Below are 72,089 nucleotides of genomic sequence, written 5' to 3' on the forward strand. Positions count from 1 at the left end.
TTACCCTTTATGGAAACAACACGATGCGTGCCTCGCTACACCTTCTGTCACTCGGTGAGGTCACCGCACGGTATGAACCCAAAACCAAGCACTTCTCCCATTGCAAGAATCATAGATCAAGTTGGCCAAACAAAACCCACAACTCGAAGAGAATTACAAGGATAAGAAATCATGCATCTAAGAGATCAGAAGGAACTCAAATAAGATTCATAGATAATCTGATAATAAATCCACAATTCATCGGATCTCGCCAAACACACCGCAAAAGAAGATTACATCGGATAGATCTCCATGACGATCATGGCGAACTTTGTATTGAAGATCCAAGAGAGAGAAGAAGCCATCTAGCTACTAGCTATGGACCCGAAGGTCTATGGTGAACTACTCACGCATCATCGGAGAAGTCATGGTGTTGATGAAGATGCCCTCCGTATCCGAATCCCCCTCCCCTGCTGGCCTCTGCCTTGGTTCTCACGTCCCCCGCGTATCTTCTATTCCGGAAAAAAAATCTTTTCAGAAGTTTTATTCCGTTTGGACACCGTTTAAAATTCTCCTCTGGAAGGGGTCAAAAACACGGAAAAAACAGGAACTGGCACTTGGCACTGAGTTAATAAGTTAGTCCCGAAAAAGATATAAAAGGCATACGAAACATTCAAAGTTTGACAAGATAATAGCATGGAACCAAAAAAAATTATAGATACGTTGGAGATGTATGAGGCCACCGTGAGGAAACTTGAGGTTTGGTTCCCGTAGCTAGTTCCATCCGTCCTGTCTTGAGACTGAGATACGTGACTCTTATCAGGGTCGTCGACACGCCGGGCGGTCCTGCTAAATTTGTCTTACCTTAGCGATATATCTTGCGCATCGGAATTCCGCTGAAACATTGGGTCTCCTCAAAGTTGAGGTCTTCCTCTTAGGAATCCGACGAGATCACGAGTTTCGTGATAGAGGATTACTATGCGGCCTGTGGTAATTTGTAATGGACTAGTTGGAGCACCCTTGCAGGGTTTAATCTTTTGGAAAGCCGTGCCCGCGGTTATGTGGAAAATATGGATATTTTGTTAACATCCGGTTCTAGACAACTTAAGGTAATCCTAATAAAACTGCCAACTGAGTGCGTAACCGTGACTGTCTCTTTCGGAGATCATTCTCTGATTGAGAACACGGTGAGGTTATGTCTGACAAAAGTAGGTGTTCAGGATCACTTAGTGATCCATCTAGTGCTCGACCGACTTGCGTAGACCACTATATGTTTACTCTGATCATCGTAAGGTAGCCACCAAATAGCATTAGGTTGCTGCAAACCCATACACTTAACCTTCCTCACCCATTAACTCAGCTAGATTCGATACCAAGGTCATTCGATTGCTGAGTCCTCGTGGCTCACGGTTTACTACAAACACCCAGAGGTACAGGTAATCCTGATGCAGCCAACTGAAGTGGGAGTTCGATGAGGACTCTGGCAGGCTGTACGTGACTTACCCGGAGGACTAGAGGCCATGGTCGTGATCGTGGGGCCAGCATGCGGGATTTCATAGCTTTATCTGTTTTCATGTTTTCCGTAGCTGGACTAACCTATGCTCTGAATAATGTGTGTCTGTAGGCTATATGCTATATTCTTATCAGATGGCAAGTGTATGCCCTACTTGTTAGTCTTTCAGTTATGTAATGTTATGATTATCTCGCTTGTGAAACATTTAGATGCGCCCCTTTCCCTTTTGAGGCCTCGACCCCAAATAAGTAAAGGGTTGCATCTTAGTCGTTACAAGTTGGTAATCAGAGCCTTACGACCATAGGAGCCTTTGTGTGATCGAACTTGGCCGAGTCGAGTCTAGTAAAACTATTTGAGTCTTAGTTATATCGGAGAGTAGGTTTCTTTTTTCTCCTCTTCTATGCTCTGGTGAGGTTCACGACTTAGGAAATCTTAATTCTACCCCTCTTCCCGCTCAATTTTTTTTAGGATCACGCGGATATTTTGGAATCTATATGATGTCGATGTGAGGGAGTTCTGTCTTGGTGCCTCCTGTCTGACTTGATTTCTTCCGGGGAGTTGAGCTCGAGGGGATTCTTGAGCACATCACTATCATTCAGATCTCTTAGTATCTCAGGACGGAGGATGTTCGTAATTTCTTCAATACTAGTAGTGACGAGAGGAGTCTGGCTTCCCCAGTACTGGTGCATAGAGTTCCGGATGTATCGCCACACTTTGTATCATTGTGATCACGAGGGTGTGTGTTAGATGAAGTTCTGAGATTATGGTTATGTGTTGACGGATGTGATACACTGGACGGGTTAGTATAGGATTTGTGTGACATATTATTCCTTGTATCCGTGGACCAGATTACATGACCAGATATTTCGGGAATTCATAGGTGGGATATCAGGTAGTGACTTATAGGGCAATCTTCCTACAGATGCATGATGTGAGGTTGGGATTCGACATTCAGTGGGTACGTTTGTTCACGATCGTCTTACAGCGGTTCTCGTTGTGTCTTATGAGTCATTGTAGCTTGCTATGACTCGGGGATGCTTCATATGTCGTGTGGACTGCCTTGCACAGGATGGCTACTGTAAGCTCGAGCCCGTGCGATCATATACACGAAGATATCGGATGGAATCTTTCTCATACGTTTGTTCCGAGCAGTTCTGGCTCAGACTTGCTTTGCGAGTGGTCTTTAATCAGATGTTGTCGGCCGTCACTTTGAGGAAGCATTCTTACTATTTTGTTCGAATGCAATTGCTAAATATTCTTGTTCAAATATTTCTGCCTATTGATTCAACTTTTCCTTGAATGTTATTCTCTGGGGTAATGTGTTGTCCGTCTGCAGGATGGCTCCACCAACTCGCCTGAATCCGGGTCACGAGGGTGCTGACGCTTCGCCACCGCCTCCTTCGCCTCCTCCTCTGCTGTCGCTTCCTCCTGCAGAGGCATGGCAAGCGGTGATGGCTGCAACAAATGCTAACACCCAAATGTTAATTCAGCTGTTGCAAGAGAGGAACAATCAGCAACAGGGCAATTTCAACCATGGTGCTCATCAGTTTGCATCTCTGAATCAATTCCTAGTGAACCAGCCGAAGTCCTTCACGTCTTGTGATCATCCATTCGACACCGAGGACTGGATTCGGGACATGATTAAACACTTTGAGTGCAACAATGTCCGTCGAGAGAACTTCGTCAAGTTTGCAACATTTCAGCTCAAGGGGCAGGCAACAGATTGGTGGCAGCAGTTGAAGGAATCCAGGGGAGGCAGAATGATCAATTGGGACGATTTCTGCAAAGATTTCAGGTCTCACTATATCCCGTCTAGCTTTGTGGAAGAGATGCGTGAGAAGTTCAGACGCTTGAAGCAAGGAGGATCCTCTGTGCACAAGTACAACGCCGAGTTCCACGAGCTGGCTCGATATGCTTTGCAGGACATTCCAGATCAGAAGAGCAAGATCTATCAGTTCAGAGGTTGTCCGAGAGAGGACTTGCAGCTGGCCTTGCCTTGCACGATCCCGATGAGTTTGATAAGTTCTATAACTTGGCTCTCAGGGCTGAGGCAACTTTGCTCAGAGTCGAGAATTCAAGGAAGCATTTCAGGGATTCCAGCTCATCGCCCTCAACTCAGGTGGTCCAGAAGCAGCAGAAATATTGGGTGTCTCCTCCTCCTCCTCCTCGGCAGACTCAACAGTTCAAGCAATCAGGTGGTCGTGGTTCTTCCCATCCACCCAACCTAGCTTTCCAGCACAGGTTTTAGCAGTAGAAGCAAGGGAATCCTCAAGTGAAATTCCGTCCGCTGTTAGATGTTACTTGTCACAAGTGTGGGCAGAAGGGTCACTACTCCAACAAGTGCACCTCTCACAGCGTCTTCCGCCCCCTCCTCCAGGGAAGCCTCTAGGCAATGCTATGGTGAAGTTCAATCCCAGGTCTGCGAGAGTCAATATGGTGAATGCAGCTGAAGCAGATAACTCCTCAGACGTGATTATGGGTAATCTCCTGGTTAATGATATTCCTGCTAAGGTTTTATTTGATTCAGGTGCATCGCATACTTTTATGTCATTTCCCTTTGCATCTGGCAATAATTTTGCGACCGAGTTTTTGCCAAAAGCGTTGCAAGTTGTGTCTTTCGGAAGTCGTCTCAGTTCCAATATGGTGGTCTGGGAGGTCTTTGTCAAGATGGGTGACTATGCCTTTCTGGCTTCTCCTATTGTCCTTGGCAACTCTGATATTGATTTGATCCTTGGGATGGATTGGTTGGCTATGAACAAGGTGTCAATTGATTGTGAAGCTAAAGAAGTGAAGCTAACTCATCTTTCGGAGGACGTGATTATCTTCACGACGCGTGATGACACGGTCCGTCTGTTTTCCTTGAATGAGAAGGGTGAGATCTCTCCAATTTATCAAGTCCCAGTGGTCTGTGAGTATGAAGATGTTTTTCCGGAAGATCTGCCAGGAATGCCTCCGCATGGGGCATTTGAGTTTGTAATTGAGCTTTAACCGGGTACTGAACCAGTGTGCAAGCGGTCGTACAAACTGGGTCCAGAAGAGCTGAAGGAGCTAAAGAAACAACTTGATGAGCAAGAGTGTCTCGATCTGATCAGACCAAGCTCATCTCCTTAGGGTTGTGGAGTTCTTTTCGTCAAGAAGAAGGATGGCACGGACCGACTCTGTCTCGATTACCGTCCATTGAATAAGAAGACGATCAAAAACAAGTATCCACTTCCCAACATCAATGAGTTGTTTGAGCAATTGAAAGGGGCTAAGATCTTCTTGAATCTTGATTTGAGGATGGGTTATCATCAGATTCGCATTTGCGAAGAGGACATTCCCAAGACTGCTTTCAGGACAAGCTTTGGCTCATATGAGTACACGGTGATTTCTTTCGGTCAGATGATGAATTATATCTTCTCCCCAGTCAAGAATGAATTTATCTTGTTGTATCTTGATGACATTCTGGTCTTTTCAGAAACTGAGGAAGAGCATGAAGAAGATCTCAGGCTTGTGCTTGATAAGCTAAGAGAGCATAAGTTTTATGCAAAGTTGTCCAAATGTGAGTTATGGTTGAAGGAAGTTGTGTACCTTTGGCACATCATCTCTGCCGAGGGCATCAAAGTTGATCATCAAAGGTGCAAGCCATTGTTGAGTGGAAACCTCCGCAGAATGTGAAGCAGCTTCGAACCTTTCTCGGGCTTTCAAGCTATTGCAGAAGATTCGTTGAGAATTTCTCCAAGATTGCTAAGCCTCTCTCAAGTCTTCTTCAGAAGGGTGTGAAGTATGTCTGGTCTCCAGAGTGTTAGTTGGCCCTCGACACACTCAAAGAGAAGCTCACTTCTACTCCAGTCTTGATTCCTCCTAATGATTCCAAACCTTATCAAGTGTTCTGCGATGCCTCTCTTCAAGGTCTTGGTGCAGTTCTGTTGCAAGAGAAGAAAGTGGTAGCTTATACCTCGAGGCAGTTGAAGCCAAGTGAGAAGAATTACCCCACTCATGATCTTGAGTTGGCAGCAGTGGTATATGCTTTGATGACTTGGAGAGATATCTTGTTGGGCAGACGAGTTGAGGTCTACACCGATCACAAGAGTCTCAAATACATCTTCACCCAGCCTAACCTCAATCTTCGGCAAACTCATTGGGTGGAAATGCTCCAAGATTACAATCTGAGTGTTTACTACACTCCAAGTAAAGGTAATGTCATTACAGATGCTTTGAGCAGAAAGGCTTACTGCAACAGTCTCATTCTGAAGCCTCTCCAACGTGAGCTTTGTGATTCTTTTAGAAAGCTCAACCTTCAGTTAGTACCTTAGGGATTTCTTGCTAATCTCCAGATTTCTCCCACTTTGGAAGACCAAGTCCGGCAAGCTCAACTTCTTGATGCCATGGTGAAGAAAGTCAAGATTCGCTTGGCAAAGAGCATTCCCAAATATAAGTGCTTCGGTGTTGATGACAGAGATACCTTGTTCTTTGAGGATCGCCTTGTCGTTCCGAAAGGGGATCTCAGGAAGGTTATCATGGAAGAAGCTCATCATTCTCTTCTCTCGATACATCCAGGAAGTTCCAAGATGTATCCGGATTTGAAACAGATCTTCTGGTGGACTCGCATGAAGCGTGAAATTGCTCAGTTCGTAAATGAATGTGATGCCTGTCAAAGAGTGAAAGCAGAGCATCAACGCCCAGCAGGTCTTTTGCATCCCTTGCCCATTCCCGAGTGGAAATTCGACCATGTTGTGATGCATTTCGTCATCGGGTTTCTGAAGTCCAAGAAAGGTAATGATACCATCTTCGTAGTCATCAACAAGTTGAGCAAAGTCGCTTATTTCCTTCTAGTCAAGGAGTCTATCTCGGCAGCTCAGCTTGCAGAGCTGTATACGACAAGGATAGTCTCATTGCATGGTGTTCCAATGCTGATATCTTTGGATCGAGGAAGCATCTTTACTTCCAACTTCTGGGATTCATTTCAGTCTACGATGGGCACCAAGATTCGATTCAGTACAGCCTTCCATCCTCAGACTAGTGGGCAAGTTGAGAGAGTCAATCAGGTCCTCGAGGATATGCTAAGAGCCTGTGTGATTTCCTTTGGCATGAAGTGGGAAGACTGCCTACCTTTTGCTGAGTTTTCGTACAACAACAACTATCAGGCTAGCTCAGGCAAGGCTCCGTTCGAGATTCTTTATGGCAGGAAGTGTCGTACCCCGCTCAATTGGTCAGATACTAGTGAGCGTCAGATTCTTGGGAATGACATGATTGCTGAAGCAGAAGAAATGTACAGTGTCATTCAAGATAATCTCAAAGCAGCGCAGTCCCGTCAGAAGAGCTACTACGATAGCAAGCATCATGACATGGTTTTCCAGCTCGATGATTTCATCTATCTCAAAGTGTCTCCCATGAAGGGCACTCAACGCTTCGGTATCAAAGGAAAGCTTGCTCCTCGTTTTGTTGGGCCTTTCAGAATTGTTGGCAAGAGAGGCGATCTTGCTCCATTCCAACTTCTCAAATGTACATGATGTGTTTCATGTCTCTCAGCTCCGGAGATGCTTCAAAACTCCCGAGCGCACACTTGATCTTCAGGATATCGACCTCCAGCCGACCTATCCTACCGTGAGCACCCAGTTGCTGTTCTTGAAGTGACTGAGCGCAAGACCCGCAGTAAGTCAATCAAGTTTCTCAAAGTGGAATGGTCACATCACCCCGACAAAGAGGCCACTTAGGAGCGCGAGGATCACCTTCGTTCCGAATTTCCAGAGTTCTTCCAGTCCTAGATATCGGGTTGAGATCCTCTTGTAGTGTGGGAGAATTGTAATAGCCCAGTTGTTTCCCTTTCCTTTATTGTAATGCGTTTCCTTAATTGTGGAGAACTTGTTGTTCCATGTATGGAAGTTATAAGGAGGTTATCATTTCATGTTGCCATCATTCCATGTCATCATCTTGCATCATGGCATTCTTTTCATTCTTTGCACCCCTTACTTGTGTTGCTAGGTTTGGTCCATCATGGAAGTGCTAGTGTGCATATAAGTGTTTGGGTTGAGTGTGGAGTTTTTAAACCTTGCAAAACCCTCATCCCATTATTTATTTTAACTTGTGCTTTAAACCTTGCTTCAACCTGTTATAAAAATGTTAATACTTTAGAGGATTTAATTGTGAGTGTAGGAGTTGATCTCATTGTTGTTTTGGACTTTGGTTTAATGAGGGTTTTAAAACAAAACAACAACAAATTTCTGTTTTAGGTGTGAATTGTCTTGTCCTAAAAATCTGGTAATTATTTTTGTTAAATAGGGCATAATTCCCTCATGCCCTATCTATTTTTATTGTTTATCAAAACCCTTTTCCTTGCCTCTGTTTAGATTTTGGTGCAAACTATAATTCAAAAGAAAAAACCCTTTTCTTTCCTGCTAGTTTGCTGTGCATGAGAGAGCTGTGGGCTTGGCTCATGGCCTCGAGCCCAGGGAAACACCACGCGTCCTTCCATTTCCAGCGAGGTGCCGATGCCCCACACACTAGTGGCTCTCCTCCCCGCCACCTTTTCCCTTACGCGTGTCCCTCCTCCTCTGCTCGTGTGCGCACACGGGCGCCGAACGTCATTCCTCCCTCCTCCTGCTTTATAACCCGCCTTGGCGTCCATGCCTAGGGTTCCACCCTCGCGCCGCCACCCTCTCCTCCTTCTCCTCCATTTCTTCCCCCAGGTAAGCTCCTGTAGGTAGATCAGAGAGCAGCTCCGAGAGAGAGGAAGGTCGTCGTCATCTACACCTTGTCGCCGTCGTCCCCGACATCGGGGAGGATGTCCAAGAGCTCGTGGTTGTTCCCCGAGTTCCATTCTCGACGTTAGGAGCCCCGGGGAACCACCACGTCAACGGGCCCTTCCCCGTCTATGTGGCCGTCGTTTTGATCCACGCGGGCCACTCTGCTTCAACATCGGCTGCTTCTCCGACCTCTTCTTCCCCTGCGTTGATTCCGTTGACCTCCAGGGTGAGCATCGTCGGCTCCTTCCCCTCTCCCTTCTTCCGTAGGCTCACCATAGGATGCCCGTCGTGCTGCTGTCGCCGCCGTAGCAGATAGATGTCGCGCCGCCAGGCTGCCGTTAAGGGCTCCCTCTCGTAGTTCCAAGCGCGGGAATGGAACCCCTAGAGATCCCGCGTCCCACGTCGTGGCTTGCCGTGTCGAATAGATCGCCGGAGTGTCACCGGAGACGTCCCCTGTTTCGGTCGCCTGACTTGCAGTTAGAGCAGAGGGGTCTGCTCAAAAGAGCAACACCCCCCTCTCTGTTAAGCACCAAATCGATAGCGCAGTGGTGTGTGCGTTTGGGTGACGACCAGCAGGTCGTGGTTTCGACTCCCTCACCCCCCCTTTTCCTTTTTTTGTTTTAATTGCTGCCAGGGTTTTTCTTGATGTTTTTCTCTGCTGTTTGCACTAGGGTTTTATTGCTTGTGTGTGTTGAGAGTGTAGGTGTGTGGAGTGTATGTGTGCATGTGTATATGCACATCTACACTTGTGCAAGTAGACATATTTATACATATGTGTATATATACATATGGTGTGGTGTGTGTATCTACTATGTGTGTGTGCGTGTGAGTAGATTCTTGTATGTGAAGTGCATGTGTAGATGTAGGTGTGTTTGTGTGTGTGAGAGAGAGACCACATATACATGTGCATGTGTATCTACTATGTGTGTGTGCTCATGTGTGTGTGTGTGTGGATGAACACATCTCCCCATGTAAGTTTATCCTTGTTTGTGATGCTATGCCATGCCTAGGTAGTTTAATGGGTGCCTAGTCCTTTTCTAGCAGGTGTCCAAAAGTGGACATGCCAAATATGGTAACTTCCATATATGCCAATAAGTAACTTCAACTTATCCATACACTAGGTGCAACACACAAGTAATGCAACTACATACGCTGCATCATTCGGAATCAGTTCACTGTCTGTTTTGGCACAAAGAAATGAGATTGAAGAGTATACTGAAGGAAGAAAAAAACAATTACTACCAACAGTAGCCATGTGCAACTATAATTGTACACAGAAACAGCAATACTTCCTCTTATGTGGTGCATTCCTGTTTTCAACATCTCCATTAACGAATTATACTACAAACAGTTCTGCCATTCTCTTGTGAAAAGAAAACAAGGCAAACATACATTTTATGGTATAACCCTCTTACTAAGTTATTTAAGCCTGAAAGGGAACAGGTCCGCATATTTCATGAATAACTTCTAAACTGAAATGGCAATAGCTCATTCAGCTGCACTCATAGACACAATTGGGACAGGGCAAGAGGGGAAAAACTCTCATGTGACCATTCTAGAAAAGAACATTCAGCCCTGAGAGACATCGAATAATCAGTAATCACACAGCAATATGCACAGGTTTCAAGAATTAAATCTTGCATCTACTCCATGATGTTGCGACCGACAAAACAATGACAGCTGAACAGCATACCAAAATATATGACATGATAGGAAATGTATTTAACTTAAGACATGATTGTTACACCAAGATACGAGATATGGTTTTAAACAATGGCAACATCAACAAACAGAGAAATCCAAAACTTAGACCTTTTAAGCAATACCTTAGACGTTCATAGCTTATAACAGTAAAGAAGAACAAAACTTATATGAATTAAACAGATGCAGTCAGACCTATGATCTGCGATGGGCATGAGCAGTCATGACCAATGGCCTAGGTAGACATGCTCACTCATTCCACCATACCAGCATCTGCACCATCTTCCTCCTCTTCCTCCTCATCATCACCAAGGGTTAGGTCCTCAATCAACTCCTCAATTGGCACAGTAGGGAGATCATCACCAACCGTGGATGCCATTTCTGACCTGTAGTCCTCGTTCTTGTACAGATTTATCGCAAGCCTTAGATCTGGATCGAGCTCCAAATCATCAAGGAATTTTTTATACTCATCTTCCCTCCTATCTTCCTCACCCTTGGCCTTGTTCCCAAGGTCTTCCTCAACAGGCAGCCTCTTCAGCTTCCATCTGCGTGTGCGTCGCCTCTTCTCATAGCTCTTCTTGACAAGAATCACTTCAGGCAAATTCTGGCGTAATAAAGCCTTGTCCATATCATCATCATTCATGTTGGCACCGTAGAGATCATACCCAAGGGCAAGGTCCCCAGGGTTCAGACGGTGCCCAAGATGAGTTCGTACTGTAAACACAGTATCATTTTTCCCAAAATCAGACATCCGGGCAACCTGCGCATATGCCAGCTGGTACCGAGATCCATCAATGGTGATCTCAGGTGACTCTGGCTCAATATCAAGCACCATGTACTGCACGAGCTGCTTGCTAGTCAGAGCGGCCTTGAAGTTGTACACCCTGTACTTCTTCTCCTCCAGATGGTGCACACGCAGAGTGAGGGGGTCAAGCAGCGCAATGGCATTGGTGACCTTGGTGCAGAGGACGAGCGGGCCTAGCCCACCAAGATCACGGGACGCCTTGGGGCTGAGGGCAATCAGGTCCTCACGGCATATGGGGCAGATCTCGACCGAGAAAGTGTACTTGTAGTTATAGATAAAACTCTTTGTGTCATGTGAGACGAGCTGCTTGGCTGTGTTGGTCTGGATGGGAGCGACCGTACCAAGGAAGTCGACGAGGCGGGCGGCGTGCGAGCGCGAGCCGAAGAAGAAGTCGAGGCCGCCGGGCGCGGAGGCGACGCGGATGGCGAGCGCGGCCTGGCCATGCTTGATGAGGAGCTGCTCGAGGTAGAGGAAGGTGCGGCGGTGCGGGACGTGCTGGCGGAGCTGGACGACGGCGACCCACTGGTCGGGGTTGGCCTGGGCGCGGGCGCACGAGTCGCAGAGGCGGTCGTGGACGACGAACTCGACGGGGTGGGTCTGCTCGAGGACGATGCCGTTGAGGACCTCGCGGCGGAGGCGCAGCTTGAGGCGGAGGCGCTTGGAGTGGGGCTCGGAGAAGACGAACTCGGCGCCCGAGAGCGAGACCCGGAGGCGGGCGAGCGGGTGCTTGAGGCGGCGCAGGAGGATCTGCAGGAGCTCGGGGGACTCCGGGCCGGCGCGGAGCCAGGAGCGCGGCGGCTGGAGGTAGGAGAAGCAGTCGGGGCAGTAGACGACGGCGGCGTTGCGCGGGACGCCCTCGGTGATGTCGACGCGCGCCCGGAGGCAGCGGGCGCACATGTTGGCCGGGTTGGGCTGCATGGAGACGCCGCACATGCAGCAGAGCACCGTGCCCGCCGTCTGCGTCGGCACGAACATGCCGCTCCCGGCGGCCGGCGGTGCTGACCCCGGCATCATCCTGCGCGGGGTGGGTTGAATCGGATCGGCGGGGGCGGGGGGGGGGGGGGGGGGGGGGCTCGATCGAATGGAGATATTTCGCTAGGGTTTTGTAGCCTTTGTAGGTGGGGAGGGGAGGGGAAGGGAGAAGAGGCGGCGGCGCCGCTTTGGTCGCGGTGACGAAGGCGATTACGTTGTCCAACACCGCGTGGGCTTTTGGACCAACCAGCTGGGCTGCCGCCCTGTTGGGCTGAATGGCCATTTGTGTTTTTTTTTTCTTTTTGCGCAAAAAAGGAAATAATAAAAAATATTCACGTATGTGCAAGTTAAAATATGCTAGACTAAAAAAACTTAAATGTGCATATGATAAAATGACATCATGTATCTAAAATTTATTAATTTCTCATTATGTATCTTAATCATTTTGTTCAGCTCTGTATTTTTAAAAACGCTCATTGTCAATTTGGAAAATGGCATCGCTTATTGGAAGAATGTTGGTGCCATATTTAAAACAAATCATTGGGTATTTTGTCACTTGCTTCCACCTCTTTTACTCAAACTACAAATCTTACTCCCTCTATAAACTAATATAAGAGCGTTTAGATTACTAAAGTAGTGTTCTAAATGCTCTTATATTAATTTACGGAGGGAGTACTGGATAATTGCCCTGCATTGTAATTTACATGTTTATATTAATATGATAATTTAAATAAATGTTTATAAAATCCTCATGTGATTTACCTACCTAAATAAAAATCACATCTTTAGCAAGAACTTTATGGCTTAACAAAGAAAGCATCATTTTATTAAAAGTGGAATAGTTAAGACGGTTTTCAAGGAAAACCAATGGAAAAGCAAATATAGAAGAAACAATAAAAACAAGAAGAGAAAGGGGATGTACTCTTTTCTTTTGAAGTAGTAGCATACTTAGACGAAGCACTCTGCCTTGAAGGAAAAAAGAACACTACTCTTTTCTTTTGAAGTAGTATAAGAGATAGAGAGGAAACCATGTCTTTTCTAAGCAGTGGAGATGGAGAAGAAACCATGTTGCAGTTCTTATCATGTCATGACCATGCTTTTGAGAAATCAGTTCAAGAGATAAAGAACCGTAGACTGCACATATTGATTGTGTTTCTAGAATGTGTGGTACACTACTGACTCGTCGATGTTAGCTTGCAGGTGATGGAATACCAAAAGTACCCCTACTCTTTCGTAAAAAAGGAATGCCCTTCATCCTGGGAATCGTGTCGTTTAGACACGAGAAATAAACAACACCAACGGTAAATGCTCAAAAAAAATACGTCAACTGCGCAACAAACACTAACGAGTGTACTCATACAAGACATGTTTACAGATTATATTCCAGTTTAAATGTGGATGTAGCAGAAATGCCACAAGTCCACTGCTAGCAGCAACACACGGACTGCGATACATGAAATTCAGGAACCCCACCCATGCCGTAGGTTTGCGCCTCGCAGAGACCCGTTGTACAGAGCAAAAAGACTCAGAAATCCGAAGCATTCACATCAAAAGACTATCCTCAAAAAAAAACAAAGTGGATTGCATGTCGCCGTATGATTTCAGGGGTGAACCATCTCAAAAATGAATCACAGCTGAAGTTCATGACAGCGATGGACGTAGGCAGGCGTAATTCCACTTCAGCCCTTTGAGAACATCCAGCTTGTCCGCCACTCCAACATTAGGCTTTGCTAGATTAAACATGTCATCTCTCAAGCTGCAATGCAAAACGATTTGGTTTGGTCCACAGGCCATCCACAATAATCAAGTAGAGAGGCCAGAAAGAGAGTTTTAGCCGACTGACCTCGACCACTCGCCCGTTTCCTTCGCATGCACCTCAACGGCCTTGTATAATCTGTCAAGGGTGTACAGAGTCAATCCGAATTTGCAGCTCGCCTCCTCGTCCTGTAAAGCAGGAAATTAAGGGAATCAATCACTAGTTGAAAGTTCCTGACAAACAAGCACATCTCATCTCATCAACAAAACATCACTTTCATCTCAGTTTGTTCATCTTCAAACTTCTGCCCCGGACTAAACATAGAGTAGATGATATTACCATTTCATTAATCATGCATTTCTTAAACTCCTTGAGTCTTCGCTCTACATCTATGAGCAGCTGCCACCGCTGATGACGTGCAATCCTTCCTCTTCCCTCTGCACCTTGGTCCTATATTATTATGACAGTAAATGTTAGACATTTAAACTGCAATCCTTTTAACTTTTCACACACATGTTCATGGTACGAATAAAAATATATTAGAAAGCAACATATCAAGATCTCGGGGACCTATAACTAGTAGCGCTAGATACCTCAGATATACTGTAATCAAGAAGATAATGAACAGAAATCTATATACATACATGCAATGCCCATGCTCGCACTAAAAACAACAGGAGAAGCAGAAGACCAAATGCAGGCAGAGCTGCAAGAATAGCAAAGTTTATCTCATTTGCCTTGAGAATCTGATCCAGTTCCAGCATTGCCCTGTACAAGACCAACTCAATCATCTCTGGTGCAAATATAAAATATGTAAATACCAAAAAATACACATTTAATCATTATGCATGTAACCAACATTATCAGATATAATAGTACAAACTTACTCCTGAAGATCCAGTTTTAGCTTCTGAACCTGAAATTTCCAAGATGGGTGAGAAAAATGCAAGTTAACTTGAGATGCACAAGAAAAGAAAAGAAACCTGAATAAGCATGGCACGTGCTAATTCTCCACTGAACAAATTCTGAATTGGATGCATAGATTCCTTCTCGTATCTGCAATAATGTACACAAATAAACAGGATCAATGTACACAAATAAACAGGATCAATGTAGTCCCTTTTCACACATCACTCAGATGGTTCATCTATACCTACTAATAAAGCAGCTAATGTTTCTGCCCCTAGGTCATTATCGATAAGAAAGTTTTGTTGCCTTCGTTAAAACGTTCGGTCTTGTTTCGTCCGTCCGTCACCAGCATTAAAGGCGCGACCCTAGCCCAACTAAGCAGCGACCACAGCCCAACAAAAACAGCCCAGAGGAGATTTATGGCCGGGGCAAAAATATTTGCAGGTGCTGAGAGTTGAACTCACGACCTCTCCATCGACAAGATGTTTGTGCTACGTACCAACTGAGATAGCTGCGTTCTTTGTTTAGAAAGGAAGATTTTTTTTCACTATTAAATAGTCCCACCTCGGCCCCTTACATCCAATCATCCTAATTTATATAGGCCTTTAAGTTCCCTGGGTATAAGGAAGGCAACTTGAAAATCAATAAGTGAAGGCTTAAAAACTGAGTTCTGGATGTCTAGAAAGGAAAAGAATTTCAGCCGATCCTGCAGAGAAAAATACAAGGAAGGAAACAATTTGAGCAGTCGAAACCTGCCTCGACGTCATAGAGAAATAAGAAAGCTAATTTGGAAAGGAAATAGAGACAGGGAAATAAAGAAGGGGCAGTTCATGTGTCATGCGTCATGCCTCAACGTGACACAGAAACAAGGAATTAAATTCATTGTGACAAAGCAATAAGGAAGATGCATGCTGGGCATAATATTGGGAGCGCCCTTGTGAGGGGGGGGGGGGGGGGGGGGTTAACATGTGGGTACCTCTAATTAAAATGGAATCATCGGGAGCTTTAATTCTCAAAAATACTGTACGCTGCCTATCGATTAAAGCTCTTCCGACGTTCAGGATGCCGCTGAAAATCAACTGAGGTGCCTCAAGGCTCTACGACCGCGGGGACAACGTCGACGCTCTACATGTATATTCGAAAGCCATCTACTTCATGACGTACGAGGACTACCGGAGATGGCTCCTAGGCGCTATGCCTCCCGATATATGTGTATCCCCTCAACTCGTGATGTCCGTTGTGACGATATAAAGCGCGGCCAGACCATCGTTTGCCGTGTTGACCCAAAGGATCAATCACCGAGCATTAGCCACGTGGAGTACATCCGCTCCCATGTATTCAAGAACAGAGTTACTCCAGTAGGCAATGACCACGATCCTTAAATTGACTAGAAACGCAGGAAACCTACAGTCTAAGATGACACTCGCCTACACCTATTTCGGCCTGGAGGTGAGGTGTTCGGTTTGATTGTTTGCTTGTGCATTTAACTCATACCAATTGAGACTCTCTCATTGTCCATTCAGTAATTTTAAGGGGTTAGCTAGCTACTAGCTTGCATCAAACAGATCAGCCCCACTTGATTAACAGTAAAAATATGTGACTTTTTTGTATCCATGGGTTCTTTACTCTGGAAGTTTTTAGTCGTCAGATTTGATTGACTATAGTGTTGTTTGTTAACATAGTTTTCATTTTTACCTTCAGTGTTACCGAAAAATTGTACATGCACAAGATGCTATGGTTAACCGGCTTCATGTCTATCATCTTAAGAGTAGTAATAATGGGATCATATTTATGTAGGGGCGATGTAGTCATGTGAGTAACTATGAGCCAGACCAAAATAACATGAATCAAACTGATGAAATTCAGTTGTAACCTTTCCTTTCCAACCGTGTTTTTTTTCGACAAAGGGTCGACTTTATTGACTTAAAATGAAGCATCTAGAAGATATAGAACACAATGAGGACACACCCGGGCTTTGCATAACTAAGATGCACACAATCAATCCTTTTTTTATTACTTCATGGTATGTAATTAAGGGTATGCTACATACAATAGAATCGTATAGCTGTCAATATTTTCCTTTTCTAAAGTAGTAGGGATGTCAAGTTGTTATGACCGGTACAACGTACCAACGAAGGAGGCCCAATGGGCAGGGTTAATTACGGGCTTAGCCCAAGTTATCTTACCTATCTTAGAGTCCAAGTTATATTAGAGTCCAAGTTATCTAGGGTTTAGTGGAGGCTGTCCTCCTATATAAACACATGTACCCCTTCGATATTAAGCAGACAATAAACAGTATATTCTGTTGTCGTCTCCCTCAGGAGACGAGAGCCCCAAACCCTAGCTGCCTCTCTCTCTCTCTCTCACGCCGCGACGGCGCCCAACCGCCGGCGACGGCGTCCCCAACCTCGCAGCCCGCACTTCCACCCCTACAACCTACGTCCGAGACCTAGTAGAACCCTAGCCTCTACCAATTTGGTATCAGGTAGCTTGGGTTCGATGAGTTTGTCGGACCTTCCCACCACCACCGCCGCCGCCACCACCGCCTTCCCCGCCACCTCGCAGCAGCCGCCGCCGCCGCACCACTCGCCGCCGCCGGCCACCTCAGGTTCGGCCGCCTCCGGTCCCGCGGCCCTGCCGGCCGAACCCGCCCCCGTCCTCTCCCCGGCGGAGATGTCCTCGGCGATCCACGACCTCAACCTGGCGGTCTCGAACCTCCGGACTTTCCTCCAGGCTCCGTACGCAACCCCGCCACCACCGCCTCCGCCGGCGGCGCCCTTCGCGCCACCGCCCCCGGCCACTGTCGCGCCCCAGGGCCTGCCGATCACCCAGGTCCGGTGGCCGCCGTCGCCGTCCCCGCTACCGACGTGGATTGACACGCCGACCTACACGACGGCGCCACTACAGCCGCCGGTGTTGCAGCCACCCGCCCCCACCTTCGGGGGGTTCGGCGGGTACACTGATCCGTACGCCGGGAGCTCCGTGGTGCCGCAGCACTCTCCTTCGGCCGCACTGGGTCGTCACGAGGGCACCTACGCGGCCTCGCCACACGTGCAGCAGCCACCCCGCTTCACCAAGCTGGAGTTCGCCACCTATGACGGCACCGTCGACCCCCTGAACTGGCTCAATTAGTGCGACCAGTTTTTCAGGGGGCAGCGGACCATGGCATCCGACCGCACGTGGATCGCCTCCTACCACCTCCGTGGCGCCGCCCAGACTTGGTACTACGCCCTCGAGCAGGACGAGGGCGGGATGCCTTCGTGGGAGCTCTTTCGCGACCTGTGTCTCCTCCGGTTCGGCCCCCCATACGTGGGAGCCGCTTGGCCGAGCTCGGTCGCCTTCCCTTCACCACCTCGGGGCAGGACTTCGCCGACCGCTTCCAGACGTTGGCCTGCCATGCGCCTGACGTCACGGCCCGCCAACGCGCCGAGCTCTTCGTCGGCGGCCTTCCCGACCACATCCGCATCGACGTCGAGATGCGCGACCCCCAGGACATGCGGACGGCCATGTATTACGCACGCGCGTACGAGCAGCGCGCCAACGCCCTGCAGCAGGCGTTCCCGGGCCGCGACACGCGTCCCCCGACCCGCCCCGCCTCGGCGGCCGCCACCCCGACACGCCCCGCCCTGCCGGCCGCTACTGCGGCTGCCCCCGCGCCGACACGCACCTTCAGGCGCTTGACGTCGGCCGAGCAGCTTGAGCGGGCCGCAAGGGCCTGTGCTTCAACTGCGACGAGCCGTATGCGTCGGGTCATACGTGCGCCCGCCTGTTCTACTTGGAGACCGTCGACGACGCGGAGGTGGAGGCCCTCACCGCGGAGCTCGACGCCACCACACTCTCCGAGGCCGGCGTCACGACCTACGGGCCGGTCGACGCGACCGCCTTCGTCGTCTCCCTTCATGCCATGGCTGGCCATCAAGACGGCAAAGACGATGCTGCTTCCGGTGACAATCAACGGGGAGCGTCTCACCGCGCTCGTGGACACGGGTTCGACGCACAACTTCCTGTCCGAGGACGCCATGCGCCGCCTCGCACTCCAACCGGCGGGCTCGGAGAAGTTCAGCGTCACCGTCGCCAACGGGGACCGCCTTGCTTGCCAGGGGGTGGCGCGGCAGGTTCCCGTCCTCATCGGCGACGAGCCGTTCTCCATCGACTGCGTCGGCATCGACCTGGGTTGCTACGACTTCATCCTAGGCATCGACTTCTTGTCCACTCTTGGCCCCATCCTTTGGGACCTCGATGTGTTGTCCCTCATCTTCTGGCGCGAGGGCGGCCGTCGCGTTCAGTGGACAGGCATCGGCGGCTCCGGCGCCGTGACTCCACAGCTCCAGTTGATGGCGGCCGCGCTGGACGAGGCGCATCCCCTCCTGGCCGACCTCCTGCAGCAGCACAGCGACATCTTCGACGAGCCACAGGGCCTCCCTCCCGCGCGGCCCTGTGACCACCGCATCCACCTGCTGCCGGACACGGCACCTGTAGCCGTGCGTCCGTACCGGTACCCTCAGCTGCAGAAAGACAAGCTCGAGCGTCAGGTGGCGGTCATGCTCGCGCAGGGCATCATCCGGATTTCGACATCGCCGTTCTCCGCCCCGGTGCTCCTTGTGCGCAAGCCCAACGGCACATGGCGCTTCTGCATCGACTACCGCGCCCTCAACGCCCTGACGTCCAAGGACAAGTTCCCCATCCCCGTCGTGGATGAGCTCTTGGACGAGCTACACGGAGCGCGCTTCTTCACCAAGCTCGACCTTCGCTCGGGCTACCATCAGGTGCGCATGCACCCTGACGACATCGAGAAGACGGCGTTCCGCACTCACCATGGCCACTTCGAGTTCCTGGTGATGCCGTTCGGCCTCTCCAACGCGCCGGCGACCTTCCAGGCCCTGATGAACGACGTGCTCAGCCCATACTTGCGCCGCTTTGTGCTTGTTTTCTTTGATGACATTCTCATCTACAGTGCATCTTGGGCGGAGCACCTACAACACGTGGCCATCATCTTCAACGAGCTTCGAGCGCATCGTCTTCACCTCAAGCGCTCGAAGTGCTCGTTCGGCACGACCTCCGTCGCGTACCTGGGGCACGTCATCTCGGCGGACGGGGTAGCGATGGACGCGGACAAGGTCGCCGCCGTCGCCGCGTGGCCTATCCCGCGGTCACCGCGGGCGCTCCGCGGCTTCTTGGGCCTCGCCGGCTACTACCGGAAGTACATCCGGGACTTCGGCCTCATCGCCGCGCCACTGACGCTTCTCCTTCGACGCGACGCCTTCTCCTGGGACGAGGAGGCGACTACGGCATTCGAGGCTCTCCAGCGGGCGCTCACGACGGGACCCGTCCTCCAGATGTCGGACTTTGATATGCCGTTCATGGTGGACTGCGACGCCTCTGGCATCGGCTTCGGCACCGTCCTCCACCAGGGCGAGGGACCGCTCGCCTTCTTCAGCCGCCCCTTCGAAGCTCGCCATCACAAGCTCGCGGCCTACGAGCGCGAGCTTATTGGGCTGGTTCAGGCGGTGCGCCACTGGCGGCCTTATCTTTGGGGCCGGTCATTCCGTGTGCGCACGGACCACTACAGCCTCAAGTTCTTGCTAGACCAGCGCCTCTCCACAGTTCCGCAACACCAGTGGATCAGCAAGCTCTTTGGCTTTGACTTCACCGTTGAGTACCGCCCCGTCCGTCTCAATACGGTCGCCGACGCCTTGTCCCGCCGCGACACTGAGGATGTCGCGGACGACGTCGCCATGGCTGGCACTATCATGTGCATTCGCTCCGGGCCATCTTTCGCCTTCATCGACGACATTCGCCGGGCAACTTCGACGGTCGTGGACGCCCAGGGCCTGCGCCAGCGCCTTGACGCCGGCGAGCTGGACGCGCCCTGGCGCTTGGACGAGGGGCTGCTCCTACATGGCCGCCGCATCTTCGTGCCCGACCATGGCGACCTGCGCCACCAGGTCCTGACCTTGGCGCACTCTGGAGGGCACGAGGGCGTGCAGAAGACTCTCCATCGTCTCCGTGCTGATTTTTACATCCCCGGTGATGGCGTGATGGTCCGCGACTGGGTGCGGTCGTGCGTGACGTGCCAGCGGAACAAGACGGAGACACTACGACCCGCGGGTCTACTGCAGCCGCTGGACGTACCCTCCCAGGTGTGGGCGGATATTTCCATGGACTTCATCGAGGGCCTTCCCAAGGTGGGCGGCAAGTCCGTCATCCTCACGGTGGTTGACCGCTTCTCCAAGTACGCGCACTTCATCGCCCTGGGTCATCCATATACAGCCGCCTCCGTGGCGCGGGCCTTCTTCGACGGCATCGTCCGCCTCCACGGTTTTCCGTCGTCCATCGTCAGCGATCGTGATCCCGTGTTCACGGGACATGTCTGGCGGGATCTCTTTCGACTGGCGGGCGTGAAGCTCCGCATGAGCACGGCGTTCCACCCTCAACCCTCAGACAGACGGCCAATCCGAGGTGGTCAACAAGGCGATCGCCATGTGCCTGCGTTGTGTTACTAGTGATCGTCCACGAGCTTGGGTGGACTGGTTGGCGTGGGCGGAGTACTGCTACAACACCTCCTATCACTCTGCCCTGCGCACCACGCCTTTCGAGGTGGTCTACGGGCGCCCACCTCCGGCGATGCTCCCTTACGAGCCTGGGACGGCTCGGTTCGAGACGGCGGGCGACTTACTCCGCACCCGCGACGACATTCTGGCTGAGGCACGCCAGCGTCTTCTCCAAGCACAGCAGCTGGCTCAGAAGTACTACGATGCTCATCATCGTGAGGCGGAGTTCTCGGTGGGCGATTGGGTGTGGCTGCGCCTCCTCCACAGGACCATGCAGTCTCTGGACCCACGCTCCAAGCGCAAATTGGGACCTCGCTACGCCGGTCCCTTTCGTGTGCTGGAGCGTGTCGGCACACTCGCATACCGCTTGGAGCTGCCAACTGGTTCTCGCCTCCACGACGTCTTCCATGTCGGCTTACTGAAGGCCTACCGCGGGGACCCTCCTGCAGCGACGCCGGCCCTTCCTCCTACTTCGGATGGCCGCCTCCTTCCAGCTTCCGCACAGGTGGCGAAGGTGCTGCAGGCGCAGCAGCGTCGCGGCGTCTGGCATGTCTTGGTACAGTGGACCGGCCTGCCAGAGGAGGAAGCGACTTGGGAGAAGCTCGATGATTTCCGCCAGCAGTTTCCAGATGTTCAGCTCGAGGACGAGCTGTTTGAGAAGGCGGGGAGAGATGTTATGACCGGTACAACGTACCAACGGAGGAGGCCCAATGGGCAGGGTTAATTACGGGCTTAGCCCAAGTTATCTTACCTATCTTAGAGTCCAAGTTATATTAGAGTCCAAGTTAGAGTCCAAGTTATCTAGGGTTTAGTGGAGGCTGTCCTCCTATATAAACACATGTACCCCTTCGATATTAAGCAGACAATAAACAGTATATTCTGTTGTCGTCTCCCTCAGGAGACGAGAGCCCCAAACCCTAGCCGCCTCTCTCCTCTCTCTCACGCCGCGACGGCGTCCCCAACCTCGCAGCCCGCACTTCCACCCCTACAACCTACGTCCAAGACCTGGTAGAACCCTAGCCTCTACCACAAGTGTTATTTTATTGTTGGTGTTCCAATTTTGAAGGAACTGCCAAGACAGCTTTGAAGGAAACAAACACCATAAAGAATTGATCCGTTGGGGGATGAGCCAAAACAAGTAAACTTAGGGACACGCTAGCTATATATGCAGAATATGTAAATTAGATATCGAGAATCCAAGATATATAAGCAACATGCCTACAGTATCTGTAAAGCATGTGACTCTCTGGATGCAATTGAATGTTGTGTTAACAAGTTGGATAGGTGGAGTGATTAAGAATTTAAGAGTAAATGTTGGCATGATTAATTGTATTTGCATTAAAAAAAACGCTTCTTAAGAATCATGCTATACAGACTGATCCCTAGCTTCCTGAAGTTTGTTTCTATCACCCACAGCAGAAATTCAAGTTCGATTGGGATTCTCAAAAATAGGTACTCCCTCCGATCCATAATCCATTAATAGGTACTAAATCAACGACAATTAATATGGATCGGAGGGAGTGCTGAACTTTTAAATGCAAATGTAAATAAGCATTAAATAAAAATCCACTGAGTGAAATTATTTGTTGCTATGCACTTCAAATTTCTTTGAACAACGAATATCATTCTTGACAAATACCAAGGCCATGCATCTTGAATTTTGACGTCAAAATTTAATCAAATTCTTCTCAAACATCTAACTTCCAAATGTAATTATTATTTCATCATCTTATAAACTTCTACTGACACACGAAGTACAGATCTAAGCCATTCTGGGTCAATCATTCAAGTGGCAAATACAATTGGATGGCAACAAAAGAAACACCTAGGTGAAGCCTTATCGCTTAGATTTTTCATATAATCCATATAACTTAAACTAGTGCAGATGGCTTGCTTACGCCCCTATAAAATGCTTTTTTTTGTCAGCCCCAGTGTCAACACTATTTTAGTTGCACAAGGGAACTGAAAAGCGATTGAAGGTGTCTTTATAAGGCAGAACAGGAAGGTGGAAATGTAGTATTGCTTCAGTGAGCAACAGGAAATCATAATATTCAAGTGACTATTGAACTTGCAATAATTGGCTCAAACGAGATGAACGCACAACGGTATGAATAATTAAAAGTTCAAACAGTCTTACCTTTTCATGACAATCTCCAGCAACTCCTGCAATGATGCATCTTGTGCCAGTTTTTCCTTTGAAGTTTGCTCACAAAAGGTAATTAACATCCTGTAACCAGCATGTTTAAATAATGCACAATGTGATTTATGGTACTCTATTGCATTTCAGAACATAAAACGCGACGCTTAAGTTCTACATATTCAAGAAAATGAGAACAGATAGATTTTTCACTGGGATAATTACGCCGCTCCAAAATGAAAGCAATATTACCGATTATAGCAGAAGGAAAATACATACGGAACAGCATTTAGGTGTTGGGATGAACAACGTTCTGTTTATATTACTACTTTCTCTGTTTACAAATGTAGGGAGTACATAGATTGGTTAAGGCAAGGCTTTGACCAACAATTACTCCAATGTGCAATTTATGTGACATAAAATTAATGTCGGTAGATTCAAAATCAAATGCACTTGCTTATGATTGTGAATTGTGGTTCTGCATCACATAACCACATATTAATGGAGTAATTATCAGTTGTCATAACCAATTGAATACGTTTTACATTTTAAAATGGAGTGAGTAATAGAATGGGGAAAATAGATTATAGATGAGAGAGGACTTCCGATTAGGAAATAGTAATCATAGACTTATTTCTTCTTGTTTGTTCTTATGAGTAACAACATGCAGCATTTTATAGGCCAACTAAACTTGTCCCCTATACTCATTCTTTGTCTAGCAAACCAATCTAACTCAAACTCAATTTGTCAATCCGCACCCAGTATCTCATCTCCTCAAAGCCATGCTGTAAAAGCTCTACTCTACTTCAAGAAAGAACCATGAGTATAATAATTCAAAATATTAGAGAATGGCAGCATTGGGAACAACCTGTGCAATGATTCTTCGGTTAGTTGGACCTCTTCCCTTTCCATTACACGTTTATCTGTTCGCTTGAATGTCTCGAATAGCTCATCTCTAATGGAAATGACCTGCGATTGTCAAAACATAAAAGGCAGTCATGATGTGAGCGCAATAACTCAAACTGATTTCCAAATTTATAGAAATGTGGACCAGCTTGTAGCAATGCTTCCTAAACTTCAATGATTTCACATAAAAATTGAACGAACAGTATTTCGAACGACACCGATGAAGGTGCATATTGACAAGCTTTGTGACTTATATATGAATATATGCTCATCTACTAAAGCATGTTCATCTTAACATATACAAATGCTCCAGTAAGGAAAACATGAGATTTGCTCCAGTAAGGAAAACACTATAGCCAGTAATGCACAAGGCAGCATGCTTCCCTTTTCAGTTATATCTTATATGTGATAAAAAAAACTAAGGCTTCTTCAGGACCTCACAGGATATCTTACATAAGTAAATGTACAACCAAAATCAACCTGAAAAGCCTCTGCCTTCATTAAATAGCTTGGTTTACCTTCAGTTAACTTACACTAGAATGTCGTATAAAACAAATAATAGAAGATATATAAAGAAAGCATCTTACTGGTCTCTCAACATGTTCATCCCAAAATCCAGCAACCGATTCCTTAGCATCTTGAATCCAGTTGTCCATGTCAGAACTTCCCATCAAGCTACTATGGCGCAAAAGCCATAGGGAACATGCAGACAGGCCAATTGCTCCACACGTGTAGGGTAACCAGTATATGGTCATATTTCTTGGCTTTTTATGACTTGAAAGCTATTGGCAAACAAAAACACGCTTCAGATAAATAATGCAACAATAAGCAGCATGTATTTTACAATTTCCGTGGAGTGCCATACAAGCTACACATTATCGCTGTGTTATCCACGGATTAATTCTGATACCTCATGTTTGACATTTTCAATTCTGTCATTGGTACTATACTGGAATTGGTAGAGCTGTAATCCTACTACTAATTTATAATAAGAAAGCATGTGTGACTGGCATATAGATATAGATAAGTAAGCACAAACAGGTAAATATAAAATACTGAAATTGAAACTTTAACACCCCTCCAACAACTCAGGTAACAGAAATCAAGAACCTGATTTTTATGTCATAGAGGACGAAAGACATGAAGGGTGGCAAACTGGCAACAATCCCCATGACTGAAGGAAGCTTTTATATAGTATGTTTCAGTGAATGGGATTTCCAAAATTCACCTGCCTGTTTACCTACTTCTTATTTATATATGCTAGTTATCTATTTCCTAATGATGGTTTCCATCCACTAGAGATGGAACCCATAAAGAAAGGTGTGTGTATCCTGATTTCTTTTAAGACGGACAGAAAAGAAAGGTTCATTCACATCTCTAGTCTCATATCACCTCTGAAGGAGCCTTCACTGCCAAGTTATCCCCTCAAACGTGTTAACCCTGTATTGGTCTAACCATTGTGCTATGAGGCTGAGAAGTCAAGATGATCTCACATGTGTCATCGTTGAAATGAGAGTTACTTACCTGAGAGGAAACAAAACTATCTAACTTCTGGAGGTTTTGATAGATCAGACTAATAGCATCTGTTGCTAAGGCCTCACTCCATTGTGGACTTTCAACATCAACCTCTGGCAATCTTTCAAAGATAAGTTGAGACGAGTTTCCGTCATTAGTGAATGGTAGAGTTTGCCCCTGAAGATGTATTTTAACTAATTAAACTACAGAGCATCAAAGAGGCAAAACATGTTACAAAACCGAACATATGGACAACAGACATTGCATACCTCGCTAGCATTTGTAAGAGATACCTCCAATTTGGGGAAGACGGTGTTCAAAATAACAAATAGTGTATGTAGGGATTTATCTGAACTTTCAGTTAATCCTTCTCTGCATCTATCAACTTCAGAGTAAACCTATAGAAGAAGCAAGTCAGAGTTTAGGCTCATGTAAAGGACAAGTCATGTAGCACAAAGCAAAATTATTCAAATAAAGATAACATTGAAATTTGACTACAGCAATACAGCAGTTTCTTTCTCTTTTTTTTTGGACGAGAGCAGGAGCAAGGTTGATCACGAAAATGCTATTCAACTGTTTTACTCTAATTCACATCAGCACAAACTGGAACATAGCATCGTTGCTACTTTTTCACGATAAACACATTAGAGTAGCAAACCTCAGCCAGAAAAGCAGCCAATCGATGTTGCATATTCGTCAGGACAGCAAGTTTTACTGAGACAATATCAGATGCAGAGCCTAAAAGGTACTCGGATGGACTTCCATTGCTTCTGAGTCTAGTTAGTGTTTGACATGTTGCTTCCAGGAAGGCCCTTGGACCTCTTTCAAAGATCATAAAGTACATTTTATGTGAGTTTGTTCCCTGAAAAAATCCCACAAACAAAAGTAGGTAAGTAGCAAAATAATATGATGCACTTCTCTACATACATACTAAAAAGGCAAAAAAAATACTTCAAAGTTATCAGTTGACTTAATACCTCAGCTTTGGACTTCCAATAAAGTAAGCTCTTCTGAATGCTATGCAAATCAGACAAAGTATGCTGCACGATATCTTCTAAGATGGCAAAAGCTTTGGGCATCTCACCAGAAACCCTGTTAATAACATATACTCAATAGCATTCCAGGTGATTCTTCAGAGACAAGGAACACCAGACAGATAGCTAGATGATCAGATCTATGATGGGTTAGCTCAAGAAGTGGTGGGTCCTATATTTGGGTCGAGTGACCAATTCCTGAACACGTTTCTACAAGTTCATCACAGGGCATCTCGTAACCTGTAGCACTAAATCTGCACAAATCTAGTTTGTTCTGTCCGCAGTCAACGAGAGCACAAAGCACAGCACTACTCCGGCAAAAGCCTGCCCGGCATGGGAATCAAAGGCGCCGCGCTGATTCGAGCAGAGGTTCTCACCGGGCGGAGCTGCCGGCGTCATCGTAGATGGGGAGTGGGAGAGAAGGGCGGCGGCGGCGGCGGCGGCGTCTGCGGACCACCAAGAGGCGGCGGAGGAGCTCGGAGGCGGCGGCTAGGAGGAGGGAGTTTGGTAGCGTAGGGAGGCGGGCGATGAGGGAGTTCCATATTCGAGCGGGCTGTGCCGGAGCGGCGGCGACAGCGAGGTCAGCGGTCTCGGGCCGATCGCCTGCGTTAGGGCTCCGCGGCGGTGAGGTCGCCATAAGGATCGGGAAGATGTCCTGTTTGAAACTTTAGTCGGGTTCTGGGATGGGTTTGGAGTTGGACATATGGAAGCGCTTCGGATGAAGCACAGTACCGATGGGGGCCATGGGCCCGATGGTGCCCGTGGGCCGGGCCAGGCCTGGGCCTCGATTTTAAGCCCAAAGGCCGGGCCAGGCCAGGCCAAGTTCAGGCCCGCCGTATTTACAACTTAGCAAAGAGGCCTGAGGCCTGACGGGCTTTTACGCTGGTGGGTCGGGCTTGGACTTGATTTTTAGGCCTAATGTTCGGGTTGGTGTGGGCTTGGGCTCGAGTTTTAGGCCCGATGCCCGGGCCGGTCCGGGCTCGGGCCTGGATTTTTTATGTTGGGCTTGGTTAGACCCGGCCCGAAAATGGTCAGGTATAGTTCCGCACAATGTGAAGGAAATCACAATCTAGTTCTTTTTGATTGAGAAGAAAAAACATAATCTAGTTATCACGAAAATTGTAAATAGCGACCGAATTTTTAAAATATCTTTTCAGTATTATAAAATATGAAAAATTTACGAAAATGATAAATCCCAAATGCTTGGATTTTGATCATGGCAAGTTGAACATTTTCTATGACAACTTGTTTTCTATGACAACTTTAGTTGGTGTGAGATGGCAACTTTTGTTTACAGCTTATACTATGTTCCATGCTGGAGAGCTGCTCCAGCTTGCCACGACAGTCCACATGCTCCAGCTAAAAAAATAGTGTTTGTAGAGAGAGACGGGTTCCTGCACAGGAGTCTATTGCTTCATCTGATAAAGCAGCGGTTCATTTGCTCTGTTGCGTTTCTTTACTTGAACCGCATTTGTTGGTAGGAAGGACGAGATAGTGCGAAAGTAGCAAAGTAAATAGAGAAAATTAGAGGAGGAGGGAGAATGTGGACCCACTAAGGCTACCATTTGCGTTGGGAGCTTCTGTTTTAGATAGTGGTTTCAGTAGCACAAACTAGTCGGAAGGCTGAGAAGGCATTGAGGCTATAAGATTGGGGTGCCTCCATAACTCATTCACTTATGAGCACGACAATTTTCTAATAAAACATAAACTACGAGATAATTTATCATGCTTGCTAACTAAGTTTACCATGGTCAACAAACATAAATTGCCATCAAAAAAGTTTGTTTTACCATGATCAAATCTCGAACATTCGGGATTTACCGGCGCCCAAAAATTACACAAGTATATAGGAATGTAAATACTAGAGCTAATTAAACAACAAAAGCCTCTTACATTAATTTACAGAGGGAGTACATGTTTGTAAAGTTTTCTCATGAAATATGTTTTGATGTGACAAAGAAAGAAAAGGCTATCTCGTCAGCCACTAGAAGTCGTCCTTGACGGGAGCTCATCCCTCACCCAAATAAGCCTTTAAATCTGCAATGTAAAAGTGAGACTAACCCCAAAATCTATAGACCGCTCAAGTTTATATGCATTATCATTTATTTTCTCTAACACCTTAAAAGTACCATCAACACGTGGCATTAGTTTTGGTTCGCAAAAATCAGGAAACATATCCTTACGCAAATGCAACCAAACAAGATCTCCAAGTGCAAAGACAACATCTTTTCTACCCTTATCTCTAGTACATTTATATTTAGCATTCATATGCTCAATGTTTTTCTTAGTTAACTCATGCATTTTTAAAATCAATTAAGCATGTTGTTTAGCATCAAATTAACCTTATCCGAAGATGGAAGAGGCAACAATTCAATAGGTGCATGAGGTAGGAAACCGTACACGGTTTCAAAAGTGCACATCTTAATAGTAGAATACAGCGAACAATTATAAGCAAATTCAATATGAGGCAAGCATTCTTCTCACATTTTCCGGTTATTCTTCGAAACAACCCTAAGCATAGTAGACAACATTCTATTGACTACTTCAGTTTGTCCGTCAATTTGGGGGTGACATGTAGTACTAAAAAATAGTTTAATCCCCAACTTAGCCCATAAACATCTCCAGAAGTGGCTAAGAAACTTAATATCATGATCTCAAACAATAGTATTTGGCACACGATGCAAGCGGATAATTTCATGAAAGAACAAATCAACAACATTACTAGCATCACCACTTTTATGACATGGTATAAAGTGTGTCATTTTCAAAAATTTATCTGACAACAAATATGATATCCCTCCCCTTCTTTGTTCGTGGTAAACATAAAACAAAGTTCATAGATATATCCTCTTATGTGTAGGATCTAAAGTATGTCTGGAGGAGGGTGATTAGACTACTTGAACAAATAAAAACTTAGTTTTTTCCCAATTTTAGTTGTGGGCAAGTTTTAGCAAGTCAAGCACACCCTACACATGCAAGTCTAAGAGTATATTAGTGGAAAGTAAAGACATGCACATGTAAATAGAGGGTAGGGATAGGAAGATCAAACGCAGAGATTGACACGAAGATTTTTGGCGTAGTTCCGATAGGTGGTGCTATCATACGTCCATGTTGATAGAAACTTCAACCCACCGAGGGTAACGGTCGCGTGAGGCACATAGATCTTATCCCACGAAGAGTCCACGGAGAAGCAACCTTGTCTATTCCATCACAGCTTACATCCACGAAGGACTAGCCTCACTCGGGGTAAATCTTCACGAAGTAGGCGATCTCCTTGCCCTTACAAACTTATTGGTTCAACTCCACAATAGGAAGTAGGAGGCTTGGGGTAGGAGGCTCCCAAGCGACACCTAACCAATCTAGGAGACACCACTCTTCAAATGGTAGTATATGCGGTAGTATGATGAACTCCTTGCTCTTGTGCTTAAAAAGATAGTCTCCTCAACACTCAATCACTCTCTCACAGATTTGGTTTGGGTAGAAGAGATTGATTGGGTGGAAAGCAATTTGGAGAGGCTAGAAATCAAAATTCATATGGTAGGAATGGAATATCTTGATCTCAACACATGAGTAGGTGGCTCTTTCTCAGAAAAATGGATATGAAAAGTGTTGGGTCTTTCTGAGTGCTTCCTCTATGAATGAGAGGTGGTGGATGGGTATATATAGGCATCTCGAAAAATTCAACTGTTACAACATTATTGCCCAACTCGGTGAAACTGAAGTGAAACTCGGTGGCACCGACTAGTGCAAAATGTGGCAACTTTTTTATTTTCGGTGAGACCGATATATGAATCTCGGTGGTACCGATTTTGGCTGGCCTCGTGAGTTTCCTCAACTCGGTGGGACCGATTCTCAAAACTCTAAAATTCCAATTTTAGGAAGTTGGTTAACAGAGCTAGGGGCACTGATTTCGTTTGCACCAAAATGAAACTTGGTGGTACCGAGACTCTAGGGTTTGGCATGGGATTTGTGTTGTAAAACTCGATATGGTCGAATGGATAAAGTTAGTGGCACCAAATTTTGGATATTTAGGATTTGGACAGAATATTTGTGGGATAATTCATGAGTATTTTTGGTGGCTAACTCTAAGCACTTGAGCAACCAGATCATCATAGTCACCTCATCCCCTTTAAATAGAAGTGGTTTTCCTATGGATTCAAATGTGGTTTCTCACAAAATATAAAATGTATAGTCTTCAAGTTTGTTGCCAACAGATGTTCCTTGCATCTAGGGGTTCTCCTTACAATCCTTAGACAATGCATCATTGAACTCTTCCTGAAATATACAAGCTAGAATCATTAGATCAATGACTCATATGTTGTTATTAATTACCAAAACCACCTTAGGGAGAAGTTGTGCTTTTAATCTCCCCCTTTTTGGTAATTGATGACACCATATAGATCAAACCTTCGACATAAGATATAATTAGTGAATAACATCATCACTTTGAGAAGTATGTGATAAGCAAGAGATCCCCCTAAATTTGTGCATTATTTTAAATTTGTGTTTGAATCAAATGCATAATCGATTAGGATCATGAGTCACTCTTCCATGTCACATACATCTTGGTGGTGCGTATAAGTATATGAATGAATAGTAATGCACATAACACCAACCAAATGAGTGAATGATCATCATATAGATAGCTCAAGGATAGGAAATAGTAGCATCAATAATCAAAGCATATGATCAAACACGATAAAGTTTAATACATCGAGAAGAAACAAATGTTTAGAAAACCAAAGAGAGCAACAAAAACAACACACACACACACACACACACACTCTCTCTCTCTCGAAGCCCTATTGATCTATACACTTCTCCCCCTTTGGAATAAAGTTACCAAAAAGTTAAAAGATCTAGAACTATGCATCACTTTGGGCTCAATCTCCTCCGATAGCAGTTGATGGAGTCGACAGGAGAGTGTTAGCTAAGGCTTCGGCAGATGTCCTCTGAGATGGAGTACTAGATACTAGAGGTGCAGGAGCTAGTGGAGCTGATGGAGTTGATGCTTGGGGTGATGAATACAGTCTGGACTGTGGAACTGTCACAATTGCAAATCTGGCATGGGTCCTAAAATGAGTGGAAGTCTGAAGAGACAAATCATCATCATCACTGTTGGAGCTGGGAGTGTGCACTACATCAACTTCATGCTTCAACTGGTTGACAGTGGTTGTCAGCTCAGTCACCTTGATATCCAGGTCATGGAGTTTGGTTTCCACGATCCTCTCAAGACTCTTCTGATTCAACAAGATATATGTGATGTTCTTCTCCATCCCTTGGATGGTGTTGATAAGAAACGCCATTTGATCTCTGTCGGGGGGATAACCCCGGGGTAGGCTCATCGAGCCTCCTCCTTCATCTCCTGCCCAAAAGGAATGACCAAGTATAGTTCTCCAAGGCCCAAGTCCTTTGGCCGGCTAGGTTGCGCCTACCGGCTGGAGGACGAGACGACCAACTCTCTGGCCGGCCAGGCAACCCCTGTCGGCTAGAGGCGAGACGGCTACCTCTTCCTGACCGCCTTGGCCAAGCCAGCCGGCTAGGAATGAGGCGGTCGTGCCCAAGCCGGCTAGCCAAGCTGGCTAGCCGGCCGGGGATCTCAAGTCACATCAGATTGTAGGTCATGATGAGAACCTACGATTAAAGGTGGCTACGCGTCAACAAAGGTACTGGATCGGAGTGCCTGGCAGGTACGAGCGTCGGCGGCCATGCCGCTGACCAACCCCGGCTCTGATCCATCACCCAACATAGTGTCGGACCGTCAAACTCCCACTCCATTACTGCACTCGGCGTGGGGAACAGTGGAGTCGGCCGTACTATCTGCCCATGACGAATCTCGTTGGACGACGTCGGACGTATCGCGCGTGCTCGGCGTCAACCTTATGCGAGAGATTCATTGGCTAGCCGGCAGGTCCCACAGCCAGACGGGACCTCGCAGCCAGCGGGCCCCCCAATCGACAAGACAAGACCCTCGTGGGCCCCCTGGCCGGCCGGTGAGGCTGCCAGCCGGGTCCCACTCTTGTATCCTTTATCCATATTGTAGGCCAGTGGGCTCGCCTATAAAACCCCACGGTCATCCTCCATGCAGAGGGTCGGTCGAACAACACATCACACTCACCAACCACATAGAGAGAGGCAGAGACGAGCCGGCTGCTCCCCTCTTCCTCCTCCTCAACACAACTCTAGGATCAAACTTGTAATCCATCCATATACATCATACACTCTGGCAGGACTAGGGGTCTTATCTCTACGGAGAGCCCTGAACCTGGGTACATCGTGCGTTCCATGCTTGTACCAACCTCGTTCCCAGCGCCCTCCGTTGCCCCTTCGGTTATCACCGACTTTAGGCTACCTATGGCATATATTGTGAGTATTCACCAACATTTGGCACCCACCGTGGGGCCGATCGCGGCACCGGCTGGCTTTACGCGCTAGGCAGGGCCCCGCACCTACACCACCGGATGCATCGCGTCTGGATCGATATGCATGCTTGTGGAGCCCGCTTTCGATGAGGCAACACCGATGATGATCGACGTCCCCGTCCGCCATGCGGATTCGGACGAAGATTCCGATGACGAGGCGCCTCCTAGCATCGTCGTCGCTGCTATGGAGAACCTCGGCGTTCTCTTTAGCGACCCGTGTCTCAATGATGGTCCTCGCTGTTGGAATTATGCCCTAGAGGCAATAATAAATATAGTTATTATTATAATTCCTGTATCAAGATAATAATTTATTATCCATGCTATAATTGTATTGAATGAAGACTCATTTACATGTGTGGATACATAGACAAAACACCGTCCCTAGCATGCCTCTAGTTGTCTAGCCAGTTGATCAATGATAGTCAGTGTCTTCTGATTATGAACAAGGTGTTGTTGCTTGATAACTGGATCACGTCATTGGGAGAATCATGTGATGGACTAGACCCAAACTAATAGACGTAGCATGTTGATCGTGTCATTTTGTTGCTACTGTTTTCTGTGTGTCAAGTATTTATTCCTATGACCATGAGATCATATAACTCACTGACACCGGAGGAATGCTTTGTGTGTATCAAACGTCGCAACGTAACTGGGTGACTATAAAGATGCTCTACAGGTATCTCCGAAGGTGTTAGTTGAGTTAGTATGGATCAAGACTGGGATTTGTCACTCCGTGTGACGGAGAGGTATCTCGGGGCCCACTCGGTAATACAACATCACACACAAGCCTTGCAAGCAATGTAACTTAGTGTAAGTTGCGGGATCTTGTATTACGGAACGAGTAAAGAGACTTGCCGGTAAACGAGATTGAAATAGGTATGCGGATATTGACGATCGAATCTCGGGGAAGTAACATACCGAAGGACAAAGGGAATGACATACGGGATTATACGAATCCTTGGCACTGAGGTTCAAACGATAAGATCTTCGTAGAATATGTAGGATCCAATATGGGCATCCAGGTCCCGCTATTGGATATTGACCGAGGAGTCTCTCGGGTCATGTCTATATAGTTCTCGAACCTGCAGGGTCTGCACACTTAAGGTTCGACGTTGTTTTATGCGTATTTGAGTTATATGGTTGGTTACCGAATGTTGTTCGGAGTCCCGGATGAGATCTCGGACGTCACGAGGGTTTCCGGAATGGTCTGGAAACGAAGATTGATATATAGGATGACCTCATTTGATTACCGGAAGGTTTTCGGAGTTACCGGGAATGTACCGGGAATGACGAATGGGTTCCGGGAGTTCACCGGGGGGGGCAACCCACCCCGGGGAAGCCCATAGGCCTTGGGGGAGACACACCAGCCCTTAGTGGGCTGGTGGGACAGCCCACAAGTGCCCTATGCGCCAAGGAGAAGAAAATCAAGAGAGAAAGAAAAAAAAGGAGGAGGTGGGAAGGAAGGGGGACTCCCTCCCACCAAACCTAGTCCAACTCGGTTTGGGGGGGGAGAGTCCTCCCCCTTGGCTCGGCCGACCCCCTTGAGGGTCCTTGGACCCCAAGGCAAGGCCCCCTCCCTCCCACCTATATATACGGAGGTTTTAAGGCTGATTTGAGATGACTTTTCCACGGCAGCCCGACCACATACCTCCACGGTTTTTCCTCTAGATCGCGTTTCTGCGGATCTCGGGCGGAGCCCTGCTGAGACAAGGTCATCACCAACCTCCGGAGCGCCGTCACGCTGCCGGAGAACTCTTCTACCTCTCCGTCTCTCTTGCTGGATCAAGAAGGCCGAGATCATCGTCGAGCTGTACGTGTGCTGAACGCGGAGGTGTCGTCCGTTCGGTACTAGATCGTGGGACTGATCGCGGGATTGTTCGCGGGGCGGATCGAGGGACGTGAGGACGTTCCACTACATCAACCACGTTCTCTAACGCTTCTGTTGTACGGTCTACAAGGGTACTTAGATCACTCATCCCCTCTCGTAGATGGACATCACCATGATAGGTCTTCGTGCGCGTAGGAATTTTTTTTTCCCATGCGACATTCCCCAACAGTGGCATCTGAGCTAGGTTCATGCGTAGATGTCTTCTCGAGTAGAACACAAAAGTTTTTGTGGGCGGTGATGTGCGTTTTGCTGCCCTCCTTAGTCTTTTCTTGATTCCGCGGCATTGTTGGATTGAAGCGGCTTGGACCGACATTACTCGTACGCTTACGAGAGACTGGTTTCATCGTTACGAGTAACCCCCTTTGCTCAAAAATGACTGGCAAGTGACGGTTTCTCCAACTTTAGTTGAATCGGATTTGACCAAGGAGGTCCTTGGATGAGGTTAAATAGCAACTCATATATCTCCGTTGTGGTGTTTGCGTAAGTAAGATGCGATCCTACTAGATACCCTTGGTCACCACGTAAAACATGCAACAACAAAATTAGAGGACGTCTAACTTGTTTTTGCAGGGTATGATTGTGATGTGATATGGCCAACGATGTGATGTGATATATTGGATGTATGAGATGATAATGTTGTAATAGAAATATCGACTTGCACGTCGATGGTACGGCAACCGGCAGGAGCCATAGGGTTGTCTTTATACTAACGTTTGTGCTTGCAGATGCGTTTACTATTTTGCTAGGATGTAGCTTTAGTAGTAATAGCATAAGTAGCACGACAACCCTCGATGGCAACACATTGATGGATGATCATGGTGTGGCGCCGGTGACAAGAAGATCGTGCCGGTGTTTTGATGATGGAGATCAAGAAGCACGTGATGATGGCCATATCATGTCACTTATGAATTGCATGTGATGTTAATCCTTTTATGCACCTTATTTTGCTTAGAACGACGGTAGCATTATGAGGTGATCTCTCACTAAAATTTCAAGACGAAATTGTGTTCTCCCCGACTGTGCACCGTTGCTACAGTTCGTCGTTTCGAGACACCACGTGATGATCGGGTGTGATAGACTCAACGTTCACATACAACGGGTGCAAAACAGTTGCGCACGCGGAACGCTCGGGTTAAGCTTGACGAGCCTAGCATGTGCAGACATGGCCTCGGAACACATGAGACCGAAAGGTCGATCATGAATCATATAGTTGATATGATTAGCATAGGGATGCTTACCACTGAAACTATACTCAACTCACGTGATGATCGGACTTGGGATAGTGTAAGTGGATCATGAACCACTCAAATGACTAGAGAGATGTACTTTTTGAGTGGGAGTTTAGCATATAATTTGATTAAGTTGAACTCTAATTATCTTGAACATAGTCTAAGCCCACTTTGAATATATTTGTGTTGTAGATCATGGCTCACGCGACAGTCATCCTGAATTTTAATACGTTCCTAGAGAAAGCTAAGTTGAAAGATGATGGAAGCAACTTTGTAGACTGGGCTCGTAATCTTAAGATAATCTTACAAGCTGGGAAGAAGGATTATGTCCTTAATGCTGCGCTAGGAGATGAACCACCCGCTACGGCTGATCAGGATGTTAAGAACGCTTGGTTAGCACGTAAGGAGGACTACTCAATAGTTCAATGTGCAGTCTTGTATGGCTTAGAACCGGGACTTCAACGTCGCTTTGAGCGTCATGGAGCATTTGAGATGTTCCAGGAGTTGGAGTTTATCTTTCAGAAGAACGCTCGGATCGAGAGGTATGAGACCTCCGATAAATTCTATGCTTGCAAAATGGAGGAAAACTCGTCTGTCAGTGAACATGTGCTCAAAATGTCTGGGTACTCAAACCGTCTAGCTGAGCTGGGGATTGAACTCCCGCAAGAAGCTATCACTGACAGAATCCTTCAATCACTGCCGCCAAGCTATAAAGGCTTTGTGTTGAACTACAACATGCAAGGGATGAACAAGTCTCCCGGCGAATTGTTTGCGATGCTGAAAGTCGCAGAGTCTGAACTCCGTAAAGAGCATCAAGTGTTGATGGTGAGCAAGACCACTAGTTTCAAGAGAAACGGCAAGGGCAAGAAGGGCAATTCGAAGAAGAGCGGCAAGCCTGTTGCCAATCCGCCGAAGAAACCCAAGGCCGGACCTAAGCCTGAAACAGAGTGCTTCTATTGCAAGGGTATGGGTCACTGGAAGCGCAATTGCCCCAAGTATCTGGCAGATGAGAAGGCGGGCAAAGAAAAATCAGGTATATTTGATATACATGTTATTGATGTGTACTTAACCGGCTCTCGTAGTAGTGTCTGGGTATTCGATACCGGTTCTGTTGCTCACATTTGCAACTCAAAGCAGGAACTGCGGAATAGACGAAGGCCGGCGAAAGATGAAGTGACGATGCGCGTGGGAAATGGTTCCAAGGTTGATGCAATCGCCGTCGGCACAGTGTCACTTCAGCTACCATCGGGATTAGTGATGAACTTAAATCATTGTTATTTAGTGCCTGCATTGAGCATGAACATTATATCTGGATCTTGTTTATTGCGAGACGGTTACTCTTTTAAGTCTGAGAATAATGGTTGTTCTATTTCTATGAGTAACATCTTTTATGGTCATGCACCGAATGTGAGAGGATTGTTCATATTGAATCTTGATAGCGATACGCATATACATAACATTGAGACCAAAAGAGTAAGAGTAAACAATGATAGCGCCATATTTTTGTGGCACTGCCGCTTGGGTCATATTGGTGTAAAGCGCATGAAGAAACTCCATGCTGATGGACTTTTGGAGTCACTTGACTTTGGTTCACTTGACACGTGCGAACCATGCCTCATGGGCAAGATGACTAAGACTCCGTTCTCCGGAACAATGGAGCGTGCAAGTGACTTGTTGGAAATCATACATACCGATGTGTGTGGTCCAATGAGCGTAGAGGCACGCGGCGGATATCGTTATTTTCTCACCTTCACTAACGATTTAAGTAGATATGGTTATGTCTACTTGATGAAGCACAAGTCTGAAACATTTGAAAAGTTCAAGCAATTTCAGAGTGAAGTGGAAAATCATCGTAACAAGAAGATCAAGTTGCTACGGTCTGATCGTGGGGGTGAATATCTGAGTTTCGAGTTTGGTGCTCACTTAAGACAATGTGGAATTGTTTCGCAGTTAACACCGCCTGGAACACCACAGCGTAATGGTGTGTCCGAACGTCGTAATCGTACTTTGTTAGAGATGGTGCGATCTATGATGTCTCTTACTGATTTGCCGTTATCATTTTGGGGTTATGCATTAGAAACAGCTGCATTCACTTTAAATAGGGCACCATCAAAATCCGTTGAGACGACACCATACGAACTGTGGTATGGCAAAAGGCCAAAGTTGTCGTTTCTTAAAGTTTGGGGATGTGATGCTTATGTCAAAAATCTTCAGCCTGAAAAGCTGGAACCCAAAGCGGAAAAGTGCGTCTTCATAGGTTACCCAAAAGAGACAGTTGGGTACACCTTCTATCTCAAATCCGAGGGCAAAGTGTTTGTTGCTAAAAACGGAGCTTTTCTCGAGAAGGAGTTTCTCTCGAGAGAATTGAGTGGGAGGAAGATAGAACTTGACGAGGTTGTCGAACCTCTCATCCCTCTAGATGGTGGCGCAGGGCAAGGGGAAACCTCTGTCGTTGCGACGCCGGTTGAGGAGGAAGTTAATGATGATGATCATGAAACTCCAGTTCAAGTTTTTGTTGAACCACGCAGGTCGACGAGATCACGCGCTGCTCCAGAGTGGTACGGTAATCCCGTCTTATCAATCATGTTGTTAGACAACAATGAACCTGCAAATTATGAAGAAGCAATGGTGGGCCCAGATTCCAACAAATGGCTAGAAGCCATGAAATCTGAGATAGGATCCATGTATGAGAACAAAGTGTGGACTTTGGAGATACTACCTGAGGGCCGCAAGGCTATTCAGAACAAATGGATCTTTAAGAAGAAGACGGACGCTGACGGTAATGTGACCGTTTATAAAGCTCGACTTGTGGCAAAGGGTTTTTCACAAGTTCCAGGAGTTGACTACGATGAGACTTTCTCACCCGTAGCGATGCTTAAGTCCGTTAGAATCATGTTAGCAATAGCTGCATTTTTCGATTATGAAATCTGGCAGATGGATGTCAAAACGGCGTTCCTTAACGGTTTCCTTAAGGAAGAGTTGTATATGATGCAACCCGAAGGTTTTGTCGATCCTAAACATGCTGACAAGGTGTGCAAGCTCCAGCGATCCATTTATGGACTGGTGCAAGCATCTCGGAGTTGGAACAAACGCTTTGATGAGGTGATCAAAGCATTTGGGTTTATACAAGTGGTTGGAGAATCTTGTATTTACAAGAAAGTGAGTGGGAGCTCTGTGGCGTTTCTAATATTATATGTGGATGACATATTACTGATTGGAAACAACGTAGAGCTTTTGGAGAGCATAAAAGGTTACTTGAATAAAAGTTTCTCTATGAAGGGCCTAGGAGAAGCTGCTTACATTTTAGGCATTAAGATCTATAGGGATAGATCAAAACGCCTGATAGGACTTTCACAAAGCACATACCTTGATAAAGTTTTGAAGAGGTTCAAAATGGAACAGTCCAAGAAAGGGTTCTTGCCAGTTTTACAAGGTACGAGATTGAGTAAGACTCAGTGCCCAGCAACTGATGAAGATAGAGAGCATATGCGCTCCGTCGCCTATGCTTCAGCCATAGGTTCTATCATGTATGCGATGCTGTGCACTAGACCGGATGTTAGCCTGGCCATAAGTATGGCAGGTAGGTTCCAGAGTAATCCAGGAGTGGATCACTGGACATCGGTCAAGAATATCCTGAAGTACCTGAAAAGGACTAAGGAGATGTTTCTCGTGTATGGAGGTGACGAAGAGCTCGCCGTAAAAGGTTACGTCGATGCAAGCTTTGACACAGATCCGGACGACTCTAAGTCGCAAACCGGATACGTATTTATTCTTAATGGGGGTGCAGTAAGCTGGTGCAGTTCCAAGCAAAGCGTCGTAGCAGATTCTACATGTGAAGCGGAGTACATGGCTGCCTCGGAGGCGGCTAAGGAGGGTGTCTGGATGAAGCAGTTCATGACGGATCTTGGAGTGGTGCCAAGTGCACTGGATCCAATAACCTTGTTCAGTGATAACACGGGTGCCATTGCCTTAGCAAAGGAACCACGGTTTCACAAGAAGACCAGACACATCAAACGACGCTTCAACCTCATCTGCGACTACATCAAGGAAGAGGACGTAAATATATGCAAGGTGCACACGGATCTGAATGTAGCAGACCCGTTGACTAAACCTCTTCCACGGCCAAAACATGATCGACACCAGAACTGTATGGGTGTTAGATTTATTACAATGTAATTCACATGGTGATGTGAGGGCTAGATTATTGACTCTAGTGCAAGTGGGAGACTGTTGGAATTATGCCCTAGAGGCAATAATAAATATAGTTATTATTATAATTCCTGTATCAAGATAATAGTTTATTATCCATGCTATAATTGTATTGAATGAAGACTCATTTACATGTGTGGATACATAGACAAAACACCGTCCCTAGCATGCCTCTAGTTGTCTAGCCAGTTGATCAATGATAGTCAGTGTCTTCTGATTATGAACAAGGTGTTGTTGCTTGATAACTGGATCACGTCATTGGGAGAATCACGTGATGGACTAGACCCAAACTAATAGACGTAGCATGTTGATCGTGTCATTTTGTTGCTACTGTTTTCTGCGTGTCAAGTATTTATTCCTATGACCATGAGATCATATAACTCACTGACACCGGAGGAATGCTTTGTGTGTATCAAACGTCGCAACGTAACTGGGTGACTATAAAGATGCTCTACAGGTATCTCCGAAGGTGTTAGTTGAGTTAGTATGGATCAAGACTGGGATTTGTCACTCCGTGTGACGGAGAGGTATCTCGGGGCCCACTCGGTAATACAACATCACACACAAGCCTTGCAAGCAATGTAACTTAGTGTAAGTTGCGGGATCTTGTATTACGGAACGAGTAAAGATACTTGCCGGTAAACGAGATTGAAATAGGTATGCGGATACTGACGATCGAATCTCGGGCAAGTAACATACCGAAGGACAAAGGGAATGACATACGGGATTATACGAATCCTTGGCACTAAGGTTCAAACGATAAGATCTTCGTAGAATATGTAGGATCCAATATGGGCATCCATGTCCCGCTATTGGATATTGACCGAGGAGTCTCTCGGGTCATGTCTATATAGTTCTCGAACCTGCAGGGTCTGCACACTTAAGGTTCGACGTTGTTTTATGCGTATTTGAGTTATATGGTTGGTTACCGAATGTTGTTCGGAGTCCCGGATGAGATCTCGGACGTCACGAGGGTTTCCGGAATGGTCTGGAAACGAAGATTGATATATAGGATGACCTCATTTGATTACCGGAAGGTTTTCGGAGTTACCGGGAATGTACCGGGAATGACGAATGGGTTCCGGGAGTTCACCGGGGGGGCAATCCACCCCGGGGAGGCCCATAGGCCTTGGGGGAGACACACCAGCCCTTAGTGGGCTGGTGGGACAGCCCACAAGTGCCCTATGCGCCAAGGAGAAGAAAATCAAGAGAGAAAGAAAAAAAAGGAGGAGGTGGGAAGGAAGGGGGACTCCCTCCCACCAAACCTAGTCCAACTCGGTTTGGGGGGGGGGGGAGAGTCCTCCCCCTTGTCTCGGCCGACCCCCTTGAGGGTCCTTGGACCCCAAGGCAAGGCTCCCTCCCTCCCACCTATATATACGGAGGTTTTAGGGCTGATTTGAGACGACTTTTCCACGGCAGCCCGACCACATACCTCCACGGTTTTTCCTCTAGATCACGTTTCTGCGGAGCTCGGGCGGAGCCCTGCTGAGACAAGGTCATCACCAACCTCTAGAGCGCCGTCACGCTGCCGGAGAACTCTTCTACCTCTCCGTCTCTCTTGCTGGATCAAGAAGGCCGAGATCATCGTCGAGCTGTACGTGTGCTGAACGCGGAGGTGCCGTCCGTTCGGTACTAGATCGTGGGACTGATCGCGGGATTGTTCGCGGGGCGGATCGAGGGACGTGAGGACGTTCCACTACATCAACCGCGTTCTCTAACGCTTCTGCTGTACGGTCTACAAGGGTACGTAGATCACTCATCCCCTCTCGTAGATGGACATCACCATGATAGGTCTTCGTGCGCGTAGGAAAATTTTTGTTTCCCATGCGACGTTCCCCAACACTCGCTATTTTGGCGAGGACTTTGACGTTGAGGCACTGTGCGCCAGCTTCAGTAGGCTCTCTATCGCTGAGATGTCTGCACATGACGTGTACCCCAGCAACATACTCGTCTTCGACGGCCCTCCACCGTCGGTGGGGTTCTTCACCCCATACCATGTCGCCACCGTCTCCAATGTCGTGGATGTGATGGTCATCAGCGCTGGCACTAGCACGGCTCATGGCAAGGCGTCAGCAGATGCTGGTGAGTCTGCTGATGTCACCGCTGACACTCTTGAGGACACACTCGCTAGCCTGAAGACGCCCATCGCCGCTTCCACAAACCCTAACGACGCCCGAGCCTCGCTAGAGGAGGATCGCAAGCAGATCTTGGAGGAGGGCATTGTTGTTACCTTGGCAAAGCGTCGGATGGAGGCCATGCAGCGTGAGTATAACTCCGCATACGGCTTCACTCCGATTTTCGAGGGGCCTAGCCGGCTTGGATCGGTCCGCGGCCGCGGCTGGTTCATTGCCGAGATCCTAGGCGGCAACCAGCCCGTCTACGAGACCCCTGCTACCAACTTGCGGGCGGCGCAGGCGGCCATGGAAGAAATGCCAAGCTTGGAGGGCGAGGAGCGCGCCTTCCAGGAGAAGCGGGTCAAGGATCTCCTTAACGCCGCCAACGAGCAGCAGACGCGGCTTGACCCCGGTCAGGCCCAGTCAGAGTCTCCGGGACCCAACCCCGGAGCGTGCCGCAACCCTAGCGGTCATCACCACGCGGAGGGATCCTCCTCGCATCGCACCTCCGTCCGGAGGGGCAAGGGAAGTCAAGACAGGCGCTCCCAGCGCCAGAGCGAGCATACTTCGAGCAGGCGTCGCGGAGGCGACGAGAGCGACTCGGTGTATGAGGTTCCTCGTCTGGGGAGGACCCATGCCACCGGTTCGCAAGGTGCCCTTCCAATCGCAGCTCGGATCGGTGCTCGCGTTCCCCAGGGCGACCAAGACGCCCGCAGGCGTCTCAACGCCCTGGCCCAGTCAGCCCTCCTGGAGGAGGACGGCCCCATCGGTCCGGCCTGCTTCGGCCCCTGGATCCGAGGGGAGCTGTTTCCCCGAGGCTTCACCTTGCCTCGGGATACTCCCAAGTACAATGGCACCGCCAAGCCAGAGGACTGGTTGATCGACTACACCATTGCCGTTGGCATTGCCAGGGGCAACAAGCGCGTAGCAGTCCGCTACGTGCCACTCATGTTGGCCGGCTCGGCTCAGACTTGGCTCAACAGCCTTCCAACCGGCAGCGTCAACTCATGGGTGGACTTCAAGGAGGCGTTCGTCCGCAACTTCACCGGCACCTACAAGCGCCCCTGGCCGGCCTTGCGAGCTGGCCATGTGCGTCCAGAGGCCCGACGAACCCCTTCCCGACTACGTCACTCACTGGACGGAGCTTCGCAACTCCTACGAGGGGGTGCATGAGGTACAGGCCACCCAGTACTTCATCAACGGTTGCCGAGACGGCACCCTCCTCAAGCACAAGCTCATGTGCTCCGAGCCCACCTCTCTGGCAGTGCTCATGGCCAAGGCGGACAAGTACGCCACGGCCGACTCGACGATGCGGGTCAAGGTGGTCGCCTCGGACAAGGCTGTCCCCACGCCGGCTACTCCCAAGCCGGGTGGAGACGGTCGAGGCGGCCAGAACAACAACAAGCGCAAGGAGGATCAGCTAGATTCGCGCTCCAACAACAAGTTGGTAGCCAGCGTGGAGGGTGAGGCGTCGGCTTCTCAAGCCGGCTCTCAACGGAAGCGGCCCAACAGGGGCAATACAAACTGGTTGCCCAAGCAGACCTTCGAGCAGCTGCTTGACGCCCCCTGCAAGATACATTCTGGGGCACAGCCTTTTACCCATACGCTTCGACAGTGCAGCTTCGCACGACGGCTGTCGCAAGGGGAGGGCCTGCCGGCTGCCCCAGGTGCGTAGGCTGCGCCTCAAGCCCCGGCTCCTGGTCCTGCTCCGGCACCATCGCCGCCGCCTCGCGACGACGGCCGCCTCGACGACGACTACCCCCATCAAGACGGAGCATTCGTCGTCTTCACCAGTGAAGGCGACGACAAGCATAACCTATGCCAGAGACGACGTGAGGTGAATGCCACGGTTCCCCCGGTTCCCCAATACATGCATTGGTATGAGAGACCAATCACATGGAGCTGGGTAGACCATCCTGCGGTGATGCCCAATGGGCTCATACGCGCTTGTCCTCGACCCCACCTTCGCCTCCAAGAGGCTCACCTGCCGGTTCTCTTGGGTGCTGGTCGATGGCGGCAGCAGCCTCAACATCCTCTACCTCGACACTCTCCGCAAGCTCGGGCTCAAGGAGACGGACGTCCTGCCGACCAACACTGTCTTCCACGGCATCGTGCCTGGGCAGTCCTGCTCGCCTATTGGCAAAATCCAGCTGGACGTCCTCTTCGGCGACAAGGCTCACTTCCGCCGTGAGTCCATATGGTTCGAGGTAGTTGACCTCAGCAGCCCGTATCATGCGCTGCTGGGCAGACCGGCTCTGGCCAAGTTCATGGCTATCCCGCACTACGCCTACCTGAAGATGAAGATGCCGGGTCCGAAGGGCATCATCACCATTGCTGGCGACTACAAGAAGTCGCTCGAGTGCGCCCAAGACAGCAGCCGCCTGGCCGACGCCCTCGTGATTGCTGAGGAGAAGAGACAGATCGACCGGCTCGTGGCCCAGGCTACCGAGAAGACGGTGATCCATTCTACTCCGTCCCAGTCGGCCGGCGAAGGCTCCTTCAAGCCGGCCAAAGAGACCAAGCAGGTGCCACTCGACCCTGCAAACCCCAAGCAGTGCGTCACCATCGGGGCTCGCCTCAACCCCAAATAGGAAGGCGAGCTCGTCGACTTCCTCCGTGAGAATCGGGACATCTTCGCATGGTCCCTGATGTCCCACAAGCGTATGGGATCGCAGCAATTTTCGAGGGTAGAGTATTCAACCCAAATTTATTGATTCACTCACAAGGGGAAGCTAAAGGATATTCTCAAGTATTAGCAGCTGAACGTGTCATATTCAACCACACCTGAAAGATTAGTGTCTGCAAGCAAAGTATCAGTAGCAAGGTAGTATGATAACGACGGAGCCAGAAATGATCTGGTGACAAGGCAGACTATTCCTAACTGTTGTATCAATGGCGCCAGTAAAAGCTTTGGCAATCCTCGGCAACGGCGCCAGAAAAAGTCCTGTTGACGGGATGTTAGCGCCAACAAAGTCTTGCAACAAGTAACAGTGGAGTAGCAAGGAACAGTAGTAGTAGTAGCAACAAAGTAACAAGTAACATCAGTAGTGACAGCAGCAGCAAAGTGGCCCAATCCCTCATCACCGTCCAGCAAGCCTACGATGAGATTACTCACGAACGATGAAGAGCATCATGGAATTGTCGATGGAGAAAGGTTGATGATGACGATGACGACGATTTCCCCTCTCCGAAGCCCGAAACGGACTCCAGATCTGCCCTCCAGATGAAGAACAGGATGTGGCGGCGCCTCCGTATCGCAAAACGCAATGAAACCTTCTCTCTGATTTTTTTTCCAAGCGAAACAGAAGATATAGGACTGATATTGGGGGCGGTGGTGCCACGTGGGCCCCACAATCCCTCATGGCGCGGCAGGAGGGGGTGGCCGCGGCCCAGGGGCTTGTGGCCCACTGGCACGCCCCCTCACGTGAAACTTTGCGCATGTATTTTTCTTTTATTCCAGAAAAAATTTCCGTAAATTTTCTAAGACATTCCGAGAACTTCTATTTCTGCACAAAAACAACACCATGGCAATTCTGCTGAAAACAACGCCAGTCCGGGTTAGTTCCATTCAAATCATGCAAATTAGAGTCCAAAACAAGGGCAAAAGAGTTCGAAAAAGTAGATACGACGGAGACGTATCAAATCCCCCAAGCTTAAAGCCTTGCTTGTCCTCAAGCAACTCAGTTGACAAACTGAGAGACAAAACAAAGACTTTGACGAACTCTGTTTGATCTTGTTGTTGCAACTATGTCTAACTCATAACGAGAATTTCAGCAACATCACAAGCAAACCACATAAGCAAATGACATCTAGGTCTCACGGTAAACTCATATCAATGGCATAATCAACTAGCGAGCAAATAATAATAAGCCTCAAATGTCAACACTTCAATCGAAATAACATGAAGCAGTACGAATAGATGGTATCTCGCCAGCTCTTTCTGAGACCGCAAAACATAAATGCAGAGCACCTTAAAAGACCAAGGGCTGATTAAACATTGTAATTCAAGGCAATGAAGATCCAGTCATAGTCATACTCAGCACAGTTAAAAGCAAAGCATAAAAATGACAGAGGTGCTCTCTAATTGGTGCTTTTGTAAGAGGAGAATGACTCAACAGGAACATAAATAGACAGGCCCTTTCGCAGAGGGAAGCATTGATTTGCAGAGGTGCCAGAGCTCAAGCTTTGAAAACAGAGATAATAATTTTGGGTGGCATGCTTTCATTGTCAACGAAATGACTAAGAGTTCTCAACATCTTCCACGCTACACATGCTATTGGCGGTTCCCAAACAGAAAAGTAAAGTTTTGACTCCCCCACCACCAATCAATCACACTCCACGGCTAGCCGAATCCTCGGGTACCGTCCAAACCAACATCAATCCTAGGGGATTTTTGTTTGCAAATATCTTTTCGATTTGAGCATGGAACTGGGAATTCCAATTACTCGCCCCTTTCTCGTGAATGATAGTGAATAAACACATATCGAGGATAACACGCCTAGCATGGAAGATACCAATAGCCCCCTGTCACCACATGAGCGGTTCGGGCATGCAAAACAAATTATTTCTTGAAGATTTAGAGAGTGGCACATGCAAATTTACTTGGAATGACATGTAGATACCGCAGATAGGTAGGTATGGTGGACTCATATGGCTCAACTTTGGGTTTATGGAAGTGGATGCACAAGCAGTATTCTCGCTTAGTACAAGTGAAGTCTAGCAAAAGACTGGGAAGCGACCAACTAGAGAGCGACAACGGTCATCAAAATGCATTAAGAGTAACTAACATTGAGTGCAAGCATGAGTAGGACATAAATCACCATGAACATGAACATCATAGAGGCTATGTTGATTTTGTTTCAACTACATGCGTGAACATGCGCCAAGTCAAGCCACTTGAAACATTCAAAGGAGGATACCATCCTATCATACTACATCATAGTCATCTCAACATTCATGTTGGCAACCAAGACAAACCATTATAAGCTCCTAGCTAAGTAAGCATGGCATAAGCAACTATGATCTCTAAGTTGTCATTGCAAACATGTTTCTCTCACAACAAAGCTGAATCACGCATGATGAGCGAGTCATATTTACAAAGACAAAATAGATCGAGTTCATACCAGCTTTTCCAGGCTCAGTCACTTCATCATATATCATCATTATTGCCTTTCACTTGCACGATCGAATGATGTGAACAATAATAAGCGTGCTCGTGCATTGGACTAAAGCTGGAATCTGCAGGCAAACACAAAGGAGATGACAAAGTAATATGGCTCTTTGAAAGCTAAACAGGTATATGCATGCAAGAGCCACTAAACATTGTAACCAATATCTTCTACCTTGACCCCCAAAAAAAGAAAACTATCTACACGGGAAAGCTCCCAACAAGCAAAAGAAGAAAAGATAATCTTTTTGGGTTTTCTCAAACTAGACAGACACACGAAAATAAAACGAGAAAAAGAAAATAAACTAGCATGGATGATACAGTGGCAAAGTGTGAACACCGGCTAACAAAGTGAAAGCATAAGCAAGAATGTAAAGTCGGTGAGAACACGTACTCCCCCAAGCTTAGGCTTTTGGCCTAAGTTGGTCTACTCCCAAGGACGGTCCTGGCGAAATCCAAAATCATAATCGGGGTTATACGGGAGCGCTGCAGCCACTGCCTGCATAGCTGCCTCACGGAGACGAGCAGCCGTCGCCTCCCTCTCATACTCCTCTGCTTCTCCTCTGGTTATGTAATATCTTTGTTTTACCTGAAAGTCAAAGAGAGCAGGAGCAGGAAGGGAAATATGGAAAACATGCTGTCGGTTAAATATCAATTGGTATAGGAGGGATTCATGATCCCTCTCAAGGAACTGGTAGTGTGTCATAGCGACGCGGTCAAGGAAAGCTGTATGGAGCGGGGGATCTCCTGCGCGGATGGGTACTCCAAGAAAGTTTGCTATGCGAGTGGCATAGATGCCGCCAAAGAAATCCCCATCAATAGCATTCTTATTCAGGCTCCTTACTGTAATAGCTCCCATGTTGAAGCTTTTGTCACCCCTCACTGCGCTCTTAAGGATACTAAGGTCGGATGCGCAGAGGTGGCAATGCTCAATCTTGCCATTAATGCATCTGCCTATGAAGAGGGCAAAGTAATGCAAGGCAGGAAAATGAATACTCCCCATGGTAGCTTGCGTAATGTCTCTAGTTTCTCCAACCGTAATACCAGCGCAAAAATCTCTAACCGAAGATTTAGGAGGATCATTGAGGTTACCCCAAATAGGTATTTTGCAAATTCTACTGAAATCCTCTAAGTCCATGGTATACGATTTATCATAGAGATCGAACAGTACCGATGGCTCACGACCAGCTGAAAATTTGAATCTACGAACGAAAGAGGCAGTGAGAGCAACATACTTTTCACATTTATCGGAGATGAATTCTTCAAGTCCGACGTTGCGAACAAATGCATCAAACTCATCTTTGAAGCCTGCCTCAATCATAAATTCATCAGAAGGCCATTCACATGGTTGGACCTGCGCGTCCCTAGGTTGGTAAGGATCAGGCTCCCGAATCGCAAGACGGGGACCTCTCTTGCTTGAGGAACCACCATGATAGTTTCTCTTGAACAACTTCCTTTTTCTGAAATTTTCAGTGACCCAAAGGAAAGGTGAACAAGGTTCAACTAAACTTGTAGCAACTACTCCCACTAGTGCCTAGAGACCATATTACACATCAAACTACTTGGGACCGTCTAGAATCAGCATGCAAAGCTCAAGAACATGGTCACCAAGGCAGCAAAAATACGCGGACTATAAGGCACTAGAGCAAAAACTAATTGGACCAATGGAGGAGTCACTTACCAAGGAGTAATTTCCCCAAAACAGTTCGGAGAACGGTGATTTGAGCAAAGAGATCGAAAATCCCAGCAAGAGGAGCAAGAACACAGGTTTGAGCTGCAAAATGATTTTTTTCTGGAGGTAGGAGAACTGGATGGGAGCAAGAATGAGTGGAGGGGGTGCCTGTGGGCCCCACAAGCCTGGGTGCCGCGGCGAGGGGGGTGCCCGTGCCCCTAGGGCTTGTGGCCCACTGGTGTGGCCCCCAGACAGACTCTTTGTCCCAGTATTTTTCAAATATTCCAGAAAAATCATACTTTATTTTCACAGCATTTGGAGAACTTTGATTTTCGGGGTACTTTTCTACCGGACGCTAAAACAGAAAACAGGGAAAACTAAACTAAATCTTTCATCTTTCTTCTAAGCAATCTAAAGTGAAAGCTTGGAACAGAGGTTTGTGACTCCTCGATTCACCCGTCTCATGGTCATCGAAAGAAATCCGTCAATGGGGTTGATCAAATCCCCTGGACAAAACTTTCTCGAATCAGAAAAAGAATGGAGAATTTTTTAATAGTCACTAGGTCACCTCAATGGGGATGTCTATCTCCCCAACAAGCAAGTCATACTTCATCTTGACACGAGGAATAGGGCATTCAAAGCTCCCAATAAGAATCAATGAAGCTTTTTCGATAGCATTGATGCAATGTACTCGATATTGTTTCTTCGGAAAGTGCATCGTATGCTCATTACCGTTGACATGGAAAGTGACATTGCCTTTGTTGCAATCTATAACAGCCCCTGCAGTGTTTAAAAAGGGTCTTCCGAGGATGACCGCCATGGCATCGTCCTCGGGAATATCCAAGATAACAAAGTCTGTTAAGATAGTGGTGTTAGCAACCACAATAGGCACATACTCGCAAATGCCGATAGGGAAAGCAGTTAATTTGTCGGCCATTTGCAGAGAGATTTCAGTGGGTGTCAACTTATCCAGTTCAAGTCTATGATAAAGAGACAGATGCATAACACTAACACCGGCTTCAAGGTCACACAAAGCAGTTCTAACATAGTTGCCTTTAATGGAGCAAGGTATAGTGGGCACACCGGGATCACCTAGTTTCTTAGGAGTTCCACCCTTGAAAGTGTAATTGGCAAGCATGGCGGGGATCTCAAGATCAGGTATCCTCCTCTTATTAGTCACAATATCTTTCATGTACTTAGCATACAGAGACATCTTGAGCATATCAGTCAAACGCATCTGCAGAAAGACAGGTGTGATCATTTCAACGAAGCGCTCAAAATCTTCAGCATCCCTTTTCTTGGATGGTTTGGGAGGAAAGGGCATAGGTTTCTGGACCCATGGCTCCCTTTCTTTACCATGCTTCCTAGCAGCAAAGTCATTCTTATCGTATCTTCTATTCTTAGGACGTGGGTTATCAAGATCAACACTAGGTTCAATCTCCACATCCTTTTCATTGCTAGGTTGAGCATCTTCATGAACATCACTATTCATTTTATCATTAGGCTCATGTTCCTCACCAGATTGTGTTTCAGCATCAAAGATAGAGGCATCGTTTGGACTCTCAGGTGTAGCAGCAACAGGGTTGCTAGCGTGCAGGTTCCTATCATCTTTCTTCTTCTTTCTAGGATGACTAGGTGCATCAGTGCTAACTCCTTGAGAATCTTGTTCAAGTCTCTTCGGATGACCCTCAGGATAAAGAGGTTCCTGGGTCATTCTACCGCCTCTAGTGACGACTCTGACAGAATTTTCATTCAACTCATTGAGCAAGTCATTTTGAGCTTTAAGTACTTGTTCTACCCGAGTAGTAACCATAGAGGCATGTTTACTCAGAAGCTTAAGATCATTGACATTTCTGTCCACACAAGCAGTTAAATGACTGAGCACACGAGCATTCTTTTCCAATTGTCTGCTAACATAATCATTGAAACTTTGTTGTTTGGCAACGAAGTTATCAAATTCATCCATGCATAAGCTAGCAGGTTTATCAAAAGGAATATCACTCTCATCAAACCTACGCAGAGAATTTACTTCTACTACCTGTATCGGGTTATCAAGACCATGGATCTCTTTGATAGGTGGTAGATTTTTGACATCTTCAGATTTAATGCCTTTCTCTCGCATAGATTTCTTGGCTTCTTGCATATCTTCAGGACTGAGGAATATAATACCTCTTTTCTTCGGAGTTGGCTTAGGAGGTGGTTCGGGAATAGTCCAAGCATTCTCATTGCACAAGATGTTGTTCAACAAAATCTCAACTTGTTCTATGGTTCGTTCCCTAAAAACACTACCGGCACAACTATCTTGGTGGTCTTTGGAAGCATCGGTAAGTCCATTATAGAAGATATCAAGTATTTCATTCTTCTCAAGAGGGTGATCAGGCAAAGCATTCAGTAGCTGGATAAGCCTTCCCCAAGCTTGTGGGAGACTCTCTTCTTCAGCTTGAGCAAAGTTGTATATTTCCTGCAAGGCAGCTTGCTTCTTATGGGCAGGGAAATATTTTTCAGAGAAGAGAGTAGACCATATCCTGGGGGCTACGCACACAACCGGGAGCAAGAGAAGTGAACCAGGTCTTAGCATCATCCTTTAGCGAGAAAGGAAACAACTTGAGCATATAGTAGTGGTGGATCTTTTCCTCACTAGTGAATAGGGTGGCTATATCGTGCAGTTTGGTAAGATGGGCTACAACCGTTTCAGACTCGTAACCGTGAAAGGGATCAGATTCGACTAGAGTGATTAACTCAGGGTCGACAGAGAATTCGTAATCCTTATCGGTCACAAAGATAGGCGAAGTAGCAAACTTCGGGTCGTATTTCATCCTAGCGTTCAGAGATTTTTCTTTCCACTTGCGCAGTAATTTCTCAACATCATAGCTATCCTTACACACAAGAAAATCCTCAGCTATCTCTCCCTCCATAACATAGCGTGTATCAGGCATAACTGGCATATCAGGCATAGTAGCAGGTTCTACTTCAATAGTATCAGCAGTTTCAGAAGTATCATCACATCTAGCAGCAACTCTAGCAATATGTGCATCAAGGAATGCACCAAGTGGCAAAGCAGTATCAGGCATAGCATCATCAGGCATAGCATCATCAGGCATAGTATCTAGCATAGCATCATCAGGCATAGTATCAAGCATAGCATCATTAGGCATAGTATCTAGCATAGCATCATGGGCAGCAGAAGTAGCATCATCAAGCACAGGCGACATATCAAGATTTCTAGGAGGAGGCGAAGTCGCAAACTTACTCAAAACTGAAGGTGAATCAAGTGCATAGCTAGATGGCAATTCCTTACCTCTCCTCGTAGTGGAAGGCAAGATTTTAGTTCTTGGATATTTCGGATTCCTGATAGTGATCAGTTGACGTCAATCCCAAGTGAATCAGAGAATATAGTTGTGCTTCCCCGGCAACGGCGCCAGAAAAAGCCTTGATGTCCCACAAGTGTATGGGATCGCAACAGTTTTCGAGGGTAGAGTATTCAACCCAAATTTATTGATTCGCTCACAAGGGGAAGCTAAAGGATATTCTCAAGTATTAGCAGCTGAACATTTCAGATTCAACCACACCTGAAAGATTAGTGTCTGCAAGCAAAGTATCAGTAGCAAGGTAGTATGATAACAATGGAGCCAGAAATGATCTAGTGACAAGGCAGACTATTCCTAACTGTTGTATCAATGGCGCTAGTAAAAGCTTCGACAATCCCGGCAACGGCGCCAGAAAAAGCCTTGTTGACGGGATGTTAGCGCCAACAAAGTCTTGCAACAAGTAACAGTGGAGTAGCAAGGAACAGTAGCAGCAACAGCAAAGTAACAAGTAACATCAGTAGTGACAGCAGCAAAGTGACAACAGCAGCAAAGTGGCCCAATCCCTCTTGTAGCAAGGGACAAGCCTAGGCAAAGTGACGCAGCGAGAACCAGTAGTAGAAGACTCGTAGGCAGTGGATCGGTGATGGATGAGTGTGACGGATGTGATTCATCATGTAACAGCTATAACACGGAGAGATATGTGACTAGCTCCCGTTCATCGATCTAATGTAGGCATGTATTCCGTATGTAGTCATACATGCTTCGGGAAAAGAACTTGCATGACATCTATTGTCCATCCCTCCCATGGCAGCGGGGTCCTAATGGAAACTACGGGATATTAAGGTTCTCCTTTTAATAAAGAACCGGACCAACGCATTAACACGCGGTGAATACATGAACTCCTCATACTATGGTCATCTCCGGGAGTGGTTCCGGCTATTGTCACTCCGGGGTTGCCGGGTCATAACACATAGTAGGTGACTACAACTTGCAAGATAGGATCTAAAACACACATATATTGGCGACAACATAATAGGTTCAGATATGAAATCATGGCACTCGGGCCCTAGTGACAAGCATTAAGCATCGCCAAGTAGTAGCAACATCAATCTAGAACATAGTAGATACTAGGGATCAATCCCCGTCAAGAACTAACTCGATTACATGATAGATCTCATCCAACTCATCACCGTCCAGCAAGCCTACGATGAGATTACTCACGAACGATGAAGAGCATCATGGAATTGTCGATGGATAAAGGTTGATGATGATGATGACGACGATTTCCCCTCTCCGGAGCCCGAAACGGACTCCAGATCTGCCCTCCAGATGAAGAACAGGATGTGGCGGCACCTCCGTATCGCAAAACACAATGAAACCTTCTCTCTAATTTTTTTCCAGGCGAAATGGAAGATATAGGACTGAGATTGGGGGCGGTGGTTCCACGTGGGCCCCACAAGCCCTCATGGCGCGGCAGGAGGGGGTGGCCGCGGCCCAGGGGCTTGTGGCCTACTGGCACACCCCCTCACGTGAAACTTTGCGCATGTATTTTTCTTTTATTCCAGAAAAAATTTCCGTAAATTTTCAAGACATTCCGAGAACTTTTATTTCTGCACAAAAACAACACCATGGCAATTCTGCTGAAAACAGCGTCAGTCCGGGTTAGTTCCATTCAAATCATGCAAATTAGAGTCCAAAACAAGGGCAAAAGAGTTCGGAAAAGTAGATACGACGGAGACGTATCAACTCCCCCAAGCTTAAAGCCTTGCTTGTCCTCAAGAAACTCAATTGACAAACTGAGAGACAAAAGAAAAACTTTGAGGAACTCTGTTTGATCTTGTTGTTGCAACTATGTCTAACTCATAACCAGAATTTCAGCAACATCACAAGCAAACCACATAAGCAAATGACATCTAGGTCTCACGGTAAACTCATATCAATGGCATAATCAACTAGCAAGCAAATAATAATAAGCCCCAAATGTCAACACTTCAATCGAAACAACATGAAGCAGTACGAATAGATGGTATCTCGCTAGCTCTTTCTGAGACCGCAAAACATAAATGAAGAGCACCTTAAAAGACCAAGGTCTGACTAAACATTGTGATTCAAGGCAATGAAGATCCAGTCATAGTCATACTCAACACAGTTAAAAGCAAAGCATAAAAATGACAGAGGTGCTCTCTAATTGGTGATTTTGTAAGAGGAGGATGACTCAACAAGAACATAAATAGACAGACCCTTCGCAGAGGGAAGCATTGATTTGCAGAGGTGCCAGAGCTCAAGCTTTGAAAACAGAGATAATAAATTTGGGTGGCATGCTTTCATTGTCAATGCAATGACTAAGAGTTCTCAACATCTTCCACGCTAGACATGCTATAGGCGGTTCCTAAACAGAAAAGTACAGTTTTGACTCCCCTACCACCAATCAATCACACTCCAGGGCTAGCCGAATCCTCGGGTACCGTCCAAACCAACATCAATCCTGGGGGAGTTTTGTTTGCTATTACCTTTTAGATTTGAGCATGGAACTGGGAATTCCCCTCTCCTGAGCCCGAAATGGACTCCAGATCTGCCCTCCAAATGAAGAACAGGATGTGGCAGCGCCTCCGTATCGCAAAACGCGATGAAACCTTCTCTCTGATTTTTTTCTAGGTGAAACAGAAGATATAGGACTGAGATTGGGGGCGGTGGTGTCACGTGGGCCCCACAAGCCCACATGGCGCGGCCATAGGGGGTGGCCGCGGCCCAGGGGCTTGTAGCCCACTGGCACGCCCCCTCACGTGGAACTTTGCGCAGGTATTTTTCTTTTATTCCAGAAAAATCTCTGTAAATTTTCAGGACATTCCGAGAACTTCTATTTCTGCACAAAAACAACACCATGGCAATTCTGCTGAAAACAGCGTCAGTTCGGGTTAGTTCCATTCAAATCATGCAAATTAGAGTCCAAAACAAGGGTAAAAGAGTTCGGAAAAGTAGATACGACGGAGACGTATCAGTCATCAACCTTTGATTTATACCTTGGATATCTGTGATATGTTTCTCCCACAAAACAACTTCACGAGTGAGATAAGTATTGCGAGCACGAGTTGTTTCACAAAACCTCAAGAGTTCAATCAAGGATGGAGGCAGTAGTTGGAGGTAGGGTTGGAGGAAATCGACTTCTTCAACTTGTTCCTTGTTGAACACAGATTGTACTTCGTCCCACGCCTGATACTTCTCCTTAGTTTCGCCCTTGGTTTCCTTAGGTAGCCTTTCCCCGACCTCCATGACCTCCATTCTTTTCAGACCAGCATTTACTTCTCCATAGACTTGAGGGATATTGTTCTCCCCTACAGATTCCTGAGAAGACATCTTGCCCTAAATCTGCGGCAGAAAACAGGCTCGAAACAGAAACAGAGGAAATCTGCGTGATACGAGGGTCAGACCTAACGGGAGAATATATAATGATTTTTTTCCGACCAAAAGGAGTACTCCGCAAGAAAACGGAGTCCGGGAGGCACACGAGGTGGCCACAAGCCCCCCAGGCGCGGCCAGGGGTGGCCCGCGCCTGGCAGACTTGTCGCCTCCTCGTGCGCTTTTCGGACTACTTCCAATTTTTCTATTTTTCTAAATATTCCAAAACGGAGAAAAATTCCTACTGGAAAAGTTTTGGTGTTTTTTTACTTATCGAAACACATACCTCTTCGTTTTCGGAGTCCGAAACAGGCTGATAAATATCCCTTAGGTATTCCTCCGGAGTTATGGTATTGATAATATTGCTTTCAACATTTATGGGAGTACCTCAGATATAATGCTTGATTCTCTGCCCATTTACCACTCTCGGACAATTACCTTCCGTGTTGTTGATCTTGATAGCACCAGAACGATATACTTCCTCAACAATATAGGGACCTTCCCATTCAGAGAGAAGCTTGCTTGCAAAAAATCTTAAACGAGAATTATATAGCAAGACATAATCTCCTACATTGAACTCACGCTTTTGTATCCTTTTATCATGCCACCTCTTAACCTTTTCTTTGAACAACTTGGCATTCTCATATGCCTGAGTTCTCCATTCATCAAGCGAGCTAATATCAAATAACCTATTCTCACCAGCAAGTTTGAAATCAAAGTTGAGCTCTTTGATTGCCCAATAAGCTTTATGCTCTAGCTCAAGAGGTAAATGACATGCTTTACCGTATACCATTTCGTACGGAGACATGCCCATGGGATTCTTATAGGCAGTTCTATAAGCCCACGGTGCATCATCGAGCTTCTTAGACCAATTCTTTCTAGACCTGTTGACAGTCTTTTGCAGAATTAGTTTAATCTCTCTATTGCTTAGCTCTACTTGACCACTGGACTGAGGGTGATAGGGAGATGCAATTCTATGGTTGACATCGTACTTGGCAAGCGTTTTACGGAAAGCACCATGAATGAAATGTGAACCACCGTCGGTAATTAGATATCTAGGGACTCCAAATCTAGGGAAAATAACTTCTTTAAGCATCCTGATAGAGGTGTTGTGATCAGCACTACTAGTGGGGATAGCTTCTACCCACTTAGTGACGTAATCAACAACAACTAGGATATGAGTATACCCGTTGGATTTTGGAAAAAGGTCCCATATAATCAAAGCCCCAAACATCAAATGGTTCAATAACAAGTGAATAGTTCATAGGCATTTCCTGACGTTTACCGATATTACCTATTCTTTGACATTCGTCACAAGACAAGACAAACTTACGGGCATCCTTGAAAAGAGTGGGCCAATAGAAACCTGATTGCAATACCTTGTGTGCAGTTCTATCTCCCGCATGGTGTCCTCCGTAGGCCTCTGAGTGACACTTGTGTAGGATCTGTCCCTGTTCATGTTGAGGTACACAACGTCTAATAACACCATCTACTCCTTCCTTATAAAGGTGAGGATCATCCCAAAAGTAATGTATCAAGTCAAAGAAGAATTTCTTCTTTTGCTGGTAAGTGAAACTAGGTGGTATATATTTGGCAACAATATAGTTTGCATAATCAGCATACCACGGTGCACTACGTGAAGTATTGATGACATTCAATTGCTCATCGGGAAATCTATCATCAATAGGTTGTGGGTCATCAAGAACATTCTCCAACCTAGACAAGTTATCTGCTACTGGGTTATCAGCACCCTTCCTGTCGACAACGTGTAAATCAAATTCTTGTAGCAAGAGAACCCATCTGATAAGTCTAGGTTTAGCGTCTTTCTTCTCCATGAGGTACTTAATAGCAGCGTGATCAGTGTGAATAGTGACTTTGGAATCAACTATGTAAGATCTGAACTTTTCACATGCAAACACGACTGCTAAAAATTCCTTTTCCGTAGTGGCATAGTTTCTTTGGGCATTGTCTAGAGTTTTACTAGCATAGTGAATAACATTCAACTTCTTATCAACTCTTTGCCCTAGGACAAAACCAACAACATAATCACTAGCATCACCCATGATTTCAAAAGGTAAGTTCCAATCAGGTGGTTGAACAATAGGTGCAGTTATCAAAGCCTTCTTAAGTATTTCGAAGGCTTCCTCACAATCATCGTCAAAAACAAAAGGAATATCCTTTTGCAAGAGATTGGTAAGAGGCCTAGAAATCTTAGAGAAGTCTTTAATGAACGTTATATAGAAACCAGCATGACCAAGGAAACTTCTTATACCTTTGATATCTGTGGGGTATGGCATTTTCTCGATTGCATCAACCTTAGCCTTATCGACTTCAATACCTCTTTCAGAAATTTTATGTCCTAAGACGATGCCTTCATTAACCATAAAGTGTCACTTCTCCCAATTTAAGACAAGATTGGTGTCTTTACATCTTTGCAAGACTCGATCAAGGTTGCTGAGGCAATCATCAAAAGAAGACCCGTAAACGGAGAAGTCATCCATGAAAACCTCGACAATCTTTTCACAAAAGTCAGAGAATATAGCCATCATACATCTTTGAAAGGTGGTAGGTGCATTACATAAGCCAAAAGGCATACGTCTATAAGCAAAGGTACCGAAAGGGTAGGTGAAAGTGGTTTTCTCCTCATTAGATTATGCAACAGGTATTTGGGAGAAACTAGAATAACCATCTAGAAAGCAGAAGTGTGTGTGTTTAGACAGTCTTTCTAGCATTTGGTCGACAAAAGGCAAAGGGTAATGATCTTTCCTAGTGGCATTATTCAATTCCCTAAAATCGATCACCATCCTATAGCCAGTAATAATCCTGTGTGGGATCAATTCATCCTTATCATTAGGGACGACGGTAATACCTCCCTTCTTAGGGACGCAATGCACCGGACTCACCCAATCACTATGAGCAACGGGATAGATAATACCCGCTTCCAGGAGCTTTAGTATTTCTTTTCTTACTACCTCTTTCATCTTAGGATTCAATATCCTTTGATGATCAGCAACTCGTTTAGAATTAGGATCGGTTTTAATCTTGTGCTGGCATAGAGTGGGACTAATGCCCTTAAGATCATCAAGAGTATATCCAATAGCAGCACGGTGCTTCCTCAGTGTTTCTAATAACTTCTTTTCTTCATGCTCTGAGAGGCTAGCACTAATTATAACAGGATATGTATATTTTTCATCAAGATAAGCATACTTAAGAGCATCTGGCAACTGTTTAAGCTCAAACACAGGATCACCCTTTGGTGGGGCTGGATCCCCAAGCAGTTCAACAGGCAAGTTATTCTTAAGGATAGGATATTGTTCTAAGACAACTCTATCTATCTCATCTCTTTCATCCATATGCATATCATTTTCATGCTCAAGCAAGTATTGCTCTAAGGGATCAGTAGGAGGCACGACAATAGAGGCTAAGGCAATAGTTTCATCCTTACTAGGCAACTCCTTTTCACGAGGTTGTCTACCAAACTTGGAGAAATTGAACTCATGTGACACACCTTCAAAGCTAACAGTGACAGTTTGCTTCTCACAGTCAATATGAGCATTAACGGTATTGAGAAACGGTCTGCCAAATATGATGGGACAAAAGCTATCTTGTGTGGTAGCAAGAACGAGGAAATCAACAGGATACTTCGTTTTACCACACAAGACTTCAACATCCCTAACAATTCCCACATGGCAGATAGTATCTCTATTGGCAAGCTGAATAGTGACATCAATAGGCTCAATCTCAACAGGTGCAATCTCGTCTTTGATTTCATCATATAAGGATTGAGGTATTGCACTAACACTAGCACCCACGCCACATAAACCATGATAACAATGATCTCCTATCTTAACAGAAACAACAGGCGTGCCAACAACAGGTCTATGTTTGTCTCTAGCGTGTGGTTTAGCAATTCTAGCAGCATCTTCACATAAGTGAATATTATGGCCATCAACATTGTCGAACAGGAGATCTTTGATAATAGCAATGCTTGGTTCAAGTCTAATTTGCTCAGGGGGTGTAGGTGTTCTAATGTAGCCTCTATGTATCACAGTTGAAGCTTTAGAATGATCCTTTATCCTAACAGGGAAAGGTGGTTTCTTGATGTAAGCACTGGGAACAATAGGATCATTATAGGCAATGAATTTCTCTTCAACTGGATTGGGTTTAACTACATTGACTTCTAAGGGAGGATGATATTTAAACCACTTCTCTTTGGGGAGATCAATATGAGCAGCAAATGATTCACACAAAGAAGCTACTATCTCAGAGTCAAGTGCATACTTAGCGCTAAAATCACAAAAGGTATTTGTTTCAACAAAGGATTTAACGCAATTAAACTTGAAATTCATACCTGACTCCTTACCTTCATCAAGCTCCCAATCTTTAGAGTTGCATTTAATTCTCTTCAATAAATTCCATTTGAAGTCAATATCTCTCTTCATAAAAGAACCAGTACAAGAAGTGTCAAGCATGGTGCGATCATCATGAGAAAGCCGAGCATAGAAGTTCTAAATGATAATTTCTCTCGAGAGCTCATGGTTGGGGCAAGAATATAGCATTGATTTAAGCCTCCCCCAAGCTTGAGTGATGCTTTCTGTGTCACGAGTCCAAAAATTGTAAATATAATTTTGATCACGATGTACTAAATGCATAGGATAAAACTTTTGATGAAATTCCAATTTCAACCGATTGTAGTTCCATGATCCAGTATCATCACATAGCCTATACCATGTCAACGCCTTATCCCTCAAAGATAAGGGAAATACCTTCTTCTTGACCTCATCCTCGGTCAAACCTGCAAGCTTAAATAAACCACAAACTTCATCTACATAGATTAGATGCAAGTCTGGATTTGATGTTCCATCTCCTGTAAAAGGATTATCCAGTAGTTTCTCAAGCATACCCGAAGGAAATTCATAGAAATATTTTCAGTAGGTGCAGCAGGTTGAGGAGAAACTCTTTGTGCTTCCGTTCGAGGTGAATATACCCCAAACAAGCCCCTCAAAGGATTGGTTTCCATAGTGACAAGTGACAATAAATTTCAGCTCACTATATAAATGTTTCCTTACCAAATTCCACTTACCAAAGGCGCTTCAATCCCCGGCAACGGCGCCAGAAAAGAGTCTTGATGACCCACAAGTATAGGGGATCTATCGTAGTCCTTTCGATAAGTAAGAGTGTCGAACCCAACGAGGAGCAGAAGAATCTGACAAGTGGTTTTCAGCAAGGTAATATGTGCAAGCACTGAAATTATCGGTAACAAGTAGTTGTGTGGTGAGATGATTCATAGCAAGTAGCAGGTAACAAAAGTAACAACGGTGCAACAAAGTGTCCCAATCCCTTTTGTAGCAAGGGACAAGCCTGGACAAAGTCTTATAGGAGGTAAAACACTCCCGAGGACACATGGGAATTTCTGTCAAGCTAGTTTTCATCATGTTCATATGAATCGCGTTTGCTACTTTGATAGTTTGATATGTGGGTGGACCGACGCTTGGGTACTGCCCTTACTTGGACAAGCATCCCACTTATGATTAACCCCTCTCGCAAGCATCTGCAACCACGAAAGAAGAATTAAGACAAAGTCTAACCATAGCATTGAACTAGTGTATCCAAATCAGCCCCTTACGAAGCAACGCATAAACTAGGGTTTAAGCTTCTGTCATTCTAGCAACCCATCATCTACTTACTACTTCCCAATGCCTTCCTCTAGGCCCAAATAATGGTGAAGTGTTATGTAGTCGACGTTTACATAACACCACTAGAGGAAAAACAACATACAACACATCAAAATATCGAACGAATACCAAATTCACATGACTACTTATAGCATGACTTATCCCATGTCCTCAGGAACAAAAGTAACTACTCACAAAGCATAATCATATCCATGACCAGAGAGGTAATGAGTAGCATCAAGGATCTGAACATAAACTCTTCCACCAAGTAATCCAACTAGCATCAACTACGAAGAGTAATTAACACTACTAGCAACCTTACAAGTACCAATCGGAGTTGCGAGACGGAGATTGGTTATAAGTGATGAACTAGGGTTTGGAGATGAGATGGTGCTGATGAAGATGTTGATGGTGACGAGTCCCCTCCGATGAGAGGAGTGTTGCTGATGACGATGCGATGATTTCCCCCTCCATGAGGGAAGTTTCCCCGGCAGGATCGTCCTGCCGGAACTCTAGATTGGTTCTGCTCAAGTTCCGCCTCATGGCGGCGGCGAATCCTTCGAAAAGCCTCCTCCTGAGTTTTTCCAGATCGAAACCCTTCTTGTAGCAAAAGGGGGGAGCCAGTGGGCCAGCATGGAGCTCACAAGCCCCCTAGGCCCGGCTAGGGGGGTCGCGCCTAGCAGGCTTGTGGCCTCTTGCTGGCGCCCCTCCGGCACTTCTTCGACCCAGTATTTTTTATAAATCCCAAAAAAAATCCACGTTGATTTTCACGGCTTTTGGAGTTGCGTGGAATAGGCATCTCAAACTTGCTCCTTTTTTAGGCCAGAATTCCAGCTGCCGGCATTCTCCCTCTTCATGCAAACCTTGCAAAATAAGAGAGAAAAGGCATAAGTATTGTACCATGAAGTGAAATAACAACCCAAAAAGCGATAAATATAAACATGAAAGCATGATGCAAAATGGACGTATCACGCGACGGCTCGGAGGCGGAGCTGCAGGCCGTGGAGGAGGCGCTGCGCGTGAGGGCCAGCGATATCGCCTCGTACGGCGCCTGGGATGAGCTCAACTTGGAGCGGGGCTAAGGCGGCAATGTGATCCCTGAAGATCTGCATGGCCTTCAGCCCTATGATGCCGATGGCAGCTTCGACGAGGCGACCCATGAGGTGGAGAGTGTTGCCGCCTCTAGCGGCGTGGCGTACGCTGACTCCGGTGTGGAAGGAGCCGGAAGCCCTCGCGGAGGAGACGGCGCCACCACCTCGGGAGCAGCCGGCGATGGTGAAGCCACCACTTTAGGAGCAGCAGCCGGGGCGACCAATGAGGCCGCAGCCCCTTAGCCGGTCCTGTTTTTTCTTTTTGTTGTATGAAATTGTATTGTTAGTCCAACAGTTCCACCCACTGGGGGTGTAATGAACTTCGGCCGTGGGCCAATGCATTTTGAATGTATGGATTCAGCATTATATTCGTATTGCCATGCGTGTTGTTTTATATCTTTGTCTTCTGATTCCTGTTTGACTTCTTTTTCTCCAACTCCTATACCCCCAAGTTTCCACCCCGCCAGCCCGACAGCCGGGAGTCGGTCTGTGACTGGGTCGAGGTTTCTGGCCTTGAGAATACAAGACTTGGATTTTTCGAAGCCATCAAGACTTAAAGACTCAGACATAAACCAGCAGAGGCGGGCTAGAATGAGATCGCAAAATAGATCAAGCCAACCCGAGCCGACAACCTTTTTGTAGTCAAACTTTGCATGCATCCGGCCTTACCTGGCGTCGCCTCGCTAGCCAGACAGCCGGGAGCCGGTATGTAGCTGTTACGAGGTGACCAGGATCAGTCCGGCATACACTATGTGTTTTTGTACAACATAAGGAAGGTGTCCGTGCGGCTAGCGAGCCCCCGAGCTTACTAGAGCCAGCAAGGGGCTTCGCAGAGTGAGCACTCTAGATATGAACTTAAAAAGAAGCATAAGGCATGCTCCTTTCATTGCATTCATTGGAAATCCCTGAAGAGGGAGAAAGATACATATGTGCATGCTCTTTCCATGTTTGATACTTTCCTTCTAGCAGTAGAACGGGCGAAGCAACGCCGCGTTCCATGGACGTTCCGTCTCCTGGCCGGAGTCGTCCCTCTTGCGCTTCATTGGCTTCTGGGCATCAATCAGGTAGTATGTGTTGTTGTGCAATGCCCTACTGATGATGAAGGGTCCCTCCCATGGGGATGAGAGCTTGTGATGGCCGGCGGTGCGCTGGATTCTTCTGAGCACCAAGTCTACCTCTCTAAAAGAGAGAGGCTTGATCTTCTTGTTGTGGTAGTATCTCAGCTTCTGTTGATAGATGGTCGTCTGGCTCAAGGCCAAGTCCCTTGCTTCCTCGAGGAGATCCACACCGTCTTCTCTTCCCTCCTTCGCCTCCATTTCCGTGTACAGGGTGACCCGAGGCGAGGCGAACTCGATATCCGTAGGGATAATGGCCTCGGACCCGTATACAAGGAAGAATGGAGTGAAGCCGGTCGACCGGTTGGGCGTGGTGCGGAGGCTCCATAGTACAACCAACAGTTCTTCGATCCAGCAGCCGGCTGACCTGACAAGTGGTGCCACCAGTCTTGGCTTGATGCCGGCCAGGATCAGGCCGTTGGCCCTCTCCACCTGGCCATTGGACTGGGGATGTGCCAGTGATGCCAAGTCGAGCCGGATGCCTACCTTGGAGCAGTAGTGCGCCAGAGCGCCCTTGGCGAAGTTAGTGTCGTTGTCGGTGATGATGCTGTGGGGGACGCCATATCAAACAGAGATGTCCGTGATGAACTTGACAGCCGTGGGGCCATCAAGCTTCTTGATGGGTCTAGCCTCGATCCACTTGGTGAATTTGTCGACGGCTACTGATACGTCTCAAACGTATCTATAATTTTTGATGGTTTCACGATGTTATCTTGTCTTCTTTGGTTGTTTTATGTACCTTTTATATCTTTTTTGGGACTAACTTATTAATTCAGTGCCAAGTGCTAGTTCCTGTTTTTTCCGTGTTTTTGACTCTTTTTAGATCTGATTTTGGAACGGATTCCAAATGGAAGAAAAACCCCGAAATGATTTTTTTTTCGAACGAAAGAAGATGAGGGGGCCTTGTTTTGGAATCTTTTGCCCTTGTTTTGGACTCTAATTTGGATGATTTGAATGGAACTAACCTGAACTGACACTGTTTTCAGCAGAATTGCCATGGTGTTGTTTTTCTGCAGAAATAAAAGTTCTCGGATTGTCCTGAAAATTTACGAAGAATTTTTCTGGATTTTATGAAAAATACTGGCGCAAGAATCAACGGAGGATGTGGAGCGTCGAGCCCACAAACCCACCAGGTGCGGGGCCCCCTGGCCGCGCCTGGCAGGCTTGTGAAGCCCACGTAGCTCCATGCTGATAGTCCCCTCCCCGGCAATGGCACCAGAAAAGAGTTGTTTACAGTTTCTCAACAATTAGCAATTGTCTTGCAATGGCCCACCAGCGTGTGGGATTGCGACAGTTTTCGAGGGTAGAGTATTCAACCCAAATTTGTTGGTTCGACATGATGGGAGTGAAAGGATATTCTCCAGTATTAGCAGTTGAGTTGTTGGCTCAACCACACGTGAAAGATTAGTATCTGCAAGCAGGATAAAAGCAGCAAAGGTAGTATGATAGCAACGGTGGTAGGAAAGAATCTGTTGACGACAGATTATTCCTAACTAAAGTATCGATGGCGCCAGAAAAGTTTGTAGAGGTAGCAACAGAGTAACGAGTAACAACAGTGGCAAGGAACAACAATAGTGACAGAAGTAGCAAGTAACATCAGTAACAACAGTAGTAACAGCAGCAGAGCAAAGCAAGTAACAGTAGCAGCAAGTAACAGTAGCAGCAACAACAGTGGTGGCAGCAGCAGCAGGACAAAGCAAGTAACAGTAGAAGTGGGACAAACTCGTAGGCAATGGATCGGTGATTTGTTGGATGACATTCATCATGCAACAGTTATAACACAGAGAGATATGTGACTAGCTCCCGTTCGTCAATGTGATGTAGGTATGCATTCCGTGTGTAGTCATACGTGCTTAGGGAAAAGAACTTGCATGACATCTATTGTCCATCCCTCCCGTGGCAGCGGGGTCCAAATGGATACTACAGGATATTAAGGTTCTCCTTTTAATAAAGAACTGGACAAACGCATTAGCACTTGGTGAACACATGAACTCCTCAAACTATGGTCATCACCGGGAGTGGTTCCGGTTATTGTCACTCCGGGGTTGTGGGATCATAACACATAGTAGGTAACTACAACTTGCAAGATCGGATCTAAAACACACATATATTGGTGACAACATAATAATTTCAGATCTGAAAACATGGCACTCGGGCCCTAGTGACAAGCATTAAGCATGGGAAAGTAGTAGCAACATCAATCTCAGAACATAGTGGATACTAGGGATCAATCCCCGTCAAAACTAACTCGATTACATGATAGATCTCATCCTACTCATCACCGCCCAGCTTGCCTACGAATAGATTACTCACGAACGATGAAGAACTTCATGGAATTGGAGAGGGACGAAGGTTGATGATGACGATGGCGACGATCTCTTTGATCCGGAGCCCAAAACATACTCCAGATCTGCCCTCGAGGGCAAGAACGGGATGTGGCGGTGCCTCTGGATCGTGAAACGCGATGAACTCTTCTCTCTTGATTTTTTCTGGGATGAAAGGGAATAAATAGCGCTGGAATTGGGGGCGACAGAGCCACGTGGGCACCACAAGCTTGGTAGCTGCGGCCAGGGGGGCAGGCCGCGGCTACAGGGCTTGTGGTCCACTGGCCCGTCCCCTCCGGTGGATCTTTGCGCAGGTATTTTTCATATTTTCCAGAAATATTCTTCGTAAATTTTCAGGACGTTCCGAGAACTTTCAGTTATGCACAAAAACAACACCATGGCAATTCTGCTGAAAACATCATCAGTCCGGGTTGGTTCCATTCAAATCATGAAAATTAGAGTCCAAAACAAGGGCAAAAGAGTTTGGAAAAGTAGATACGATGGAGACGTATCAACTTCCCCAAGCTTAAAACATTGCTTGTCCTCAAGCAACTCAGTTGACAAACTGAAAGAGAAAGAAAAACTTTGACAAACTCTGTTTGATCTTGTTGTTGCAACTATGTCTAACTCATAACTAGAATTTCAGCAAGATCACAAGTTAACCACATAAGCAAGTGACACAAAGGTCTAACAGTAAACTAATATCAATGGCATAATCAGCTAGCGAGCAAATAATAATAAGTTTCAGATACCAACAATTCAATCAAAACAAGCATGAAGCAATATGAATAGGTGGTATCTCGCTAGCTCTTTCTAAGACCGCAAAACATAAATGCAGAGCACTTTCAAAGATCAAGGGCTGACTAAACATTGTAATTCATAGCAACGAAGATCCAGTCATAGTCATACTCAATATTAATCAAAAGCAAAGCATAAAAATGACAGAGGTGTTCTCCAATTGGTGCTTATATAAGAAGAGGATGACTCAAGAGGAAAATAAATACACAGGCCCTTCGCAGAGGGAAGCATTGATTTGCACAGGTGCCAGAGCTCAAGCTTTGAAAACAGAGATAATAATTTTGGGTGGCATGCTTTCATTGTCAACGCAATGACCAAGAGTTCTCAATATCTTCCATGATACTCATGCTATAGGCGGTTCCCAAACAAAAAAGTAAAGTTTTAACTCCCCCACCACCAATCAATCACACTCCACGGCTAGCCGAATCCTCGGGTACCGTCCATATTAACATCAATCCGGGGGGAGTCTTGTTTTACAGTTATGTTTTCGATTTAAGCGTGGAACTGGGCATTCCAATTACCGGCCCCTTTCTCGTGAATGATAGTGAATAAACACATGTCGAGGATAACACGCCTAACATGGAAGATATCAATAGCCCCCTGTCACCACATGAGCGGTTTGGGCATGCAAAACAGATTATTTCTTGAAGGTTTAGAGAATGGCACATGCAAATTTACTTGGAACGGCAGGTAGATACCGCAAATAGGTAGGTATGGTGGACTCTCATGGAAAAACTTTTGTGTTTATGGAAGTGAATGCACAAGCAGTATTCCGCTTAGTAAAAGTGAAGGCTAGCAAAAGACTGGGAAGCGACCAACTAGAGAGCGACAACAGTCATCAAGATGCAATGAGTTTGACTAACATTGAGTGTTAGCATGAGCAGGATATAAATCACCATGAACACGAACATCATAGAGGCTATGTTGATTTTGTTTCAACAACATGCATGAACATGCGCCAAGTCAAGCCACTTGAATCATTCAAAGGAGAATACCATCCTATCATACTACATCATAGTCATCTCAAAATCTATGTTGGCATTCAAGACAAACCATTATAAGCTCCTAGCTAATTAAGCATGGCATGAGAAACTATGATTTCTAAGTTGTCATTGCAAACATGGTTCTCTCTCAATAAATTTGAATCTGGGATGACAAGCTAGTCATATTTACAAAAACAAAATAGATCGAGTTCATACTAGCTTTTCCAGGCTCAGTCGCTCCATCATATATCGTCATTATTGCCTTTCACTTGCACGAACGAACGATGTGAACAATAATAAGAGTGCTCGTGCATTGGACTAAAGCTGGAATCTGCAGGCAAACACAAAGGAGAAGACAAAGTAATATGGCTCTAGAAAGCTAAACAGGTATGCATGCAAGAGCCACTAAACATTGTAACCAATATCTTCTACCTTGACTCAAAGAAAAAGAAAACTATTTACACGGGAAAGCTCCCAACAAGCAAAAGAAGAAAGGAAAATCTTTTTAGGTTTTCTCAAAAGGACACAAAACAAGAAAACAAGAAAACAAAAATAAATTAGCATGGATAATACAGTGGCAAAGTGTAAACACCGACTAACAAAGTGAAAGCATAAGTATGAATGTAAAGTTGGTGCAAACACGTACTCCCCCAAGCTTAGGCTTTTGGCCTAGCTTGGTCTACTCCCAAGGCTGGTCCGGGTGATACCCAAAATCATAATTTGGGTTGTACGGGAGAGCTGCAACCACTGCATGAATAGCTACTTCACGGAGACGAGAAGTCTCAGCCTCCCTCTCATACTCCTCTGCTTCTCCAATGGTTATGTAATATGTTCGTTTAACCTGAAAGTCAAAGAAGGCAGGAGCAGGAAGCGTTATATGAAAAGCACGCTGCCGGTTAAATACTAACCGGTAAACGAGGGATTCTTCATCCCTCTTGAGAAACTGATAGCGTGTAAGAGCGACACGATCAAGGTAGGCTGTACGGAGAGGGGGATCTCCTGAACGGATGGGTACTCCAAGAAAATTTGCTAAACGCGTAGCATAAATCCCACCAAAGAAATCCCCATCAATGGCATTATTATTCAGCCTCCTTGCTATTATAGCTCCCATGTTGAAGCTCCTGTCACCTGTTACTGCGCTCTTAAGGATACTAAGGTCGGATGCACATAGGTGACAATGTTCAACCTTGCCTTTAATGCATCTACCTATGAAGAGGGCTGATACGTCTCAAACGTATCTATAATTTTTGATGGTTTCACGCTGTTATCTTGTCAACTTTGGATGTTTTGTTTACCTTTTATATCTTTTTTTGGGACTAACTTATTAATCCAGTGCCAAGCGTCAGTTCCTGTTTTTTCTGTGTTTTTGACTCTTTTCAGATCTGATTTTGGAACGGAGTCCAAACGGAATAAAATCCCCAAAATATTTTTTTCCAGAACGGAAGAAGATCAGGAGGCTTGAGGGCCAAGCAAGTGGGCCCACACGGGGCCCACAAGCCCTGTTGCCGCGGCCAGGGGGCGGAGGCCGCGGCAACCAAGCTTGTGGCCCTCCTGGCGCTCCCCTGCCCTAGGTCTTTGGCCTATAAATTCCCTAAAAATCCAGAAAAAAAATCAGGGCATCCACGAAAACACTTTTCTCTCGCCGCAAGCTTCCGTTTTCGCGAGATCTCATCTGGAGACCCTTCCGAGTGCCCTGCCGGAGGGGACTTTGGAGTTGGAGGGCTTCTTCACCAACATCATCGCCCCTCCAATGACTCGTGAGTAGTTCACTTCAGACCTACGGGTCCGTAGTTAGTAGCTAGATGGCTTCATCTATCTCTTGGATCTTCAATACAATGTTCTCCATGATCTTCATGGAGATCTATCCGATGTAATCCTCTTTGGCGGTGTGTTTGTCGAGATCCGATGAATTGTGGATTTGTGATCAGATTGCCTATGATATATATTTGAGTTTTTGTTGATTTCTTATTTGCATGATTTGATATCCTTGTAAGTCTCTCCGCGTCTTGGGTCTTGTTTGGCCAACTAGATCTATGATTCTTGCAATGGGAGAAGTGCTTGGTTTTGGGTTCATACCGTGTGGAGACCTTTCCCAGTGACAGAAGGGGCAGCAAGGCACGCATCATGTTGTTGCCATCAAGGGTAACAAGATGGGCTTTTATCGTAGATATGAGATTGTCCATCTACATCATGTCATCTTGCTTAAGGCGTTACTCTGTTCTTTTGGACTTAATACACTAGATGCATGCTCGATAGCGGTCGACGTGTGGAGTAATAGTAGTAGATGCAGAAAGTATCGGTCTACTTGTTTTGGACGTGATGCCTATAGATATAATCATTGCCATAGATAACGTCACGACTTTGCGCAGTTCTATCAATTGCTCGACAGTAATTCGTTCACCCACCGTCTACTTGCTTTCATGAGAGAAGCCACTAGTGAACGCTACGACCCTCCGGTCTATTCACACCTATCGTTTCCACTTTCGCTTTTACTTTGCTTTGTTTCTTTTTTGCTTTCAGTTCTCACTTGGCAAACAATCTATAAGGGATTGACAACCCCTTCATAGCATTGGGTGCAAGCTCTTTGTGTTTGTGCAGGTACTTGTGATAATCCTTCACTGGATCGATACCTTTGTTCTCAAAACTGAGGGAAATGCTTACCGCCGCTGTGCTACATCACCCTTTCCTCTTCGAGGGAACACCAACGCAAGGCTCCAAGGCCAGGGGGGAATCCGTTGCATATTTTCCAAGGAAGTCCCTAAAGGCGTAGCCATAGCAGAAGGATTCCTGGTGCCGTTGCTGAGGAGTATCAAGACAAGAATAGTCTCCCGTCAGCACGCTTGTTTCTGGCGCCGTTGGAAGGTCTTTTGTTGCAGTAGCAAGGGAAAAGTAGTGCAAGACAGGGAAATGAATGCTTCCTATGGTAGCTTGCGTGATGTCTCTAGTTTCTCCAACAATTATACTAGAGACAAAATCTCTAAGCGAAGACTTAGCAGGATCATTAAGACTACCCCCATCGGGTATCTTGCAAATCCTATTGAAATCCTCCAAATCCATGGTGTAGGATTTATCATACAGATCAAACAGTATGGATGAGTCACGGGCAATTGAAAATTTAAATCTACGCACGAAAGAGGCAGTGAGCATAGCATACTGTTCACATTTATCCAAGAGGAATTCTTCTAACCCGACATTGTGGACAAGTGTATCAAACTCATCCTTGAAGCCTGCTTCGATCATGAACTCATCGGAAGGCCATTCACATGGTTGCACCGGTGCGTCCCTTAGTTGATAAGGATCGAGCTCCCGAATAGAAAGACGGGGACCCTTCTTACTGGAGGAACCACCATGAAACTTGCTCCTGAGCATAATTTTTTTTTTCTGAAATTTTTGAAGTTCAAGAGAAAAGTGAATAAAGACCAACCACACCTTGTAGCAACTACTCCTACTAGTGCCTAGAGACTGTATCACGTGCTAAAACTAGTTGGGGCCAGCTAAAATCAACATTTCAAGCTCAAGAACAGGGTCACCAAGGTAGCAAGAATACGCGAAGGATAAAGCACTAGAGTAGAAACTAATTGGACCAATGGAGGAGTCACTTACCAAGGAGTAATTTCCCCAAAACGGTTCGGAGAATGGTGCTTTGAGCAAGGATATCGAAAATCACAGCCAAATGAGCAAGAACACGGGTTTGAGCTGCGAAACGATTTTTTCTGGAGGTAGAAGAAGAGGATGGGAGCTGGAATGAGTGGAGGGGGTCCGTGTGGGCCCCACAAGGTTGGTAGCCGCGGCCAGGGGGGAGGCAGTGGCTACAGGGCTTGTGGCCCACTGGTGTGGCCCCCAGGCCAGCTCTCAGTCCCAGTATTTTTTAAAAAATCCAGAAAAAATCATATTTGATTTTCAGGACCATCGGAGAACTTTTATTTTCGGGGTACTTTTCGCCAGGACGCTAAAACAGGAAAGAGGAAAAACTAAACTAAATCTTTCATTTTTCTTCTAAGCAACATAAAGTGAAAGCTTAAAACAGAGGTATGTGACTCTTTGATTCATCCATTTCATGGTCATCGAAAGAAATCCGTCAATGGGGTTGATCAAATCCTCATGACAAAACTTTTTCAAATCGCAAAAGGAAACGGAGAATTGTCGAATAGCCACTAAGTCACCTCAATGGGGACATGAATGTCCCCAACAAGCA

At 46.4% G+C, this 72,089-nt stretch overlaps 2 protein-coding genes across 2 annotated transcripts; both read right to left on the bottom strand.

Annotated features, from left to right (window-relative positions):
• Window positions 1-9,917: 9,917 nt before the first annotated feature.
• Window positions 9,918-11,833, bottom strand: LOC123436040 (60S ribosomal export protein NMD3). The gene has a single exon (XM_045115608.1). The coding sequence runs from the start codon at window positions 11,735-11,737 to the stop codon at window positions 10,172-10,174; it is 1,566 nt and encodes a 521-aa protein (XP_044971543.1). The 5' UTR covers window positions 11,738-11,833; the 3' UTR covers window positions 9,918-10,171.
• Window positions 11,834-13,014: 1,181 nt separating this feature from the next.
• On the bottom strand, window positions 13,015-27,185 carry LOC123436056 (protein DGS1, mitochondrial). Its single transcript, XM_045115609.1, has 14 exons — window positions 26,881-27,185; window positions 26,447-26,561; window positions 26,128-26,331; window positions 25,739-25,867; window positions 25,479-25,646; window positions 24,542-24,736; window positions 23,917-24,017; window positions 23,049-23,138; window positions 14,435-14,507; window positions 14,339-14,367; window positions 14,096-14,219; window positions 13,791-13,901; window positions 13,539-13,639; window positions 13,015-13,451 (listed from the first exon to the last, which is right to left on the bottom strand). Exons 1-14 carry the CDS (start codon window positions 27,138-27,140, stop codon window positions 13,337-13,339), a joined length of 1,815 nt encoding a protein of 604 aa, XP_044971544.1. The 5' UTR covers window positions 27,141-27,185; the 3' UTR covers window positions 13,015-13,336.
• Window positions 27,186-72,089: the final 44,904 nt, after the last annotated feature.

The sequence above is a fragment of the Hordeum vulgare genome, chromosome 1H (genome assembly GCF_904849725.1).
Source record: "Hordeum vulgare subsp. vulgare chromosome 1H, MorexV3_pseudomolecules_assembly, whole genome shotgun sequence".
Taxonomy (NCBI): domain Eukaryota; kingdom Viridiplantae; phylum Streptophyta; class Magnoliopsida; order Poales; family Poaceae; genus Hordeum; species Hordeum vulgare.

Bases quoted from the DNA above. Each gene is read 5' to 3' on its own strand.
- LOC123436056 (XM_045115609.1), bottom strand. From the start codon at position 27,140: ATGGCGACCTCACCGCCGCGGAGCCCTAACGCAGGCGATCGGCCCGAG. The intron at 25,868-26,127 runs GTTTGCTACTCT...CTTCTTCTATAG, and splicing joins TGGCTGCTTTTCTGGCTGAG to GTTTACTCTGAAGTTGATAG. The intron at 13,452-13,538 runs GTCAGTCGGCTA...TTTGCATTGCAG, and splicing joins GAAACGGGCGAGTGGTCGAG to CTTGAGAGATGACATGTTTA.
- LOC123436040 (XM_045115608.1), bottom strand. From the start codon at position 11,737: ATGATGCCGGGGTCAGCACCGCCGGCCGCCGGGAGCGGCATGTTCGTG.